The 66,745-nt window shown below is 35.6% G+C and overlaps 5 protein-coding genes across 7 annotated transcripts; 3 read left to right on the top strand and 2 right to left on the bottom strand.

Moving 5' to 3' along the window:
* The first annotated feature begins 3,176 nt into the window (after positions 1-3,176).
* On the top strand, positions 3,177-4,500 carry LOC121418031 (carbohydrate sulfotransferase 14-like). Its single transcript, XM_041611732.1, has 2 exons — positions 3,177-3,243; positions 3,610-4,500. Exons 1-2 carry the CDS (start codon positions 3,181-3,183, stop codon positions 4,438-4,440), a joined length of 894 nt encoding a protein of 297 aa, XP_041467666.1. The 5' UTR covers positions 3,177-3,180; the 3' UTR covers positions 4,441-4,500.
* An 8,431-nt stretch (positions 4,501-12,931) lies between these two features.
* Positions 12,932-22,602, top strand: LOC121419195 (cytochrome c oxidase assembly protein COX20, mitochondrial-like). 2 transcript variants are annotated; one of them, XM_041613550.1, is made up of 5 exons: positions 12,980-13,058; positions 19,369-19,390; positions 19,835-19,952; positions 20,561-20,624; positions 21,245-22,602. In XM_041613550.1, the coding sequence occupies exons 1-5, from the start codon at positions 13,045-13,047 to the stop codon at positions 21,354-21,356; spliced, it is 330 nt and encodes a 109-aa protein (XP_041469484.1). In that variant the 5' UTR covers positions 12,980-13,044; the 3' UTR covers positions 21,357-22,602. The 2 variants fall into 2 exon arrangements, with proteins under 2 accessions (XP_041469485.1, XP_041469484.1); XM_041613551.1 differs by lacking the exon at positions 19,369-19,390 and having other exon boundaries at positions 12,932-13,058.
* A 2,525-nt stretch (positions 22,603-25,127) lies between these two features.
* Positions 25,128-39,141, bottom strand: LOC121419194 (G patch domain-containing protein 11-like). Its single transcript, XM_041613549.1, has 7 exons — positions 38,965-39,141; positions 36,043-36,275; positions 34,373-34,414; positions 32,532-32,743; positions 32,128-32,253; positions 28,755-28,836; positions 25,128-27,310 (listed from the first exon to the last, which is right to left on the bottom strand). The coding sequence occupies exons 1-7, from the start codon at positions 39,015-39,017 to the stop codon at positions 27,255-27,257; spliced, it is 804 nt and encodes a 267-aa protein (XP_041469483.1). The 5' UTR covers positions 39,018-39,141; the 3' UTR covers positions 25,128-27,254.
* A 7,003-nt stretch (positions 39,142-46,144) lies between these two features.
* LOC121419193 (UDP-glucuronosyltransferase 2B16-like) lies at positions 46,145-52,452 on the bottom strand. Of its 2 annotated transcripts, none has more exons than XM_041613546.1 (4): positions 51,320-52,452; positions 50,410-50,638; positions 47,628-47,847; positions 46,145-46,910 (listed from the first exon to the last, which is right to left on the bottom strand). In XM_041613546.1, the coding sequence occupies exons 1-4, from the start codon at positions 52,256-52,258 to the stop codon at positions 46,625-46,627; spliced, it is 1,674 nt and encodes a 557-aa protein (XP_041469480.1). In that variant the 5' UTR covers positions 52,259-52,452; the 3' UTR covers positions 46,145-46,624. The 2 variants fall into 2 exon arrangements, with proteins under 2 accessions (XP_041469480.1, XP_041469482.1); XM_041613548.1 differs by having other exon boundaries at positions 51,341-52,451.
* A 7,687-nt stretch (positions 52,453-60,139) lies between these two features.
* Positions 60,140-66,543, top strand: LOC121419192 (zinc finger C2HC domain-containing protein 1C-like). The gene is made up of 3 exons (XM_041613545.1): positions 60,140-60,577; positions 62,134-63,824; positions 64,934-66,543. Exons 2-3 carry the CDS (start codon positions 62,139-62,141, stop codon positions 65,183-65,185), a joined length of 1,938 nt encoding a protein of 645 aa, XP_041469479.1. The 5' UTR covers positions 60,140-60,577; positions 62,134-62,138; the 3' UTR covers positions 65,186-66,543.
* Positions 66,544-66,745: the final 202 nt, after the last annotated feature.

Raw genomic sequence — 66,745 nt, 5'->3', positions numbered from 1 at the left:
TCCATTCCTCCCTGAACATTTGGTATTACCATTGTTTTAACATTTATGAAGCATTAAAGTTGGTCCTTAATGTCAAATATGTAAAGATTGAAATATTGTATAATTAAAAAAAAGAAATAGTGAGTGATTGACATCATTGACTCTGTCATTTGCATATCACTGAGTTGTGCATATAATAACTGTTTGTGAAAAATGAGCGAAACTTTAAAAAGTCATAACCTTCCCATTTTACATCCGATTTTGATGAAATTTTCAGCGTTGTGCTTGTTGGATTTTTCTCTATTGATTCAAATCAACATTTTTCTTGGGTAGACTAGACCTAAGTCTTCTCTCACAAGTTTTCTCATTTTTTCTTCCCTTTTCTAACGCCACCAATACGATTTGTTTGCCAATACACAAATTCGACATAAATCAAATATATACATATTGGGTACATCTCAATACCAGCGTATAGGGAGGCACGCACGTCTCAATCAGAGCCAAATGACTCTCGTATAACAATATTATTCACATTCTTATGCACATTTTTACAATACTAGTCCAGCGACCTGTCTGACATCACATTGTCATAATGTTTCTTTTTCATTATCATTAGATTTTAAGTATTACTAGGTCTTCAGAAGGGGCGGAACAAAATCTTGTAATGTGGGTCACGGAAAAGTGATCAATTCTGCCTTTTTCAGTTTAATTGGCCGTCGAAATTTGTCACCCCCCAAAAAATTAAGCAAAATAAAAAAGAAGAAGAAGGGACAAATTCCACTCTCACGTCAAATGGGAGGGGAAGCACATGAGGGTTCTCTTTACACAGTAAAAATGCTTTTTAAAATTTTACACATAATGTTTACCATGTGAACCTTTCAGTAGTTGTTTAACCATGCTTGATTTATTGATGATTAACTACTAAAAAATAAATTTTGTTGTTTAAGATTTTATACATTTTTAAAATTCTGTTTTAAAATAACTACAGTAAGGTTGATATAGTAAACAGCGTTGCATAAAAAAGGAATTAGGATTTTTCTGTGAAAAGGTTACGGCTACCAGACGGCTGCCAGAGTTATCAATAGACCATAGAGATGTATAAGTATATATCTCTGTGCAATATACACTATACTGCCCTCTCTCATCATGTATTACTGACGGGGAACCGAATCATTCAGCCCAAATAATGCATCAGTTGTTTACTGCATTTTTTCATAATTATTGCCCCGGTTTCCTTTTTTTCAGAAAAAAATATTATGTTGAAAAATTAGTTTTTAGAAAAAAGGCCTAGTGGAGCTATTTTCTACAAATCAAGAGCGAGTGGGACAAAAATGCGTCCAATCCAACGAAGCCAATGGGCCCGGCGGGTGCGATTTTTCGGTTACACTTCGTAATCTTGATTTGTAGAAAATAGCTCCACTAGGCCTTTTTTCCCAAATCTAATTTTTCAACATAATATTTTTTTCTGAAAAAAAGGAAACCGGGGCAATAATTATGAAAAAAAATGCAGTAAACAACTGATGCATTATTTGGGCTGAATGATTCTATAGGGCGTGTTCCTGCATGTGCCTACCTGTCCCTGCGTCCACGCCAGGTCCTCTTGTCAGACCTGGAAAACACATGAATCCGTCTATATGGTCGTTATCATCATCATCATCATCACCATCAACATCATCATCATCATCATCATCACCATCATCATCATCATCATCATCACCACCACCACAATCGTCGTCGTCACCATCATCGTCATCACCATCATCATGTCGGTCTATATGCTTTTCCACTTCAATATGTTATCCTTTTTCAACTATTCCTAAACAACAACTTTGTCATAAGAAGTGAAATTATTGACGACAAACACCAATATCGATAGATTGACACACCTGTTGGTACTCAAAATAAACATTAGCTGATTAAACTTTGTAAATTCTATCATAGAAATGATGATAGGAGAGAGTGTGAATTGTGAGACGCGGTCAAACATGCGCCATTCCGTCAACTAAAACATGTAAAAGATTATGAATCTTGTATAGATGGGAATCCAAGAGAAAGTATTTTGATATCAATTCGTTCATTCAGGTATATACACTTTTAACAATTTTCTTGTCGTTCATAATATGTAAGCATATCATTGCAGCAATAGTTTTGAGAAAAGGACAATCACAACTATTTTGCCAGTGGTCATGAAACTTTGGTCAACTTGATTTTTCAATATAGTTCAATGACCTGAACTTGTCTATTTTTAAAGGATTTTTTATCAGAGAAAATTTGACAATCAGAACATAAAATATCTACTTTGTGCATATACAATGACCTGACTAACATACCTATAATATACTTCCCCAGACTACTAGTTTGAAACAGAATATTTAAATTCATTAAAAACCTACAAAATAAGTAATGAAACCGCTTTCATCGAAAGAGAAGAGGGGCAATTTGTCATAAATGGTCTATAAGTTAAACAATTCATATTTCAGCTTGTAAAAGTGCAAAAGCACAAATATTCGAGAGGGCATACTTTTCTAACGATTATCGAACCCCCTCCTTCCTCCCCCACCTTCTTTCCCTAACGGCCGTGTAATGTGATAAGGGAGATGAGAAAATAATTATAATGCAGGGATACGGGATGAAAACATTGATCAACTAGAACCGTCTCGATTGATATAGATCCTCACTTTTTTGTTTATTCAGCTGAAGACGCTTCCCTGTGAATCCATCTGTTGACCCTTTGGCAAATGTTTGAGCAGTATAAAGTGAGTGTTCATAAGCAGCTTGATGATAAAACTATTTAAACATACTTGATTTAGAGTTCTGTGGTGATAATCATGTCTAGGCCCACTATTTGGTCAATATGGTTTGTCTTGGGAATAATGTTATTAGTGACAGTTATCATCTCCTACTTATACTCAGGTATGTTCCTCATCTTTCTTCTTTTGATATTTTCATTTCATCAAAATTCTTGTTTCAATAGTTCTTCGGCGGTGCATGCATCCAACTTGTAAGCTCATAGAGAAGTCGGGGGTACTTTTCCTCTCCACCACCGAAGTACCATAATAATTTGAAGACCCACCCTACTATGTTGTCTGCGGAGATTTGAAAAATATTATATCATCTGTATATACGATCACTGCCATTTTTAGTTTCATGTTTTCTTTTCAAGGATATATACCAAGCGGACGTTTCGGATTATTAAGGACAATGAATCGTGAAACAAAGCTTCAATCGAACAGACCAGGTATTGGAAGAGAAGAAGCAAGACAGGTGAGAATTTCTTTTACAAATAGATTTATAATGCAAAGATAAATGTACAAGACAAATATTTTCATCCACTCAATGCATATAAATTCCCCTGATATTTTATGGTGGCAAATTATGATGGAACTTGCACATTTATCCTTCATGGTATATGTTGAGAAACATCTCTTGTATTGAGGCTTTATGTATCATCATGATGAATTGCATTGAACAAAGTTGCTTTGGAACTAAATGATTGGTTGAGGGGGCTTTTGCCTGTTATTATAATCACTTGAAGAACAATGAACATAATTGAGAAGCCCAGAATCATTTTACTTTGTTTTTCCTCAGATAAGCTGTATGTTTCTTTTCTTATTCTCTTTGATCTGATAGAATAGGAGGAAGGAAGCTCTTATAAGCGGATGTAAGGCCATGATGATGCCTCCTTCATTCCGTTTGTACAACCATCTCAATCCCAAACAAGTGTCCACCCTAGATCATTTTATCGTGATGGAAGAGTTGAAGTTGTTTTATTGTTGCATACCACACGCTGGCTGCAACACATTAAAGAAAATTTGGGGATTGCATGATGGCCGCATCCACCAGGAGCATGATGATGGAGTTGAGAATCGACGAACACCTCGCCTGTTGAGTCAATATAAAACAGAGAAAGTCAAGTCGATATTACAGGAATATTCATCTTTTATCTTTACGAGGAATCCGTATTATAGGCTACTTTCTGCGTTTTTAACAATATTTGAACAAAAAGGGCAATTGTCTGAGATTGACGAATCAGTCAAAGAGATAAGACGAATCTTCACTTCAAAAATTAAACAAGAGAAACGTCATTCAGCGAAAGATGACCATTCCAACTATTCGGTTTCTTTTCCAGATTTTGTAGATCATGTTTCGAGTTCGACAAACAGGTTGTTAGGGAAAGGTGAGGACAGATGGAGAGAGATATACCGTCTATGTCATCTCTGTGGAGTTGACTATGGATTCCTTGGAAAGTATGAGACATTTCAGGAAGATATCAAAATAATCACGAGAAGATATGGTTTGGATATAAACGTCACTAAAGTTCAGCTGGATGATTCTCCTCTTGATATCGACGTAATGAAGAGATACCTCCAAGAGATTACCCCTTCCCAAATTTCTAAGTTCTCAAAACGATATGTCGCAGATACATCCCTCTTTGGTTACACGATTCCGAAATCATTATAAAAAATTAAATACTCATTACACTCTAATTCCAAGGATTTCAAGTAATTTCAGATCGACTGTGAATGGTGACCAGCCAATATTTTTTTATTCATTTTTAATATTTAGGACTTTTAAATCTCAAATGATTTAAATTCAAATCTTTTAGCTTCATGTTTAAATCCTGATGGTTTGAATCTTAATCTTATATCCGGCTGATCACTATTCACAGCCGATCTGGATTTATGTTAAATCCTTGGAATTTAGAGTGTAGTAGGAACATTTATAACTAGCAGATGTGGTGAAAACGATACAAATTATTTTGTATGAATTGGGACCCGGATTTGAACTTTTATAAGGTAAACTTAATCTGCAGAGATGAAAATTAAAGTTATTTCAATTAAAGGGAAATGCGAACATGATAGGGGATTTGTGTTAAGAATCATAAGTACAATAGCCCTAATATCTAATAAGAAAGGAAACAACTATCATGACTATGGTCGTGCTATAACGGTGCATTGAAAGTGCATGGGGCTTTAAGAAATGAAAATACATGTATGAGATCATTGAGATGAGTTATTATTGAGAGCGCTAAAAGTTTACAATTGGACAATGCATACATTACTATGTCTGTATGTAGGTGATTTTTAATTTATCATGCTTATAATCTACACTACTCTTTCCAACTCAGTCATGCGTGCATTATGAACATTGAGATTCTTCTCGAGATTGTTCTCAAAATAATGAAAGAAGAGAAACATCTTTCTATTCATGTACATATCATAAAGCAAGTGTATTAATAATGATATTTTAAAGAATATACTAAATTACGTTTTCATTCTTTTTCTGTGATGCACTGTATATTGTTTCATTTATTATCATTATATTTATTATACTCTGTTAATTGAATGAAAAATAAAAACTTATTAAAAAAAAGGAAAAACAAACAAAACAATAACTTAAAGGGACCACGCTAAATGCTCTTTTGTCTTTTAATTTGATGATGGGGATCAGTCCTATGACTTTCTTTACCAAAATGACCTTCCTTGGCTGGCTGACTGATTTTTTTGTTGTTTTGTTTTTCCCTCTCTCCTATCTTCATCTATTATACGGAACACTTTTACTTAGTGAAGCTATATACTTGTTCCAACTCGGTTTCAGTTTAAAGGGATGGTCCGGGCTGAAAAGAGTTCACTGAGCAAAATGCCGAAAATTTCATCATAATCGGATAACAAATAATAAAGTTATTGAAGTTTAAAGTTTAGCGATATTTTGTGAAAACAGTCGTCATGAATATTCATTAGGTGGGCTGATGATGTCACATCTCCACTTTCCGTTTTCTTATGCTATTACATGAAACCATATTTTTTCACTATTTCATACTTGAGTGAATAGTCTCCCTTATAATGAAACAAGTTGCAGCAATAAATATCTAATGCACTAAATCAGTTGTCAATCCAATTTTTCTAGTTCTTGGAGGAAAAAAATTGAATAAACCTAATTTCATATAATAAAATACATTAGAACAAGTGGAGATGTGACAATGTGATAATCACTGATAAAATATCTTGGACAAACCATATCTTTACCATTGTGTTACAGAAAGACTCAACATTAAAATACTCCGAATAAATTACCATTTTATTTTATTGACTATCAAAATCAAAAGTGCATAAAACGAACAAGTGTTTAAAACCCGAAACATTTTTTTCATTACTTTGTTTTTTTTATAAATAATTTGATAATTATGTTAATTTATTTTAATAATGATCATGTTTCTACTGTAAAGTTCATGACGTCATACACAAGCAGGGGAGCGTTTCATGAAAGGACTTGTCGGACGTTTATCCCTCAAGTATCTGTTTATCCGACAGTTACCATAGGAACAGTGCCTCTCAGCCAATCAGAATCAAGGAAAGATGTCAAATCTGACAACTTGTCGGATGAAAATATTGATGAAACGCTCCCCTGGTGTCGTTATAGAATTTTGCATAAATCTAAGTTTTTTAATGGTTCATGATAACTAAAAAAACTGGTTCTTTCAGGAGAGGATGTGAAATGATTTTTTTTTGTTCTTGATATATTAGGTAAAATAATGATTCTAAAACAATTTGGAGAAAATAAAATTATAAAGATTTTTTGTCCTCGGCGATATACGGGGAAACTGCTTGCATATGAAGTCACAAATAATTTTTTTTTTCCGATGACGACCAGAACACGCTGGTCGAAACGTCAAAAACAGTTCTTTTCAGAGCTAACATACAATCAAGAAAGAATAACAAACAGTCCTTTTCAGGACTACATACATGGTGTTTACCGTAAAACCTTCAATAAAAAATGATATTCTAATAACTTATTTCAATTATTTTTGGATTTTCCTTAAACCCCACTTATTTTCTGCCATTTTAAAACAACACTTTTCGCCAAGGTAACTAATGCAGAATTCCTCAGAAGCCTCAATTAATGGTAATGTTTGAAAAATGGCTACTCTACCTACACTTCTATTTAATCCACACAAATCATTGAATATAAGTTTTCAGTGAGTGCAATGCACTAATTTAATGCATAATTACAAGTATACTCGTATGTGAAGAATATATAGTTTAGTCATATTATATTGTTTCAAACAAGAGATGGCGCTACACCACTTATTGCATTTTAGTGTTAATTGCATACGTTAGAGCTACATTATAATGTTTAAAATGAGAGATGGCGCTAGACCACTTTTAGCATAACTGCATTGCCTGCAGCAATGGAAATTATTTCCGTGCATGCAGCATGTCCGTATAGTCTTGTTTTTGGAGCTAAAAATGCAGGACTCATAATGATCAAGCACACAATTTGTAACTTACTAGCAGTAGTAGTATTATCAATGATAAGAAACTTATTTGAATCTATAGGCCTAAATGATGTGGTTTTTTTACCTTTCTTCCACAGCAGCCAATGGATATTTTGGCTGACTGAGGTATTTCTGAATTGAAATAGGGTTTCGTGGACCAACGCTGCCGAAACGTCCCCTTTCTAAAGTTCCATCATTATTCCTTCTTCTCCTCTTTTTTCTCATCCTTTATTTTAACTCAGAGTGCTTTAATGTCAGAATTCTCTCTCTCTCTCTCTGTCTTGCTTTTTATTCATGATAACTTTATCATAGACCCAATTCGTATACACCTTTGAAAGAAATTTATATTAAAAAATAAGTGGTTGGAATTTTTTTTATTAAAAAACCTTACAGTCGTAGACTCGTAGACCTAGCTAACATCATTTAAAATTAATAATTCTATGTCATTTTTTATTCAAATGAAATAAAGTATGAAAATAAGTACAACAAGAATGTTGAACTGGGTGGATGGGGGGTCATTCATTTTCAGCAGGAGACGTGCTTAATTGAAGAATTCTTTTTGAGCACCTGATAATTCTCACTGAACGCGAATTTGTATAAAACCGATTTATACTGATTTCAAAACAAAGCTCTTAAATTGAGTTTCTATAAATTAGATCACTGCACTTCTATATGCTAATTTTTAGAATGAAATATTATCTAATGTCGCAACCATTCTATGTCATGAAGCACCATCCCTTATTATCATTATTATTATTATCATCATCATCATCATTATTGTTATTAGTATTATTATTACTTCTACTACCGGTGATATATAATCGTTATTAAAACATCACAATCTTTCTTAAGAGCCAGAATGTTATAAATTGTGTGCTTGATAATTATGAGTCCTGCATTTACAGCTCCCAAAACAAAAGACTATGGACATGCAGGCAGTGTAGGTATGCCAAAAGTGCTCTAGCGCCATCTCTTGTTTCAAACATTATAATGTAGCTCTAAAGTGTGCAATTAACACTAGAATGCAATAAGTGATGTAGCGCCATCTTTTGTTTGGAACATTATAACATAACTAGTCTGTGCTTACCACACTGATCAGTGGCTTACCAGTATACTTTTGATTATCCATATTAACCATAGAGCTTGGTGCATTGAACACCTTACATACTTGTATGCAATACTTTGTGTGGGTGAGATAGAATTGTAGGTCGAACAACCAGTTCTCAAATATTACCATTAACTGAGGCTTCAAAGGATATCTGTATTATCTGTTATAGGGGTTCACCTTGACGAAAAGTTTGTTTCAAAATTAGCAGAAAAATAATATCAAAAATATCAACGAAGGTTTGAGGAAAATCCATAAATGATTGGAACAATTTTTTGGAACATAGTTTTGTTTTATTTGTAACATCATCTTCCAGCAGCTTCCACATATTTCGCCAAAGAAAATTAACAAAATGTAATTTCTGTTTTTATTTTACATTCAGTATCAACAGAAAAATTATTTCACGCCCGCTCTGAATGGAAAGAAATTTCTAGTTCTAATTCAATTTATGCATTTTATATTACATAACATATGGGGCGCCTGCTCGTACATGACGGTAAAGAACTTTATAATAGTTGTTTAAAACTTTAAACAACCGTGTTGTTTAAGATATTAAAAACCTTTGAATCTGATAGTAGTTACACTTAAAATATGAATCATTCGGAGTGCTTGCGTCTATCTGCAACACAATGATAGGAATTGTCAGAATACATAATTCAGAGCAAAAAAAACCCTGTATATTGTTTAATTGAAAAGACTTGGACACGTGTTAAGTTTTGTTAAATCTATGTAATGCCTTTTTTCAAAGATGTTAAATGAAATAGACGTTTATAATACGGGCATGCAAGGATCCGATGACCGGGGTAATAATATGTCTGTAAAGCCCTTAGAGACGTCGTTCCGATGTATTAAGCGCTATATAAATGCGGAATATTATTATTATTATAATACGTTGTGAAAAAACAAGTAATCATTATTTTGAGAGTATTATGGCACTTAGGAATTTTTTTTATCCTTTTGTTTTTTTCTTTCCTTTCATTTCTCGAAATGCTATTCGTGTTTTAAGTCAAAATTTTCCCTCCCTCTCTCTCTCTCTCTCCTGCTTTTAATTCGTATACACAAACAAAAGAAATTTATATTTTAAAAGAAGTGGTTGGAAAATCTCGGTATAAAAGAAAAAATATAAAGTCGGATCTGTGATAAACTCGGAGACCAAAGTAACTGCCCTTGAATTAATACATCCATATATATATTTTTTCTTCAATTTCATTTCAATCCAAGAAAGTATGAAAATAAATTCAACGAGAATGGTGCGACGGGGGGGGGGCTCATTTATTTTTGAGTCTCTGATAACAATTCTCATCAAACGCCGATTTCCATAAAGTTGTTTACCTTCTATTTATATAGATCACTGATAGTAATTTTTCTTCCAAGATTATCATTATCATTTTTATTATTATTAATGATGTAATTAGTATTAAACATCAGATCCTCTACTCAGAACAAGAATTTTATGAATTATATGATTGACTGTTATGAGTCCTGCATTTCTAGATCCAAACACAAAAGTTTGCACAAGCATGCATTATTATTTTATTTTTTAATCGGTATGCCATAATTGGTCTAGCGCCAGCTTTTGTTTCAAACATTATAATGTTGCTCTAACGCATGCCATTAACACTAGAATGCAATAACCGGTGTTGCGCCATCTCTTGTTTGAAACATTATAACATAAACAAACTCTAAGCCATGCATAATAGTATGCCCGTGATTATACAACGCGTCCCATAAAAATGGAAATCGGAATAAAGTGTAATTTTGTGCAATCACTTAAATAAAAACAACCTTCTGAGCCACAAATGGCTTTCTCCTCTACTCTTGTAAAAGGGATATACCTATATTTGCTTCGCCTTCGCCCCGCTCCACTGCCTCTGTGAAATGTAGTGACGAATGAAATGGCTGAGAGAAGTTTAAGATAAAAATTATTTTACGCGAATTTTTAATATTCTGACCAGGAAAGGATTCTTTTTGAAGACTGCATTTAGTGAATTATGAATAGGATATGGGCTACATATCTCACCAATTAAATAATGCAAGCGCAAAGAGAGCTGAAAGTTGTCATATTCTAACGAGAAAATTTGACATTCTAGGCATTTTATCTAACCAGGAACAGAATGACTATACCTTAACAAACAATAATTGGTGGGAGCGCAAAACGTGAGCCAAAATATTCCAATCCGATAACTGGACATTCTAAGCATTTTAGTATGAACAGGATGAGTATCTGACTAAATAATTATAGATGCGAGCGCGAGGCGCGAGCTGGAAAATTGTGATTTTCTCACCTAAAAACTGGATATTCTAAGCACAACCAGGAACAGAATGAGTACATTAAACAATAATTGATGCAAGCGAAACACCAGCCAAAAATGTTAAATACTCCAACCTAAAAAAAGTACATTCTATGCATTTTTGTAACCATGAACAGGACGAATACCTTATACTTAACAATAATTTATGCGAGCGCGAAGCGCGAGCCAAAAGAAATTGTGATTTTCTAACCTAAAATGTATTTTGTTTTACTTCAAAAAGGTATTTCATTTTGGAAAAAGGGCACATTTCATTTTGAAAATATGGCATTTTACATTTTAAAGAAAAGGAATTTTTCCTAGGAGGAATGGGGGGGGGGGGGCTTGCCCCACTTTAAATGATAAAAAAAATGCTGGAGATGTCTGATATAAACTTTTGTTCAGATTCAGTTATATCCTCAGATCCAGCAGGCACAAAAAGGGTAAAAGTTGTGCAACACTATGTGTTGACATTTAATTTGGGTGGCAAAATTGTTACAAAATGCTTGAATGTATCCGTTTTGTTTCAATTGACTAAAAGTGCAAGGGAAATGTATGAAAAATGTTTCTTAGGGTAAGTTTGATTTCGCCCTTTCCCCTTGACACAGCTTGAAACCGAGCATTTCTGCGAGCTTTACAAAAATGGACAGTGCTTACTCAAGTGTAACATTCTGTCAAAACTTTTACTTTCATTAAATAGATGAGACCCAAACCCAAGAATATATGTGAAAAAAAATTACCAACATGTTGAACGTTTTTTAATTCCCAGGGCTTTTCAAAGTGTAAACTTTTTTTGATAAGCACTGTAAATCAATGACATCCACAAAACTTCAAATTTACTTTCATTCATACTCTTTGCCGATGATTCCAACATTTTCTTTTCTCCTGATAACATATACCAACTTATTAGGATCGTTAACTCTGAACTCATGCATGTGACTGAATGGATCAAGGCAAATAAACTCTCACTTAACTTACAAAAGACCAATTACATGTTATTTAGTAATAGAATAAATAGTTTGCCCGACAATCTCATTTTTGAAAACACTGTCCTTGAAAATGTTTCTGAAACAAAATTCTTAGGTGTACTTATTGATAATGAATTATCATGGAAACCACACATCGATAATATATCCAAAACAATTTCAAGAAATATTGGAATTATCAACAGGCTCAAATTTTTTCTTCCATCTCGTACACTACTTACACTATATCACACCTTAATATTACCATACATTAATTACGGTATTTTGGCATGGGGTTGTGCAATTCAAACACAATTACATAGGATACTTTTGTTACAGAAAAAAGCACTTAGGATAATATTTCATACACATTTCAGATGTCACACAGATAAATTATTTTTTGAAAACAAAATCCTTAAAGTTAATGATATATATCTGTTCCAACTTGGCCAATTTATGTACAAACTAAATAAAGATGATCTCCCCGCAATTTTTTCAATTATGTTCTGCAAAAACTCATCTGTACACGATTATCCTACAAGACAACGAAACTCTTATCACCTACCTCCAACCCGAACTTTACTTGCAAAAAATTCTTTTGTCTTTTCTGGTCCCGTATACTGGAATTCCTTGCCCAACGCCTTTAAGGAATCCCCAAGCATCACAATTTTTAAACATAACCTTAAAAAGATGCTTATTTGCCAATACTTTACACAAACAAGTCAATCTACCATATAACCAAAACCATACACAAAAAAATGCCATGCTCCTCTTTGCACCTCCAATTGTACCTGCACCCTTTCTCTCTCCCTACATTTGCCTCTCTGTTCCTCCCTCATAATCACAATTATTGTAACCATGTTTTTTTTTTTTTATTATTATTTTTATTGTTATTACTAGTATAATTTATTCTAATTTGGTTCACTCTTTCGTTGTTACCTTCGATATTTTGTATATAGCCTCCTTTTAAACTGTCTTCCGTCTCTCCTTTATACTATAGTATTGTAATATACGTATTGAAACTAAGTTACGGGGGCTTGCCTCCCATACAAGCTTCGCTTTTCTTGGCAAGCCCCTCCGTTCTGTTTTATATAGTTATTATAGTCAAAGTAACTTTAGTTTGCATTAGTTCTCATTGTTTATACTTTATTTCGATTGATGTTGTACTTTAAAATTGACTATATATTGTTTGATTTTGTTGTGCTTTGTGAACGGAAAATGAATAAATCTAAATCTAAAATCTAAATCTAAATCTCTATGGCACTACTGCAGTGTAGTGATAAAATTTAATTTGCTTTTATTTTGTCTACTTCTGGACACCCCTGGTACTCATATTACGCAAGTCGCAACTTCTGCCGCTGCTAGACAAATCTTCCCTCATTTACTTGGTGAATCAGTTATAGTTCGGCATCATGGCTGGGATCGACAACGATGACAATCAAAGTGTGAGTGACAAATAATGGAAAAGTTACTAAGTAAATAAGTAATAACTTTTGCAATGTGTCACCAAAGGTTGTACGCAATTGTATTTATTTTTCGTTCAGTCCCATCAATGTATATTTACGTCAGTGACAGTAGACTGAGTTGTTCGCGATGGTGCGTGGAGAGCAAAGACTAAACTAAAAGAGCATAAATAAAGCCTTAAAGGTTCCAACTCGGGTTTAGTGCACAGGAAAGTACAAGGCACAACACCTGAAAAAGTACTTCCAGGGAATTTTTTGTTATTTAGACACTCTGACTAGATCTTACATTGATAATGTCATCACAATTTTCTAAATTAAAAAAACTTAACATAAACAAATTCCCGAACGATACGAAGCCATGTTTCGCCCTTGGTCTTTCTACAAAAATGATGATATAAATTACTCTGATCTCGATGCTGCAAAAGGTGGAATCTCACATTTGGACTTTTTGCGTATGATCTAGCTGATAGTGATATTAGCGATCGCAACGGGTTCGCGTTTAACACATTTCCTATTCTGCCAACACACAAAATGGGCAAAATTCATTGAGCCAGTGTATCAACATTTCAAATCCTTTTTTCATAAAATGTTACGATCTTTTTCTATTATATCTAAACTTCTTATTTCTAGTCAATTTACTCACATTTGCATCGCCAAAATGTTGTTTTTAAGGCCGTTTTCGAGAGCACCACCTGTCCGTCGTCACACGATGGAAGTCGCCATTTTGGAAAATATGACTCCAGAACCGGGTTAATCTTGCAAGTTACTTTTACTTGTTGACACCCTCTAGGGGCATCAAATAACCATGTGTTATGTATCATTAAAATCGGCAGACTTTCTTCTACAAGTTAGTGACGATTTCAGTTCAATATCGGCAATGTTTTTCGTTAAAAAAAGGAGTTTTTTGGACACTTACGGTAAATCGTGTTTCTATTTTCTTACTTCAAAGCCGTATAAACAGAAAATTTCCCAGGGAACAGTCAAATATCAGATATAAATTAATTCTTTGAAGTGTATTTGTATCAGAAAATCTAATTTTGATATATAAGAATGTGTCGCATAGCTGCGCAAGAGGCGAATGCAAGCCCATGTTGTGCTGCCTAGAGTGTGATTTTGGTGCCATGGCTGACCGAAAGGAGTGAGTGGGCGTGGTGGCCGTGGGTGTGGTACTTGATGCATGTATGTTATTGTTAAACCCATTGAAATTAGTTGTAGGTGATAAGTTGTGCATTTGATTTCTGCATGAATTATGTGTATTGATGATAAATTAATGATAATTTCAACTTAATATTTCAAGAAAAAAAAAACAGGTGGGAATTAAAGCACGTTTAATTCCAGTCTCATTTTTTTTTCATGGTGTACAGGCGCAGACCATGCATTGACTGCTGCCTGGTACTGGTATTAAAATGATCTATATTCTGTTGTTTTGTGTCATCATATCAATAAGCTGTCTCATCAATTCACATGATGTACACAATAATGGGTCCCTGTTTGATTATGTTTACTAGGAGGGAGATTATTTTGTAAATGTGATTTTAAATGTAGTAGAAATTCAGATAATGTCAGAGACTTCAAGTTGCTTTTTAACTTTATATATTCCAATATATTTAATGTTAATATATTCTATAATTCTAAGCAGTGGAGAACATTTCTAGCTACTGTTGCAGCTCCAGCTGTCTGATCTCGCATTCTCAGATTTGCAAACAAAAAGAGACATCATGGTAATTATACAGAATAAAGAGTGAACATGGACAAACAGAAAGAAAAAAAAAATTACTTGCAAAACTTAATTTTCTACTTTTGAATGATATAAATCTTACAGATACCGGGAAGTATAGTGGGACATTCATTTTTATTTTCTGATTAAAGTCTGTTGAGGAATGAGACCCCCAAGAGTTGATTAATTTTTTTAACAACGCAAAGCGTTCCATGCATTTCTCTTGTCTTATTCTAATTTGTTATCTTTCTTCTTGTATACTATATTTTCACAAATACATGTAGAAGCTGTTTGAATAAGAAAAATATGAAGGTAACACAGCCATGCTCTACAAGATCACCTCTTGTGTTGCATTTTAGTCAAATTAACTTAGTAACCTACATGAAAAAAAAGTATGGAAGTTTCTTAGATCTACAAGTACCTGTAGATCTGTCACCCAATGGGTACTTGTCTTGGGTGGCAGAAAAGTTCTGCGTATAGCGTCCCTTTAAGAGGCCATAGCTTCAGTTATGGTGCTCCAATTGTAATTTGGTCTTCACCATTGAATTTGCCTTGAAAAAACCTTTCAAGTGATGTATAATTTGTCTGTATTTAAAAAAAAAAAAAATCATGTAATATAGCTAGTGATATAGAGAGCTGTGAGAGGGCACGTGAATCATAGTCACGCTTGCTTGTTTACCATTGGAACGTTCTAGGCGCTCAGCATTTTTTTCCTCTAACTGGGTCTTGTTTTTTGCAGTCAAAAATTGACGTACTTCACCTATTAGTTTTTACATGAGATGCGACCTGTTGATTTTTTTTGTACAATTTCCTATTATGCGCCACTCATGGTTTCAAATCGTCTTGTGTGTGAAGGATTCATATGCACCTGGTGCACGCGAATCTTTCACACCCTTTTTACTAAAATAACTATGACTTTACAATACATTGTAGCTAAGCATTATATTTATGCTATGACACTTACCGAACCATATGGATCGTTTGTTGAATTCTCTTTGCTGTTTTTTTTAATAAAATAAGAGCATTTTTCATGATCTTCACGTAGATGCCTCTTGATCAGCGTTGATATCAACTTTTGCCTAAAGAGGGCGCGCGATATTATTTCAAAGCCGGCAGGCACTTAAGAACCAAGTTTGAAAGGATACTCGTAAAATTATGTCACTCTCGCCGATGAATATTCATTAGATCGTGGTCGTGCGTGTTCAATACACACTGAGTGCATGCATGCAGAGAGTTTTTATTGAACACGCACGACCACGATCTAATGAATATTCATCGCGAGAGTGACGTAATTTTACGAGTGTCCTTTCAAACTTGGTTCTTAAGTGCCTACCGTACCTTTGTTTACGGTGTTGCAAGCTAGCTGCATTCTAGGCGATCAGCATTATTTTTTGCTCGTTCAATCCACTTTCATCATCATCTTGTCAAAAGATGGCGTACTTTACCAATAAGTATATACATGAGATGCAACCTGTTGATTTTTGGTACAATTTCCTATTATGCGCTGACGACTTGAATTGAGAATTGCGAAAAATTGCTTTTCGATTGTTGTTTGCGTACTTTCCACCGCAGTATTAAGGACGGATCGAACGGAGTATCCTGGTTGAGACTTGGAGGTAAGCGATAAAAACACTTTTATAAATAATTTCCAATTCATTTTTAAAACAAACTTAAATCATTAAAACAAAATTCCAAAGTGGAGAAATACTGAAATGTTTGGCGTTTTTCATTCCCTCACATTCGTGTGATGAATGAAAACGTCAAAGTCCACTATGAAACCACATGCGTTGTGCGAGGTTAGTATTACTAACCTCGCATGTTGTGTGAGTGATTATGCGCTGACGACTTGAATCGATACTGTATGATCAGAAAAATTCACATTTCTATTGTTGTTATCGAATAACTTACAAGTAATGTAGTTTTTGTAAGTATCAAAAGTTTTGGGGCGTTTTATTCCCCCACATTAGTGTGATGAAGGAAAATATTAAAATCCATTGCCAAACGACATGCATTTTGCAAGGTTTGATATAGCATACAGTAAGAGTTCCATATGCACCCCCCACTAAAATTGAAAAAAAAACATGGAGAAGGTTAAGAATGATATATCTAGCCCTAATATAGAACATATGATGGGGGAGTGGAAATACATGTGGCTTTATAATTATTCCATCAAATTTCGAGCAGGATCTAGTGCGTGTAATTGTCCATGTAGACATTGGTTTATTTAGTTAGTAAAGGGTCTGTGAGTCAAGACTAGTCAAACCATCGGCTGATGATCGTTAAAGAACCTGGTATCAGCGCTTCTTGCTAGCATATCGAAAAAGGTCTTGACTGCAGATAATACGAGGTGAGTTGAAGTCCCAATTAAGGTAAGCAACAGTAAAAAAAATTATAGAAAAATCTGAAGTGAACGAACCGGAAGTCTCATCAATCTTTTGTTATTTTTTTTTTTGGGGGGTGCATATGGAACTCTTTCCTAGCATACTTACCTCGCATGTGTTCATTGAATGAGTGGTGGAGAGAGGTTTCTGAGGGGGGGAGGGGGTGGTACTCACATGAATATCGCATACGGGGACGTGCCGCTCCAGTGGGTTTTTTTTTTCAAGAGTCCTTAGACATGGCCATGGGTCTTGCTGTTGCAAGAAATTCTTAGCCATGTGTCCTATTTTTTAACTGAATAATCATTAGACATGGGTCCATTTCTGAAAAACAAAACAGACACAGAATCCCCAGGAAAAGCCCCAGAAATGTCATTGTTAGTGGCCAGTTGGCCACTGAAAAGAGCGCAAATGCAATTTTACAAACTTGTGTCTCACTGCTGTAGATCTATATTGGAATATACACTTCCAGTCACCATTATTTGACTACCTGTTTCACCAGAGAACAAAAGATTCGGTTCACTAAATCTATGGATCTCTGGTGAAACAGGTAGTCAAAGAATGTTGACTGGTTCTGTATCTCTTAGTCTTAAGTACGATGCCTTCAAAATTTGCCACTTTATTGGTTTGTGTGCTGTGATACGCACTCTGTTTACTTTTCTTGGGGATGAATCCAAGTATATATATACAGTAGGCCTACATGTAATTTTTGTCTCACCCACCAGAGATGAAGGCGAGAGTAGAGGATCCAAATGTCGTCTGTCACAAATCTAATGACGCATAACTCCGCAAGTTCTGTAAGTCACTTTTCAACCAAACTTGGATGGTAGATGGACTTAGGGGACGGGCAGCTTATGCTGCAGTCAGAATTCCGTTGCATGCCCTCACAAATCAACATATTTCTGGTTAGTTTCATAAGTGGGCGAGACACAAAATCACTTTTACCTTGTTTTGTGGTGGGGATGTGTGGAAATGGGTCTATATTTTAAAGAAAATCCTTAGGCATGGGTACGTATTTTGAGAAAAATCCTTAGACATGGGTACCTATCCACAAGCCCCGAGCCTCACACCCCCATCCATTCATAATCCAAGTACCCCCCCCCCCCACAAGGTCCTTGGGGATTCTATTCCCTATGTGTTTAATTTCTTTTGGCATATATATGTCCACATTTCGAGTCGGGATGTCACAGGGGACACAACATTTGCTCAGACTGCAAATTTTGCTCTTTTCTTAATATATCAGAGCGAGAGGGCATAGGATTTAGAGTTTACTTAGGTCTGTTCTGATCATAATAAAATTTTGGTTCAGAAATAGCTTAGGGTTTATTTGGTTTTGTTAGATTTCATGTGCAGATTTTCCTTTGGTGCAATTGTTGCCAGAGCAAATATCATGGAACCATCGATCACATTCATACATTTCTGTAATGATGGTTATAAAGTTATTAAAAATGTGACTAATTCAGAAGTTTGGTGTATGAGTGGCAAGCATGGCAAGTTGTCAAACCCAAATTGGGTGATATTTTTTCTAGTTTCCATAATGCAGAAAACTAGGGACTTTATACTAAGGCAGCCAACAACTTTGATGATCACATCCTATGTAGTACCCATTAACACTTAGATGATAATATCACTTGTCATCCTCCTCCCCCGTCTTTTTTTCAGGGGGGATTTCATTTTTTTTAAATGTTCATTCCAGTTTATTCAAAAGGTAAGTTGCATCAGTAATTGTGATACTGTTTTACAAGGGACCCCTGCATAACAAAAACATACAGAGTTATTAACACTTCTTTGAACATATGTTGCACTACGAAACATATGCAAAGTATTTAAAGTAAAACAATGAAAAACGTTTGCTTATCAGAATCATTCAGAAAATCATATATGAACCACTTGAAAAAATCCTAACATAATGTTTTAAAAGGAAACTGGTCGTATAATGTTATGTGAGACAGGAGAAATATATGGCTGAATTATTAAGTTTGAAAGAAATCAGACAAGCAACAAGAAAGTTATGACTGTTGTAATATTGCAAGCAACAAGAAAGTTATGACTGTTGTAATATTGAAATTGCTAAGACTGTAGATGTCAAATGGGCATCTTGGTAAAAAAAAAATAGGATAAGAGGTAGGACCAAAGGCCATGTACTTAATTATCAGGGATTTATGGTTTTCTCCTTTTTACATATTCTCCATACCAGGGGCAGTAATGATCTGACACAGGTAACATATTTTTTGTCCTTATGAAAGAAAAATATAATTTGAAGTAAAATTGTTGAAAACAAAAAGGCTTTTCAGATATTTCATTTATGGGAGTAAATGGAACAATAGTCCTTTGCCATCACTATGACATCACCATTGTGGCCAATTTAAAGTCTTTACAGGTTATAGTGATGACAATTTATCAAATTCATAACTTCCTTCATATTGTTTGTCTGATATTGTTCACCTTCTGCTTTTCTTATTTTTTTAAGCTATTTGTTGTATTTTTATTTTACCTCTAAAAACAACTTTCAATTTGGGTTGGATTCCCCTTCAGTTTCTGAATGATGTCAACTGGAATCTCCTACCAGCTATATTATCAACTTATGTTTGTGTTGTACATGAAAATGTTATACTATGCAGTAGATGGCCAAGCTAATTGTAATGGTTTCTTTTCCCCGCTAGGAATCTTGGTTGTCTCGTGTAACAGGAGAGTTCCATAGAGTACCGTGCATGAGAACTGCATTCCTATATGGTATAGGTGGAGGGTTCGGTGTTGGGCTGGCTACATTTCTATTTACAAGTAAGTATTTGGAGGAGTCCAGGCTGAAAATAGTAACATGGAAATGAATTAGAGTAAATGAGCAAAAAATTAAAATCACTGCAAAATTTAAGAACTTTCAACTTTCTGTAATCCATACTTTCCTAATTAAATTGATATCACATCAAAAATAAATGTGCCAAAGTCCTTCTGAATGGAAATAAATGTAACGAAAAGAATTCAAAGTTCATGTCTTATATTTATAGATCTATTCAGATTTTTAAATTCTTTCAATGTGTTAAATTGAATAGACTGTTTTGCTTGACAACGTAGATTTAGCAAAAAATGCAGTAAAAGCTAGAAAATAAACTATTTTGTAGGAATGGAATTTGCATTTTGAGTGTATGTGTTTGTAAGGATAGGAACTGCCATTTGAAACTTTTGCCAAAGAATATTTCAGTTCTACACTCAGTTCATTGTCTCTTCATGGACTTCTACAAATATTATATCACCACTTGCTTTATATTTTTACAGATTCTTGGCAAAAATGTCATATTCAAAGTTTAAACTTTATCCCTCCCACCTGATGGTATTAAAAATCTGAATACTTCACATCAAAATGACCTTTTCTATATGATTTTTCACTTTAGGCCGTGTGAAGCGCTCAACAGATATGGGTGTCCTATCATTCATTGCAGTCACCTTAAGCTCGTTGTAAGTTTCCACAATATACTGTGGTGTCTTTGATGTTGTAAAAACATAGATTACTTCTATGAAAAGTTACTATTAAAAAAAAGAAAATGTATGTATTTCAAAAGCTGTGTAAACAGTCACAATAAAAATGATATTTAAGATAAAATAGATACATTCTCTGGTTGCTACAGGTAGCAAGTTCAAAGTGTCTTGTGAAGAATATGTTGAAGACGATTGAAAACAGAATCTTCTGCATCCATATGCTTTGTTTGTCAATTATGGAGGTAAAATTGAAAGCAACATATTAGTCTTCGAAAAAGTAGTAGAAAAAAAATCAACACACAATGCACATATTATGAAAACTTGGGGCAGTGTGAGGCACAATAGAGCCCATTTTCAAGGCTCACAGACTGAAGTGTTCAGAGCAGTAAGTACTCTGGTAACACTTAAATCGTGTTACAAGCTCATGAGCTTTCCATCAAGGTATAATTTAACTTTTTCTTCCAACAATATTTGTGTCAAAAAGCAAAGAGAAACACAAAGATAAATATTAGTTTCAGACTTTTGGTATTGTTTTTTTTATTTGAATTTTTAACAGTCTTCTCCAATGCTATTAAGCCCAACTTGTTTATGTTTTGCAGCACCTACTGCAGATATAACCGTGCAAAAATGACCATCCAGCAGCGGAGGTTTCGAGAGCTTCAAGGACTTGAACCTAGGGAAGTTTCACATCAATATAAACCAGAGAGATGATATCTACCTATTATATGTTAACTGCCACAGTGTACATGACATATAATTCAAAATATGTGTGCGAATCATGATAAGAGGTGATAAGTTTGTAAAGGTAAATTCTTATCCCCTAAAGAGGTTAACAATAATTTGTATGGCATTTGAAAGTATGATAAACCTCAAAAGAACTTTATCATGTATTCTCCAGGTGTTTTAGGTATTTGTGAGAAAGTACCTTAATGTTGAAGTGCTCATACTGGTATATCAAGCAGTCTATGCCACTGGTTGATTCCACTAAATCTTCACAATAATGATATGAACAGACAATATAATTCTCATAGACCCCATTCTCAGTATTAACTTTCTTGAACTGGTTCTTGATCTTACAAATTATATCTGAAAATTGTATATTATGCATTGTAGTTTTATCGTATCAGTTTATATTGTGACTATGTCATTTTGATATCCATGCAGAGGACCATGCAAAAGTGACAAATCTGAGTTAATATTTGGGAACAAAATTCTTTATTGATTTCCTGTCATTTTTTTTTCAATTTCTAATTTTTAATCACTTGCTCACAATTTTTCACATATCCCTGTACAATGTTTGTCTTTAAAATAATGTGATTATTTGGTTCAATTTAAACACAGGATAGATGGCATAGAGAAGTAAATTGAAATTAATGAATTCAACAATATGGTTCAGATCTGCTTCATAATATGTAGCTCTGATGCAGAGACTATTAATTTAACTGCTAGTTTATATCATTCTCTGATCATTTTCCCTTTCCATGTATTTCAAGCTTACAAGTTACAGTATATCAGTAGTACTCATTGGTTCAGGGGCTGCGGAACCAGAGGGTGAGGGGATTTAGTCCCCCTCCCTCCCCATTTTTTCCCCCAGAACCTTGTACAAAAACTTAAAGATTACCATCTGATTGTAATTTTTTGCATGGAACCTCATGCAAATCAGAGAGTTGTTAGGAAGAAGCTGTATCTCTTGTAATTTATGCAAAAAGCATTGATGGGTTCTGAAGTGTAACAATGGAATTTGTAACATGCTACTTAACTTGGCTTTAATCTTCGACTCAGCACACCGTTGTACTGTTGTGATTTTTTTTTCAGGATCCTAGTTTTTAGTACCAACTTGTAATTTATGTAATATTGGTAAAAACGCAATTCAAATTATAAAGCTCATGAATAATGGCAAAAGGACATTGGACAAGCTTGTTGGAGTTAGCACTGTGCCAATATCATAATTTGCATACCAGAGCGATCAAAATTAGCCTTATAAAAATTCAATATTTGATTATGTTCCAATAATTTGCACTCAAGTAAATATCCTGTCCTTAAATCCTTGATTCACAATCTTTGATATAAGGTACTTTGCTTGTGAACGTTTTAGTAAAGAATTACAAAGTTTGTGTTTGTTCATGAAATGCAATAATATATTTGACCATTTTGAGGGTATCACTAAAAGGGACAGTGAAAGGTTGCTGAGACATGGTGTACTGATTCAAGAGTTTTAAACCCTTATTATTCAACCATTCTGTGAAACCAGGGGGCTGTTTCATAAAGCTGTTTGTAAGTTAAGAGCGACTTTAAGAACGACTGGTGATTCTTTCTTATATACACGCTAAACCATTGCCAATGAATCAACCATCAACAAGAAAGGTTCACCAGTCGTTCTTAAAGTCGCTCTTAACTTACGAATAGCTTTATGAAACACCCATCCATACTGACGGCACAGAAACTTTGTTCGCGCTAACAGTGCACTAACAGAGGCCCTGTTACAACCGGTTATGTGGCAGCATTGCATAACGTTGTTACAATGCATTAATTACACATTGAAATAAAGGTTTTGACTTAACAATCTGAAAGATGTGACTGGGCTTACTGTTGAGCACTCTGGAAGGCTAACAATGTTTATGTGCGGCCAGTGCAGCTGGCTAACAGATTCAGATTAGGGCATAACTTAGTTTAGCGTGGGATCAAATAAACCAGCTCGATCCGGCTCCTTTCAAACAACTCCCAGTGTTACATCATCATTATTGAAGCTCTAATAAGACAAGGGCGAGACTGTGTTATACAGTTTGTAAAATTTTAATGTTCTGAGATCTAATAAGAGATTACAAAATAAAAATGTACTTTTATCAAGAAGGGGTTTCATGAATGACTTGTCAGAGATCTTAACAGCAGACAAAATTTGATCTATCCAACAGACTAACAGTCAGATACATGTTATTCTCAGCCAATCAAACTCGAGAATGATAAATGTTGAATTGCTCTCAGCCTCTACAGGAGGACACATTTTTCCTTTCAATTTTAACTCTTTATTTAGAGAGCAGTGATTGAGGTTCATTTAAAAGTTTGCCCAATTTCCTTCCTATGCCAACAAAGTTGACTTGACTGCATGAAGAATTTCACTGTAAAAAATCATGATGAATGCTAGGTAGCCTATGCTACTAGCAGTATAGCATTGAATTAATTCTTTTAAAATTTGGTTTAATAGTTGGGGGCATTCATATGCACCCCAACGCAGTGAATATTGGCAAGGGGAGTGATTCGTCAACTTTTTTAATCTGATGTAGACAGATCTGACAACGCTCCCCTGGATTTTTATTTGATGAGAAGCACAGTTGCTATGGTTACTATCAAATTACTTTGTCAGATAAAACATCTGACAAGACCATTCATGATACACTCCTTCATACAAAACTCAATACAAACATAGTTTGAACATTCCCAATATAGATACCATATAGGCAGCATGTTCTTACAGCTCATTTACAATGTAAATGCCATTAACACTATGCATTATGATGTTCAGATTGGTGAATAAAATGTGAACGTGTTACATGTCCAGCATGTATATTGTACAGACAACATGTTCTTATTTTTGCTACAGGAAGCTCATTTCAAAGTAAAATATATTATGACTACCTATACTTGTAGTACAAAGCTCCTTTCTGAATAGGACTATTTCCAATAAATTAATTCAATGTTATGGATGTTTACCCTGTAATGGGGGGGGGGTGGTACTCTTTCAACTGGTATGTAATGAATTAAGTACCATACTGTACACCTAGAATCCAGTTTGTGTACAAGCCTCTTTCAGGTTGTCAGGAACTGAGAATTAACTTTATCACAGTCAATGTGAATTATAATTTAATGTTCAAATGAAATACAAGTTTAATTGATGGATTAGCAGATACAATCTAACTTCTGACTTGCATAATACATGCAAGTATTATATTATTAGCACTTCATTTAAGAACCAAGAGTTTGCTTAAGGATAATGGAGTGACCATTACAGTAGTTTGTGCCTTGTCTTTAAAAGACAAATTCAACCCAACCATAAGTTGATTTGAAAAAAGAGAAAAATTCAACAAGCATCACACTTAAAATTTAATCAAAACGGATGTAAAAAAAGGGATTAATTCCTCCCTGAACATGTGGAATTAGCATTGTTTTAATACTATATGGTTCAGTCAAGTTGGTCCTTATTGTCAAATCTGTAAAAAAAATATATATTGTACAATTCAAACAATAAAAAACAAAAGAAATAGTGAGTGAGGGACATCATCGACTCTCTTATTTGCATGTCACTGAGTTGTGCATATCACCGTTTTGTGAAAAACTAAGCGAAACTTTAAAATGTCATAACTTTCTTATTTTACATCCAATTTTGATGAAATTTTTAGCGTTTTGTTAATTTGATTTTTCTCTATTTATTGAAATCATAATTTTTCTGTGGTGGACTTGACCTCTAAAGCAGGACTCCCTCTTGGCTTTTTCTACGAAGCTTTGATTTGTCTATGATGGAATGAAAGGATTATCAATGAAATGACACTGAGCAGGATATCTGCTGAAATAGATGGCCCAGAATTGAGTTAAGGCACCTTGCATCTTTTCAGGTGTCTTGTGCATGTTGGCAGAGTTTCATTGTATGTCATATAAACACAAATACATTTTGACATAATCTCCCATTGTATAAATCACTGACAAGATGTATTAAATTAAAAGTATATAAAAGGCTAAAAATGTCACAGTCTGTGTAGTTTATACTTTAATTCTTGTAGCTACAGGTCTCATTTTGATTAGATAAATTGCTTAGAAATTTTCTTCCCCAAAAATGGTAGAATAAATTTCAAGGTTTGACAAATAAAAGAAAATTTCTGTATTTTTTACCACTTTAAGAATCTAGTATCATAATAATCAATAACTTCAAACAGAACCTAAGTCGATTCAACTTTCTTTTATACATAAATTGAAATAGCACTTCACCGCATCCCAGTACATTTGCTTCATACTTCATAGAAAATTCAATAAACTTCTTTTTTTCTCAAGATCACTGTTTTGTGGGTTAATGCCTTATGTTTGTCGACCCTTCATTTGACCTTCCTGTACCAATGAAATAATGTAGTGAACTATAAAATTTGTTATATTGAGGTTAACATAAATGTTGACTTTCTTTAGCAGTATAATCACAAATCAAAATGTGAACTTAATCTGAAATACATTCTGCAATATTTCAACACAATACATCATCAGGCAATACATTTATGATGGTATTGGTTTTGTAACAGTCTGTACGGCCTCGGGCAAGAAATTCTGAAGATTACGGGAGTGCTCAGGCTTACAACCAGTGTATAACACAGCTAAATGATAAGGCAAATTGGTTCAACAAGTATTAATTACAGTATCCCACGATTGAAAAAAGATGTGAAGTTAATTGTTTCATTCTATTTATTGACATTTTTTGGCGGAATTTAGTTAAACATGGAAAATTGTTGCTTATATTATACCTATCTTCTAACCCAGAAGTTTCCAAAATCAATGAGTAAAATGCAGTATGAATCTACCACTTGTATGGGTTGGCGTGTATAAAGGGTATGGATGTGTGTGTTGGTGACTGATTTCCAGATCCAAACAAGCAGTCAAAATTTCTCTAGAAACAACATGCTATACATAGTAGTCTTGGTCAGTAACAACTGAGAATACATACACACTACAAAAGAAATGGTTGTCTTCATTGATGATAGACAATGTTGTATAATATGTACATGTACAAATTTCTGAAGTGGTCAGAAAAAAAAGGGAAGTGCAAGAAAAAGACCATACATGGTTGGCCAATATGCAATAGACCACAATGGAATTAAGCATGTGAGAATACATTCACTGTTCTCGAGGAAGCACTGACCTCCGCTCCTTGGATACCATGACTTAAAAAAAGTGTTTCATCCTGGGTTCCTGAAAACAAAGGTTAGTGATTGATCGTACTATTTATTTTCATGTCAATGCAATCAATCATAGAAAAATGTTCTAAGATCATTGCTAAGTTTTGTGTTATGGGTCCTAGGAAGCAGATGCCAGCTACTTAGGCTTGGTAGCTGTGCATTCCCTGGTGTAGACCAAAGGACATTTGTGTTGTTAAGGTTGAAGACATTATATTAACTTCTATCCTTGTCATGCCAACAAATCTTATGCAGTAGGTGACAATACATACTATATCAGTATAATTCCTCATTATCAAAGGAGACAGTACCTCATCCCTTGGAGCAAGTGAATTTTGCCAGTCGTTTTCAGATAAGTATTGTCACATGGTGACTTGAATGCATATACTAGCCACTCCTTGACACCTGCCAGCAATTGGTGCATACAGTTGAAATATTGCAGATTTTTTCCACATACAGTATGAATTTCAATTCATAATTCATCAACATTGTACAGAAGCAACATGTTTCTGACACTAAGTAATGCATTAATACTAGGCAGTGGCATTTCTGATATAGATTATTGGCTTTCAATCATCATGTGTTCCAGGTTGTAAAGTTCAGTAATGACAGAAGATCTGAGCTGTCACTGATCCAGAGTTAAGATAATAAATAAGTTTTGATGGCTTCTCTCCATTTGGTGTTATCTGTGTACATCAGCATTGTTTCCAGGGCAGTTCTCTTCCATATCTTTGTCATCTGTTGGTGTTAGATTAAGAAATGAAAAAAAAATATATGTATTACAACATGGATGACTTGTCATTTGCTCTTGATTTGGAGTAAGAGATAGGGTTAGGACTGGGGCAGAATTTCATATTCAGAATCACATATTAAGACAAACTCAGGTATTTGCATTGGACAATATTTTAAAAGGAGTCTTTGAAATCAAGAGTTAGGCATCATCATACACCTAGATTTAATGATATGATACTGTCTAAGCAAGCCAAATGTGAAAAAAGAAAACGGGTGAAAAAAAGAAGAAAAAAAAAGGGTAATAAAGCTGAAAATTGGCAAATGAGATACCATAACCATAATAAGCATGTGTATTAATCCTGGGCTGCATGTATCAACTTATCCCAGTGAGATAGATTTCTATACCCACTCTGACAAAACACTCTTCTCAAAGGGCTGCATGTATCAACTTATTCCAGTGAGATAGATATTTCTATACCCACTCTGACAAAACACTCTTCTCAAAGGGCTGCATGTATCAACTTATCCCAGTGAGATTTATGTTTCTATACCCACTCAACATTCTTCTCAAAGGGCTGTATCTATCATCTCATTGCACAGTCAGAGAACTAGCCTTGTCACTACACAGCTGCAATGCAACAGTTTGACCCAAAGAGGAGGGGTCATTGGGACACCTCTTGATTTGACTTGTGACTGCATAATTTGCTTGGTGAATGAATTTCTCTAAAAACAGAAATGAGTGGTAGGTATCTCTCATGCAGGAAAATGTTTTGGATCGCAAAATTTTTGTTTAATTCAAAAAGGATTTCGAATCCATAATCACAACATATTTGCATTTTAATTTCATCTACAAAAGGTACCCTTAAACATTAATTTTACCCCCAGAAAAGGGATGATAAATGCTATGCCCCCATTGTAATTATATGGGGGGAAACTGTCTTCTAAAAGAATGCCATACTTAATTTGATAAAGCAATCTCTAGTTGTATGTGAAGTAATTTGAAATAGACATGTAGTCAGAATCTTGATATCAGCTACATTAATTATAAGAATACATGTATGTCATGTCGTGACTGGGCTAATAAAACATTGTATGGCAAAATTCAAATATTGTGATGACAGCTCAGAATAAGCTATATTTTAGATTTATTACATGAATAGCAACCTTCTTTGCCTCAAAAGAGTTCTTCACAGGTATCAGGAGACTGTTTTCAGACATTATGAGACTGCCACCACTGTTTTATTTTTAAAAAATAAAGCGTTTTGTAAGCTGCCCTCAAAATTTCTATATTTTTAGATATAAGGTTTTATCAGCTCAGCTATGATGTGCTGTCATGTTCTTCAATGACTTGACCAATTTTTTATACAAAGGATATTTTGTGTTCATAGGAATGTTAGCAATCTCCTGTTTTTAAAGCTATGGTGGTATTAAGATTTTCCAGTATACTTACCATTGAAGGCAGTGCCACACCAAACACAATATAGGTGTTGCGTCCTCAGGTAATGGGTTAATTCACACAGCTTATCTGAATTCTGAAAAGATTTCAAAACAAGAAAATGAGAGAGGTTAAACAAGACATACAAAATGGGAAAGTCTGGTGTATTGCTTTGAAAGAGCTTTATGCTTTCAAATTCACATCATCATGATACTGTAATGCCAAAATGAAGATAAAATGGTATAACATTATTATAATCATGTGAGAATTATTGAATTTGCTTGTTTTTTTAATGGCATTTCAGGTATTACTACCAACGATCTCCAAGGTCTTCACAATTCCTGAGTGATATTTGAGTTGTCTCCAGGGTCATTGTCGGCTTCATTTCTTTTTCCCAGAAAGATATTTTAACTTTTATCTGCCTTTCAGCAGCCCAACAATGAACTCATTCCACAATCTTTCAAGTTCATTTCTTTGCAGAGATCATTACAAGACTACTGAAAGATTATCCAAAGATTATTGAAAGACCTGTAGAAAAAAATGCAAAAGGTAATTTGTTAAAGAAAAAACCTCTGAAAGACTATTGAAATGATAATGAAAGACCACTGAAAGATATCTGTACAACTAGTCTAAGCTAGACAATACGAGAAGTATATATAAGTCTTTCAGAGTTATGACTTGATTAATAGTTGATTGATCATTTAGATCTGAGGCAGTATGTCACTAATCTCTCAATAGTTTTATTGATATCTACGTAACCTTTCAGCTCTAATCAAATTTGTAATGTGATTTTGCTGGAAATTTTCTTTTTTAGTTTTTCAAATGTCTGTTTGGGAGTATTTCGAGCCATTCCATAGAGCTCATAAATTTCAGTGATTGTTAAGACTGCTGAAAGACCTTGCCAATTTTTAGTCTTTCGGTCTTCGTTGAAGGGACTTGGCTCTATTGAATGGGGATGTTAGACTTCAAGTTTTTTTAGTGGTCTGAGTCAGTCTTGCAAAAATATTAGTTGATCTTTGATAGATCTCTGGCAGTATGCTAAACGTTATCTCTCACCTAGCCTCAATAAACTCTCAGTAACTTTCAGCCATCTTCCAAGTCCTCCATTGATTCTTGCTGGAAGTTGACTTTTTTTTGTCTTTCAGTGGTATGGGGGGAGGGTGGGTGGACAAAGTAAATTTCGCTAATCTTGGAGGGAGGTTGATGATATACAATTTCTATTTACAGCCTTTCAGTAGTTCTTCAAGGGCTTTCTGTGGTAGGGGGGCCTTACAAAATAAACAAGTGGAATGCCTCTGGCCGTCTCACCTGCATCACGCAGTTCAATATAGCAGCAGTACTGACTTTGAAAACTACTCTAACTCGCACAAGATGTTCAGTGATACATGGTTACGTTTATGTCCACTTTTTATGAACTAGACCAATAAACTTACAGAGATATGATGGTTATTCAACAAAAAAACCCAACATGGCCAAAGTTCATTGACCTTACATGACCTTTGACCTTGATCATGTGACCTGAAACTCGCACAGGATGATCAGTGATACTTGATTACTCTTATGTCCAAGTTTCATGAATCAGATCCATAAACTTTCAAAGTTATGATGGTAATTCAACAGATACACCCAATTCGGCAAAAGTTCATTGACCTTTTACCTTGGTCATGTGACCTGAAATGCGCACAGGATGTTCAGTGATACTTGATTACTCTTATGTCCAAGTTTCATGAATCAGATCCATAAACTTTCAAAGTTATGATGGTAATTCAACAGATACACCCAATTCGGCAAAAGTTCATTGACCTTTTACCTTGGTCATGTGACCTGAAATGCGCACAGGATGTTCAGTGATACTTGATTACTCTTATGTCCAAGTTTCATGAATCAGATCCATAAACTTTCAAAGTTATGATGGTAATTCAACAGATACACCCAATTCGGCAAAAGTTCATTGACCTTTGACCTTGGTCATGTGACCTGAAATGCGCACAGGATGTTCAGTGATACTTGATTACTCTTATGTCCAAGTTTCATGAATCAGATCCATAAACTTTCAAAGTTATGATGGTAATTCAACAGATACACCCAATTCGGCAAAAGTTCATTGACCTTTGACCTTAGTCATGTGACCTGAAATGCGCACAGGATGTTCAGTGATACTTGATTACTCTAATGTCCAAGTTTCATGAATCAGATCAATAAACTTTCAAAGTTATGATGGTAATTCAACAGATACCCCCAATTTGGCCAAAGTTCATTGACCCTAAATGACCTTTGACCTTAATCATGAGACCTGAAATTTAAACAAAATGTTCAGTGATGCTTGATTACTCTTATGTCCAAGTTTCATGAATCAGATCCATAAACTTTCAAAGTTATGATGGTAATTCAACAGATACACCCAATTCGGCAAAAGTTCATTGACCTTTTACCTTGGTCATGTGACCTGAAATGCGCACAGGATGTTCAGTGATACTTGATTACTCTTATGTCCAAGTTTCATGAATCAGATCCATAAACTTTCAAAGTTATGATGGTAATTCAACAGATACACCCAATTCGGCAAAAGTTCATTGACCTTTTACCTTGGTCATGTGACCTGAAATGCGCACAGGATGTTCAGTGATACTTGATTACTCTTATGTCCAAGTTTCATGAATCAGATCCATAAACTTTCAAAGTTATGATGGTAATTCAACAGATACACCCAATTCGGCAAAAGTTCATTGACCTTTGACCTTGGTCATGTGACCTGAAATGCGCACAGGATGTTCAGTGATACTTGATTACTCTTATGTCCAAGTTTCATGAATCAGATCCATAAACTTTCAAAGTTATGATGGTAATTCAACAGATACACCCAATTCGGCAAAAGTTCATTGACCTTTGACCTTGGTCATGTGACCTGAAATGCGCACAGGATGTTCAGTGATACTTGATTACTCTAATGTCCAAGTTTAGGTCCATATACTTTCTAAGTTATGACGTCATTTTAAAAACTTAACCTCAGGTTAAGATTTTGATGTTGATTCCTCCAACATGGTCTAAGTTCATTGACCCTAAATGACCTTTGACCTTGGTCATGTGACATGAAACTCTAAGAGGATGTTCAGTAATACTTGATTAACCTTATGGCCAAGTTTCATGAACTAGGTCCATATACTTTCTAAGTTATGATGTCATTTTAAAAACTTAACCTCAGGTTAAGATTTGATGTTGACGCCGCCGCCGTCGGAAAAGCGGCGCCTATAGTCTTACTCTGCTATGCAGGTGAGACAAAAAATCAAATAAAAAAAAATAGGGGCCTACTCTATAAAGAAAGTACGATTCATGAATTCTTCAAACTCATATAAAAGAGAAAATAATTTTAAATACACAACAAACTCACTGATAATTCTTCTGTCTCCTCTTCCTCTTCTTCAACTTCATCCTCTACTTCCTCCTCATTCTCAACTTCCTCTTCTGGAAGCATTCTCTTAGGCCAGTACCAAATTACCTCTGGTTCACTGTAACCCTGAAAGGAATCATATGATACATTTAATAAGATGATATCCGTTTAGTCATATAGACCAACAACTTATATATTCAAATCAAAAGGCAAAAACCAATGTCTTAAAAAAATATATATATATCAATTCTTTTTATTCATGACTGAAACAATATACTTCATATGCTTTAATTCAAACATTAAAGATAAGGGTGTTGGGACATCATATGAGCATCTCAACGTGACACAAATCTGAATCAATTTGAGATAAATATATTTTTCTTTCTGCCAACTCTGTATCTCACCTGTGCCTGATCGAGATGAGCACATGCCTTCTGACTGTTGTTAAGGTCTTTCTCCACTTCTTTCTCAGAGAACCTCTCACTCATCTTCTGCAGGAAGTTTCCCTTGTGATGAACCTCCATCTTAGCCCTCTTATGGGCCATTACCTCTCTCATCTTTGCCATCTCTTCTTTCTTTCTTTTCAGCTCGCTTTCCTGACCTAGACCTCCTCTTCCTGGAAGTATAAACATTTCAAAGGGAGTGGAAAAACAGCACTTAAGTCAATAGAAAATCATTCCACATATGCTTTGATGCAGTGCTTGTGATAACAAAAGCAGCTGACAAAATCTCAAATGCTATTAAGTTGAAAATAAATTCACAACAAGGCCGACAACTTGACAGGTAGCCTCTTGAGTCTACAACTTCTTCCTGGTTAAATCAGTTAAATCCTCTCCAGGAAAAGGATAGCATGCACCAGGGAGGTGTTTCACTAAGAGTTAAGCATGACTTAGACTTAGATTCACACTTGAATGCCCAACATAAAAGGCATCACTACATTGGGCAAATCTTGCGAAGAGGATGCACGCTACCGAGTATTAATCAATAAGATTACACGTCATGAGCGCATCAGCATTTAAGCATGACTTTTAGTCATGATACTTCTTCGTGAAACATCCCCTTTGAATGAAAATTGATAACTTGAATAAAAAATCAATTGAACAAGCTGAAGGAAGTATCAGATTAATCATTAGGACTAAAAGTGAGATCCTAGGAAAATTGCAGTGTTTAATTGAGAATTGTAATCACTTTAAAATAGAAACACAGTGACTAATGTAGGGAGTTAGGTACACTCTCTTGGAATAATTGTGAAGTTAATTTATACGATGAAGAGAGCGACATCACAATAAGGGCGCAATTTGCGTGCACGTATTATGAAATGCAAATATTATCAGACAGGTTTAAATCAATAGATCTTTAAATTTAAGAAAATTCAATCAGTAACCTGGTAGAGATATTGAGGGGAGAGTACATGCTTGTTACAATATATACTCTACTTTCTCACAGGTATCAAAACTTAACCTTTGTCAGAAATATTCACACGGCCCTTAAATTTCTATTATCTTGTGGTACTTTAGGATAAGTATATCAAATTTATATCTAATCCTTCAGTCCTCGGAAGATTTAACCTAGAAAAGTGACTATACAACGAGAAGAAATGTGAATACACGAAAATGCTCAAATCCCACAAGAAAAAACAAGATAAAAATGAGAACTGGATGGATTCCCAACTCCACAGTAACACTTCCACCATTGCCAGATTGGCAATAATTACACACTCATCTTCTGAAATCATGAAATAATGACCTCTATGATCTTTGATCTCAACTTGTGGCCCAAAAATCTACTTCGATCATCTTCACCTACGGATACATCTTTTAGCCATGCTTGATCAGTATACCTCAAACAGATCTTCAGTTATAAAGAGATATTTCCAGATATATCATGACATTTGACCTTTGACTCCTTACCTTATCACCCCCAAATGTAATCACTCTATAATATACACACATGAATCAAGTTTGAATCATCAAAATAGTTCTGTACTTATGTAAATGAGATGTTATTACTATGACGTATGTGACTATTTCCTGATTACTCCTCCCCCCCCCAAATCCAATCAGATCAACATCATTCCAATATATGTATACATGAGCCAAGTTTAAAATTGATCTTACAAATGGTTAAAAAATGTGCAGTATTAGGGGCATAATTTTAGAAATCATACAAGATGGTGCTTCAAATTGATTACACAATGAGTATATCTGAAAAGTTAAAATAATTTTAAAATACACAGTCTTCCTACCTGTCTTAATTTCAATTCCAACTGGTTCTGCTCTTCCACTTCCTGTCAAATTACAACAAACATACCAAATAAATCACAATTATTGATTATGTGAATTGTACTCAGTGATGAAATAAAGTCATGCTAGGTGGTATTTTGATTATATTGAAAGAATATTGAATACTTAATAATGGTTTAAGGATTGTCTTGATGGATGTATGTTCCAAATATTGTTGATTATCAAAAGTTAATCACTATTTGTTCAAGGACAGTTCGGTAAATTGCTTTCAACCAACTCAAAACTTCATAAGTTGGTACCCAAATGCCTGCTTTTTATCACAAAGCACCAATGATGAAAGCCTTAAGTACTTTCATCTCCCCCTTCCCTGCTCTCAGGGAATTGCAGCTCACCATAAACTTAATATCAATTTTTGGAATTGGCAAATTACTATGTTACTGGTAATATTCTGCTGGTGATAATCTACTAACATAGAAATCAAATATTGACCAGTACTGTAAAACAGTACACCAAACATGTGATTTCACTGCTTTTTCTTTTCTGTGAGTATACTTCCTGAGAGCAGTATTTTAATAATTTTAATATTTCAACCATTGAAACATTGCTCAAAATAGAACTTAACTATTCACATATTTTTCATGGGAAGAAATGCACATGCTCATGCTCGATATGTTCTCTCAATGTTGAACTGCGCATGCTCCCTGACTTGACCGGATCATTGATCCAGATCTCGCTCAAAATTATTTACCGACAGTCCGAAAAGTCAGTGTAGAATTGGGTCTAGATTTTCATGCAGGAAATATGATTCCGTGACGACCATTCAAACAGGACACCTAAAGTGACAGTGAATTGGCATACTAATAAGGGGAGTCAACGTCCGATATGAGAGTCTTAAAAATAAGTTAGCTTGCACGCTTACAAAATTATCTTGAGACTGAGTGCAACTGCATTGGCGCAGTGCAGCATACTTCTCATTAATTGCAGTCGTTTAGAAGCTTCAGGCAGTCTACCCAGAGACTGGCTAGCATTAGCTCGAGAGGCCTAAAACTAGTAAGGACTAGGTCCGGCAACATTAGAATTGGTTTAGATTGGTTGCAATCAGCAAGGGCTACGTCTACAAGTTAAAGAGGGAGGGATATACAAAAAATTATCAGGCATTTCTTTTGAAAGCATAGTGGGAATTAATCCTTGGTTGGACTGGCAATGTAACTATTTTCCGCCTTGGGTAAAACATAGTGATTGACACTTGCCTGTCCAACCTCGTATAAATAATAATAATAATATAGGTATATTTACCCAGGGAAGCCACTTCAATACTGAAAATTGTTCTCCCAGTGGACCCAGCTATTACATTACCCCAGCTTTAGCTGGGCTGCCTAGGCACTCAACCATTCACGGAATTTCTTCCTACCGGCCGGGTAACCATTCACCTCACCTGGTTTGAGCACTGCACAAATACTTCCCACTATACTTTCTCAAAGCCTGATTTGTATACTCAAGCCTATACTAATTGTCAACTACTACACTGCTAAGATATTTCAATTTTAAACTGATTTTATGGCCTTACAGCATGGATATTTTAACTTTTCAAATTATCAAATATAATTTTCCCTGAAATTATAAAAATGAATTTGGTAACTATTATTCCACAGATAACTAATACAGAACTAACCTGTCTTCCCAAGCCCTGAACCTTGTTTGTAGCCCATTTTCTGTAGCATAGCAAACCCTTTACTCTGTGTTGATATTGCACTATTAAGACCCTTCTGTCTCTGCTCTTCCTCACGCACCTTCACTGGTTTGAACTTTGATTTGTTTTTTTCAGCAGCTTCCTTTCTTTTGGCTTCCATTTTATTCAGTCGAGCCGTCTTCCCCCATGCCAGCTGCTTGGGTTTTGTATCCTTGCTGTAATGTAATAAAGCAAACAGGTAAATCTTAAGTAGATAATGCCAAACATTTCTGCTTTAATTCCTGGCACTGCCACATGCCATTATTGTGGCATTAAATAGCCCCAGCTCACAATCTTTTTTTTAGGATTGCCATCTCCCCATTAAGACTTGTTAGGTTAACATACATGTATTCAGTAGCTGTATTCAGGCAGTTTTTGTTTCAATGTCTGGTGCAAACTCAGGAATAATTCACAAGCCACCAAACTTTCATAATTCAGAGATCTAAACTATTCCTTAAAAGATGATCGTATCGAGCCGATATTTTGCGGCATCGGCAAAACATCAGTATCTGCAATATTTTTTATGAATGGCCGATGCGCAACCGATGCAAAGTGTATCGTGCTGTGGCTGGTTGTGACTTGTGAACAATTTTTTCAGTTTTCTCCCTGTTTTTCTTCAATAAATAAGAATTTATGGACCTTATTTGATGAATAATGATAGCATGCCTATAGTTTTGGTACTACATGTAGTTCAAATTCCTGTAAACTTCTGGTAAAATTATGTGCATAGAAGTTGTGAATGTCTCCAAACTTTTCTGAAGACGCACAGTAAAACTTGAAATCGATTAACTAAAGTAAGCCAACTATTACGTGTGTGTCAATTTACAGTTGAACGAGATGATTTTAGATTGGATAAAAACACAATAAGGATTTACAAATTCTTTCTAGTTGTTGAAAGATACAGATAAATAAAAATATTTGTTTACTGACCCAACGATATTTCAATGTATTTTGATCATTCTTACCTACGCAAGTTAGATTTCCCCCCCCCCCCCCGATTATTGTCATTTGTACGATTTCAAAATTGGCACTAATGTACACACCATTTTCGGGCCTCAAGCTTTCACACACTGACCCAAACATGTCATGGCACCTTCCATGTACCATACCGGTACGGTACCTCAAACTCGCGTACGCATTTTTCCTGTCTTAATAACCAGCCTCACAAAGTGACAATGAACAAACAAGTTGAAACAACTTACTAAGAGAAAACAAGGTACCATTTTGGCTTTTGTATTTCTATTGACGTTTTAAAACTTTTGACCATAAATTTGGGCTGTTTGGCCAGAGTAGGAGGTTGTTCACAATAGTGCTGTTATCAATAACTTCTTTATCGCTAGTCTTATCGATAATTGCATGTTTTTTTGCTACTTAGCGATACTGATAACCTTTCTCCGTTGTCAACAATACCCAATATTATGTAGGACAGTGGAAAGGGAAACAGGCTCTTGAAACTGGCTATTCAAACGGAAAATCACGGAAAACATAATTTTCCTCAAAATGTACAGAATAGCAAAATATTACTCCCAAACATGATCTCATTTCACTACAATCATGACAAATCAGACAATCCACACATAGCGACTGCACTCAACTCCAAGACTGATCATATTGAAATTACATTCACATCCCCGTAGCGACCGAACAACACGACCGCATGTTGGTGCCCTCTGCGTTCGGTCTAATAATATTATGATCACAGTTCCCTCAGATCCAAAATGGCAGATAGGCGAAAAGTCGTTGACTGCTCAAAACGATGTCCAAAAAATCCCCCAAATTATTGATAAATTTCATACAACCCTAAAATAATACCAACAACGTGAAAGCCAAAAGGGGAGGATCTCGATAATAGTCCTACTTAACCAGGAGACTTCCAGAGAGTAAAAATCATTTACTTACGTATGGCGGCGTAAACATCAGGCGAGTCTCCCCCGTCTTTTCATAATATTTTTCTCATTTTTTTATGAATTCTTGTTTAAAAATGAAATCGATAAAAATGGTCCTGGCTTCATTGAGAGTAAAGCCTACGTCAGTAAATGATTTTTACTCTCAAGAAGCCGCCTGGCTACCTTGGCCTACTTCTGTCAAGCGAATTTAGCTTTGGAATCTTGCCTTCCGTTTGGTATGGATGATTTCGATTAATTTTGTGTGAACTGTGAGAAATAATTGTTTGAAAATCATCTTCAAGATTATTTTCAAAATGTGACCAAATTATGGTCATACCACTTGTTCACTGCAACCATCCTGCCTGTGGGGGAATCTACAGGTATGACTAAGGTATGCCAATGCTGTACATGGCACACACTTTAAAAAATCATTAAAATATCACTTTTATGACTAAAATTACTAATTTCCATACAGTTGCAATTTATTTTTCATTAGTCACCTAATAGTATTAGTAACTTGGGAATAATTTTTGTATTCACCATAGCGCTCAAAAACTTGAATTTTGGGCATATTTTTGTGTACACCCTCTATTGGTGGAATGTGATAACTGATATGGCAAGAAAATTTTCATTTTATATCTCTATTTTTAATAATTAACAAAAAATATTTTTTTTATTTACATAACTTAAGGATAGGCCAAGTTATGATGAATGGCTGTATTGGAAACTGATAGTGTAAGAAAATCAAGCATTTGACCCATATAAAAAGAGAAAATAAGCCAAAATTGCCACCCTAGTTTTGCCACACATGGAGATGTAACTGAGAACAAGGTTATATCATAACCTTGTTGGTTGAAACGAGTGGGTCATATTATCTGCACACATGACACCAATGTAAACGTGTGGGGCATCGAATTCAAAGCTGCTAACGTTTTGTCGTTAGTCGATATCTCACTCGTTATGTATTGTAAGCGCTCACCTTTCTACAAGAAAGCTATCTGACATATAATCATCTTCTTCGCCTTCTGCCATTTCTCTACTTCTGGTTATTCTGCTTCTTAATTTGTAACTTCTGTTTAAATGGCACAGGAAGCGCACTTCAGCTTGCCTTTGAACAGTACCGGTACTGACCGAGAATATGCGAAAGGCCGGCAGGCTGCGCTGGTGATGGCCTATTATATGGCCGGCGGCCGGAGCTGGAGCTAGCAAGGGGATTTCCCGCCCTGACGGGGGGGGGGGGGTACGCTTACGGGAACAGTTGCCGTATATTAATCTCAGTCTCCTCCTCCTCCTCCAAGGCAGGGTGACCAGATTTCACAAAATGAAATACGGGACATTTGACCAACGAAGATAAACAAAGAAGCCCACACAAAGTATTAGACTTGTGAAAAAAATATAAAGAATTGGAAGAGAAAGTGAACGAAAGAATAAAAAAGAAAGAAAAGAGATGATTGAGAAGGAAAGAAAATAAAGGAAAACAGAAAAAAATAACAGAAAGTTAGAATAAAAGAATGAAAGAAATAATAAAAGAGATAAAATATAAGGTTTCCGTCATTCTATGAAATTAATATAGAAAGAAAGAAAAAAAAGAAAGGAAGGGAAGATGAATAAATGTCTGAAAGACAAAATAAAGGAGAGAATTAAAGGGGGAAAGGTACGAAAAAGAAGGAGGAACTAAATAATGAAGGAAATAAACATGTTTCCTTCATTCTTTGAAAGAAAGAAAGAAGAAAACTGGAGGAAGGAAGGATGGAAGAAAGGAAGGGAAAGAAAGAAAGAAAGAAAGAAAAGAAAGAATAAGGGGAAAAATAAGAAGGGAAAAAATAAAGAAAGGACGAAAGAGCGGAAGGGAAGTATGAAGGGAGGAGAGAACGTAAAAAAGAGAAAATAATGGGAGAGAAAGAACGAAAAGAAACAGGAGACGAAGAAAGAAGGAAGCCAAGGTAATTATAAGGAAAGAAAGAATGAAGGAAATAAAAAGGATATTTAATAAAGAAGGAAAGTAAGAGAAAGAAGGAAAGAAAGAAAAATGAAAAGAGAGAGAGAAAAGAAAATGTCTAGGAAAGAAAGAGAGGAATAAAGATAGATGGAACAAAAAGGGCAAGCAAAAAAGATAGGGTATATATAAAAGAAAGAAAAAGGGAATAAAGTTCAAACTTCAAGTAACCAAAAAATCCAATCATCTAATAAAAATCATAATTTTAGTTGGTGTTTTTTTAAATGTATTTTAAAAAATTAAAAATAAAATGTTTTAGAAATTAATAAAATTTCTAATTGAAACATTGTCAAACTTAAAAATTAGGTGAAACATTGCGGCATCGTATACACCAAGACCCAAAACGAAAGCTGAAACAACTAGATCTATGAAAAGTCAATAACTTGTTCCTCCGATTACATCTCCAAATCATTAATCTGAGAATCCATAGTATAGTTATAAGAATTTCCCGCCGATTTTGTGATTATTAGTGGTGTAAAACTGTTTATCATGTGAGATTGTTTGCACCATTGAGAATTTGCTTTGATCCTACATGACTAGCTAGTAGCCTGCCACACACAGGCAGGAGGCCAGTTCGTTTGCAATGTATTGGGTTAGCAAGAAATCACCGCAGAACTTGTAAAAGTTTACAGTTATCGATTTAATTGTTGTCCCTGCTTCGTCAGCTGTTGGTTATTTATTGAAAATTCGTCACTTTTAAAACTACATTTTGTTCAATATTCTGAAATACGGGACAAATAGGCGTCCCGGGAAGGGTTTGTCGGGACGCCGGGACACAGGAGCAAAATACGGGACAATCCCGGGAAATACGGGACGTCTGGTCACCCTGCTCCAAGGTTTACAAAGCAAAAATAAGACAAAACGTCAAACACCCACTCCAATCATCATTGAAGAACTGTTGGCAATTTGAATACGAAAAAAATAAGAAAGCACGAAAACCTTTTGGATTAAGAGTTTTGGAAGATGAGATAATCTACACAACTGAATCTTTTCAGTCTTATACACCCATGCCTCCTTCGCATCTCTCTCCACCAGAAGTGTCATTGAAGCTGCATGAGCTTGTGTCCAAAAGTGACAACATTTTTTATCAATACAACACAAAGTGTGGAGTATATTAATACAACTTGGAAAGAGAATCTCCATATTTACACTGATGGTTCTAGAGACCCGGCGCTCGGCAATGCCTCTGCTTGTTTTTACGTGCCTGCTATGCGGGTAATCGAAAGTAAAAGAATGCAAAATTTTACATCATCGTATAGATCGGAATTGGTCGCCATAGTCTTGGCACTGCAGTGGTTGGAAAATTTGAACGTTTATAATAAAGTGGTAATTTTTACCGATTCTTTGAGTGCTATTGAAGCGGTGAAGGAAAACAATGAGGATAATTTCGTTAGAGAAATCATAATTACCGCTACTTGTCTAAAATATAAAGGTATATTAATTTGCATAGAGTGGATTCCATCTCACTGTGGAGTTAGTGGAAACGAAACGGCGGACTTCTATGCAAAGGCAGCCCTAAAACAAGAAATAGAGATTAATAATGGTTTGAATATCCAAGAAACAAAAAAGATTGTAAGAGTTCTTGCAAGAAAGGAATGGCAGAAGAGATGGGACAAGTCAACTTCAGAATAAAAAAAATACCAGAAAGCTGTCTCCGAAAAAACTCCCTTTGATTATCTCTGCACAGATAAAAGAGGTGAAAAAATGATCCACAGATTACGTTTGGGAGGTTTGGGTTTAAATGACTTCCTTTTTAAGAAGGGAAGACACACGACTGGATTGTGTGAATTTTGTAATGAAAGAGAAACGATATACCATTTCTTATATGTTTGCCCTAAATTTATTATTCAACGAGCCCTATTACTTGCTGAATTAAATGTTAACAATATCCCTGATGCGGAACGTAAAGTGGAGAATCTCACACTTAAGACACAAAGTGCTCTAATCAGATATTTCAAAAGGACTCATAGATTTCAAATTGGCTGCCCGGATGGCAACCATCTTAACAGGGTGTAGTCAAGAGTAAAGAGAACTAAACTTTAGCAAATTATTACTTTCGTGACCAGAATACCTTGCTGAGCAAAGTGTTTATATATATATATATTTTTCGGGGGTAATTCTTTATGATGTTTTCACCGAATTAATCTATGTGTGCACCTTTATTGTCACTTTCACTTTATCACATGGCCCTTGAATGTCAGTATTTACTCTACTATAAATGTTTTCGCTTTAAAAAAATAATAATGTTGATATGGTTCCGATCGATTTGACATAAATTTGCACCTGCGGAATTTAAATCAAGTTCTACGAGGTATTGGATAGAGCGCCCCCTGCTTACGTTTGAGAGACATAGGGAATACAATTTTTTGTACTCCTGAGACGCCCTCGAAATGCACCTCGAGCGGGCTTGTCAGGATAACGTACTAATACAGGGCAGGAGAGGTGGTCTTGCACAATTTCCTGGGAACTTTTCTTTCCTTTCTTTCTTTTACTTTTCAAACTGACATAATTTGAACAAAGAAATTATCATATTTAAAAAAAAAAAAGAAAAGCATATTTATAAGGCAACAATAGTCAAAACTGACTAGTTTGCCTATTCAAAATAACAACAACAACAACAACATCCCCCTTCTTCTTCTACCCCACCCCCTCCTCCTCCTTCTTCTCCTCCTAATGGGCGGAAATCCCAAGGGGGAGGGGCAGGGGGACGTGTCCCCCCTACTCAAAATAGTAGGGGGGACACAATATCAAATGTCCCCCTATACTATTTTTGGTATTTTATGATGGTAAGAAACACATCATGATTCCAAATCAAAATAAAACATGTATTTTGGGACGAGATGACCTTAATTTTGGGGTGATTTTTTTTTCTTTCTTTTTTTGCTTGTCGTGATCCTTTTTTTTTTGCTTGTCAAATTTGTAGCCCCTTGTCCCCCCTACCTTTTTGGGGAGATTTCCGCCCCTGTTCGGCTCCTCCTTATTCTCCTCCTCTTTCTCAATTCAAGCTTCTTCTTCTTCTCAGTCTTCTCCTTCTTCTCCTCCTTCTCCCCTACCTTCTTGTTATCCCTTTACTCTGTTCGTAGTTTTGTCATATTTTGTGACCTCGGTCTACGCCAGGGTAATCATATTTACACGCCCTTCTAAATTTATGAACTATGTTTTTTTATGTAATGACTTTTTTATTTTAATGTGTCAACATTCTATTATGTCATTATGGATTATCAGTATATGAAAATATTGTGATTTTCTATGCTTTACATGACAATTAAATTGAAGAATAAAAAGGCAAAGAAAAATACAAGCATATATAGAAAACATGTTTTATGACGTGTGATCCTATAATTAGATGGTCTGTCCAGTGTCCATATAGGGTCAATGCATGGTCTTTCTATGACAGATCAGCTCTGTAATTGATTTCGTCAGAATTTTCTTTCTTTTTATTTATTTTTAAGGCAGATTCTTGTCGCCAAGTTTTCTCTAAATTGGCTCCATCTATTTTACTGAATTTCAAGTCATCTATAAAGTCTATCTTAGAGATGCCGCAATAAGCTTTTCAAGTTAATCTGGTTATGATGACGTCATCTAGGCGCCATTATGTAAAATTCTTAATTTAATCATTATACAAATAATGAATGTTCACGAGTGCAATGGACAGAATACTTCATGAGGTGAAAGATATGGATCATTCATTTTATCTTTTACCGAATTATTCTGTCCATTGCAGTGGCGCAACATGCAGAAGGGGGGAGGGGGGAGGCTGCCCTTCTTGGCAGATTTAATAATATTTTGTCAGATTTTAGGTCTTTATTTATATGTGTGCCCCAGGGTAGTATGATTTCTCCTTTATTATTTTCAATATTCATAAATGATGCTTGCAATATCAATTTTTGTAATAATATTAAATTGTGTGAATATGCCGACGACACTGCTTTATTTTGTCAAAATAAAAATGTTTCAGTACTTCAAAACGACCTTCAATCTGCCAGTACACAAATTAATTCAACGGTTTGACAAGGCTTATTTCGAAAGGGTGGGTGCTGTCGCGTTAGGGTGCGTCAACGCGAACGCGAAGATTCGTCCAAAGCCCCCCCCCCCCCGGTTTGGCCGAAAGGGTGCGTTGGGAGCGCCACGTCGCGTCGCGTTCACTGGAACGCGCCCTTTCGTCCAAAGCCCCCCCCCCCCCGGTTTGGACCCTAACGCGACAGCACCCACCCTTTCGACATAAGCCGTTTGACAATGATACAGTAATGTAAAGAAAACCAAAAATATGTTAATTGGGACTAGATCAAATTAAAGTAAGAAAAAAAATGATAAATATTTATGTGAAAAATGATGCAATTGAACAGGTTAATGAATTTAAATATCTTGATTTGATAATAGTCCCTTGCCTGCATTGGAGTTGTCATCAATAATGTGTGCAATAAGTTATCAAAAACTATTGGTTTTATACGACGGATTCGGTACCTCTTGCCCAAGCGAATTTTATTAATGATGTATAATAACCTTATATTACCGCACATTGATTATTGTAATGTAATATGGGGGCAGAGTGCAAAATATTATAATGTAACAAGAGTCCAACGATTAAACAAGTGGAATGCCTCTGGCCGTCTCACCTGCATCACGCGGTTCAATATAGCAGCAGTGCTGACTTTGAATACTACTCTAACTCGCACAAGATGTTCAGTGATACATGGTTACTCTTATGTCCACTTTTTATGAACTAGACCAATAAACTTACAGAGATATGATGGTTATTCACCAAAAAACCCCAACATGGCCAAAGTTCATTGACCTTACATGACCTTTGACCATGATCATGTGACCTGAAACTCAAACAGGATATTCAGTGATACTTGATTACTCTTATGTACAAGTTTCATGAATCAGATCCATAAACTTTCAAAGTTATGATGGTAATTCAACAGATACACCCAATTCGGCCAAAGTTCATTGACCTTTGACCTTGGTCATGTGACCTGAAACGTGCACAGGATGTTCAGTGATACTTGATTACTCTAATGTCCAAGTTTAATGAACTAGCCCAATAAACTTCCAAAGTTATGATGGTAATTCAACAGATACCCCCGATTCGGCCAAAGTTCATTGACCCTAATGACCTTTGACCTTAATCATGAGACCTGAAACTTGCACAAAATTTTCAGTGATGCTTGATTACTATTATGTCCAAGTTTCATGAATCAGATCCATAAACTTTCAAAGTTATGATGGGAATTCAACAGATATCCCCAATTCGGCCAAAGTTCATTGACCCTAAATGACCTTTGACCTTGGTCATGTGACGTGAAACTCATGCAGGATGTTCAGTGATACTTGATTAACCTTATGTCCAAGTTTCATGAACTAGGTCCATATATTTTCTAAGTTATGATGACATTTCAAAAACTTAACCACAGGTTAAGATTTCGATGTTGATTCCTCCAACATGGTCTAAGTTCATTGACCCTAAATGACCTTTGACCTTGGTCATGTGACATGAAACTCTAATAGGATGTTCAGTAATACTTGATTAACCTTATGGCCAAGTTTCATGAACTAGGTCCATATACTTTCTAAGTTATGATGTCATTTCAAAAACTTAACCTCAGGTTAAGATTTGATGTTGACGCCGCCGCCGCCGCCGCCGTCGGAAAAGCGGCGCCTATAGTCTCACTTTGCTTCGCAGGTGAGACAAAAACCAGTATGCAAGGTTAATACTTATAGCAGAATGTTATACCCTGTAACCCCTCACTTATCCATTTTATCTGGACTTTCAATTTAATGCCATCATATTTGAAAAATTCATAATTCCGAGAAAAATTTCTATTAATACACGATATGCTGCTCACTCCCCACTTTTTTTAACCAAACCAAGAACTGATTATTTTAAACGCTCACTACATTATAATGGTTCGTTAACTTGGAACAACTTGCCGTCTGATATCCGTGCAATAACCTCAGCTTAAAGGACAAGTCCACCCCAACAAAAAGTTGATTTGAACAAACGAGAAAAATCCAACAATCATAAAACTGAAAATTTCATCAAAATCGGATGTAAAATAAGAAAGCTATGACTTTTTAAAGTTTTGCTTAATTTCACACAACAGTTATATATGCACATCCTGGCCAGTATGCAAATGAGGGGACTGATGACATCACGCACTCACTATTTCTTTTGTATTTTATTATCTGAAATATGAAACATTCTGATTTTCTCACCCATGTCATTTGAAATGGAGCTTTATAATCCCTGAACTTGTGGAATCAACATTGTTTAACATTATGTAGTTCAGTCAAGTTTTACATCATTGTCAATTCTGTATAAATTGAAATATTTTATAATTCAAACAATAAAAAACAAAATAAATTATTTATTTTGTTAAACTTAGCTACAAAATACAGGGAAAAGGCATACAGATTGAAATCAGCATTGGTGAATAAGTACATACTTGGGAAGTTGCCCAAACTATTCGACTTCCAAAATTGCCAATTTGAGATTTCAACAGATTTATAGTGATCTAATGACATCCTTGTCGGATTTCTTTCAATAACCTTTGCTCCCAAGCAATTCGTTTTGTGTGGATTACCCACACAGTGACGTATCACTGGGATTGTCCTTAACGCATATCTTGAGATTATGTTTTCAATCTGTTTTAGATTTGGTTCTACCGAAAACAAGTCGAAAGCACAAACGAAAACAAAATCTTAAACAGAAAAATACAAGTAATAATATAATACAAAGTAATGCGGAGAGAAATGCAAGGACATCTAACATATAGAATTGAATGAAAGAAAGTTCTGCAGCAGGCGATCTGAGATATTCTCCACCATATCTTATCACGTGGTCTACCCAGAATGCAGCACGTTCTTTTCCAGACATAAAGTCGTTTTTTATGATAGATGAGACTTCTTTGGCCACCTGTGCATAACTGTCAAATCGAAAGAACAAAAAAAAAACAATAATAAATAAAAGCTTTATATAGAACAGACATCCCAACCTTCATCCATTTTTAGTGTCATAATCTTATGTTGTCTCTCAAACTTACTCCAGACTACTTCAATGATAAGTTATTTCAATTTTGCGGAAGTAGGCTATATCGATGCAATATTTAATAAATACAGAAAAATAAAGCGATTATTCAAGATTGATCAAATTAACTAATATTGTGGTCTATTATACACAAGTCATATCCAATAGAAAATATCAAATAGAATCTATGGTTGATCTTGACCATTTTTATTGGACGGAAACAATCACCAACAGATTAATAAAAATCACTATCATGGTGTTATCCACTCCCCTGCGTATATAGCATTAAAATTTGATAGATATGCTTTACATAGTTACCCCTGTTAAGTTCGTTATAATAATGAAACAAAAAAGCTATATAGGCTTGGTGAACAAACAATTAAAGAATAAATCAAAGATTAAAAAAAAGGTTTTTACCAAAAAATATAAAAATTGGGTCTTTTTGTAGCAAAAATTGACATTAAAAAAAAGTTTTCAATAAAATCTGAGGGGATGTGAACCCCTGCAACCCCCTTCCCCTGCATACGCACCTTGTTAGAAAAATGTTCATCTCAGAGAGGAACACTCTATATGGATATAAAATAATTATGTAAGCCTATACTGATGGCTCAATTACCTTGGGTTATTGATGACTTCATGAAGGGTCTCATAAATGACGTCAGCGCTGAGTGAGTGTTTGTCGAGACTTCTCCCCATACCTCTTGCTTCGACTCTTGCTCCGACGTCGTATTGGTCAGCAATGAAAGGTATAATGACCATAGGTACGCCATGACTACAAGCCTCTTGAAACCCGTTGTTACCGCCGTGAGTTATGATCACACGTAGCTTTGGGTGACCTGATATCGTGTGAAGCAGGTATCAAAAACTTGTTGTTACATTTAATAAATAAGGTCTCCAGCTTAACTTAATTAGTGATACAGTGCGTATAAAAAAATATACATCATGTGGGTAATTTTTGACTTTGAAAACTACTCTAACTCGCACAAGATGTTCAGTGATACATGGTTACTTTTATGTCCACTTTTTATGAACTAGATCCATAAACTTTCAAAGTTATGATGGTAATTCAACAGATACACCCAATTCGGCCAAAGTTCATTGACCTTTGACCTTGGTCATGTGACCTGAAATGCGCACAGGATGTTCAGTGATACTTGATTACTCTAATGTCCAAGTTTAACGAACTAGACCAACATACTTTCAAAGTTATGATGGTAATTCTACACATACCCCCAATTCGGCCAAAGTTCATTGACCCTAAATGACCTTTGACCTTGATCATGTGACCTGAAACTTGCACAGGATGTTCAGTGATACTTGAGTACTATTATGTCCAAGTTTCATGAATCAGATCCAAAAACTTTTAAAGTTTTGATTGTAATTCAACAGATACCCCCAATTCGGCCAAAGTTCATTGACCCTAAATGACCTTTTACCTTAGTCATGTGACATAAAACGCATGCAGGATGTCCAGTAATAATTGATTAACCTTATGTCCAAGTTTCATGAACTAGGTCCATATATTTTCTAAGTTATGATGACATTTCAAAAACTTAACCTCAGGTTAAGATTTCAATGCTGATTCCTCCAACATGGTCTAAGTTCATTGACCCTAAATGACCTTTGACCTTGGTCATGTGACATGAAACTCTAATAGGATGTTCAGTAATACTTGATTAACCTTATGGCCAAGTTTCATGAACTTGGTCCATATACTTTCTCTAAGTTATGATGTCATTTCAAAAACTTAACCTCAGGTTAAAGGGGAATGAAACCTTTGGAACAAATACATGTAGGCTTGTGTAGAAACAGAAAAATCAAAGAATAAGAATAAAGAAAGTTTGAGAAAAATCGGACAAATAATGAGAAAGTTATGAGCATTTAAATATTGCAATCACTAATGCTATGGAGATCCTCCCATTGGCAATGCAACAAGGATGTGTGATGTCACTGATGAACAACTTTCCCTTATGGTGGACTATAAAATATCCTCAAAATGTCTATTTTTGCTTTTTCTTATGATGATACAAACTCTTTATCCATAATGTATTCTTAAAAAATATGTATTACATGCCCTCATGTAGAAAGAACACATGATCTATGGATATATGTGATAAAAGAGGCAATTCAAGTGAAATATATACTAAGGTAATGGGGAGAGTTGTTCACAAGTGACATCACACATCTTTGTTGCATTGCCAATTTGTTATCTCCATAGCAATAGTGATCGCAATATTCAAATGCTCATAACTTTCTCATTATTTGTCCGATTTTTCTCAAACTTTTGTTGATCTGTTTCTTTGATTTTTCTGTTTTCACACAAGCTATCTTGTTCCAATGGTTTCATTCTCCTTTAAGATTTGATGTTGACGCCGCCGTCGGAAAAGCGGCGCCTATAGTCCCACTCTGCTATGCAGGTGAGACAAAAACAACAGATGGGTGTCGAAAAAGCTAAAAATAACGAAAAGGTTATGTATCTGGAAATTGAAGAAAAAACTATTTATTTTGTTTTTTTTTTGCATGATTTTCAAGTAGTGAAAAAGAAGGGAAAGGGCGAAGACCAAATTCTAAAAAAAGATGTCGGTGATTGAACCTTTATTCAATTGAGGTAAAAATTAAGTTACATTTACGTTGTTCCCCCCCCCCCCGTCAAAGAAAAATAATAAAATGAAAATAAACTTTATTTCAGTAGCGGGGGCTTGAACTGGGCAGACATTGAAAATCGACTTGACACTCCACGCTTAAAGGTCAATTCCACCCCAGAAAAAAAATGTTGATTTGAATCAAAAGAGAAAAAACCCAACAAAGACAACGAAAAATTCATTAAAATCGGATGTGATGTAAGGGGTCATGACATTTTGAAAGTTTCTCTTATTTTTCACAAAACAGTTATATGCACTATTCAGTGATATAGCAAATAAATGAGTCTATGTCACTCACCATTCCTTTTTTATTATAATTGGTTGAATAACTTTTCACATATTTGACAATATTGATCCTCTCGATTTCTAATCACAAAATGTTTAATCAATGGTAATTCCACGTGTTCAGGGAGGAATAAAACTTTGTTTCACATGACAATGAGCTAAAACATTTCATATTTTCATTTTAGCGAAATAGCAAGTGGGTAATGGCATCGGCCCAGACAGGATTTGGAAATAAACTGTTTTGTAAAATAAGCGAAAGTTTAAAATGCCTAACTTTCTTATACTTAACATCTGATTTTGATGAAATTTTCATTGTTATGCGTAATTGCGTATCCCTTTTTTGTTTATTTTTGTCTTTTTATTCAAATCAACTTTTTGTTGAGGCGGACTTGCTCTTTAAGCTATTACAAGGAGCAATCATTTGCAACATAAGCCTGAGCATTGGTATATGGAGAGGTGTCTTTAACTCACCGAGCAGATCATTCTGCGGAACCCATGGCAATGCTTTTACATTAGATGGTAACTCTTTCTTTGGAAGCTCTTTCAACTGCCAAATAACTTTCTGCGGTAATCTTTGGAAAGCCTCAGCAAACAAGTCGACAAACTCTGGCTCAAACTTTGTTACTGATGAAAAGTATGTACCAAGGGTGAACACGATAATGCCTTCGTCTCCAGAACTATTCACGAACTCCTCTAAATTCTGTTCACAAGTAGAAAAAAATCATTACATATTGATACGAAATTATTATCATTCTAATAATGAAATGCATGAATATATCCATTAAAAAAGTATGAGTTTGACAAGACGGCGCGCCGCAGGGGGGGGGGGGGGTCGCGACTACCGCCCGTGTGGTTTTCAAGATATTTGTTGAAGTTCTCAGCATGCCTATACATGCTATATGAACGATTCTATTGAAACGCTCAACTTTCTTACCCTCAGGGTTATAAAGTTGCGTGGGATCGAACAGAGAGAAAAAGGTGATGATGTGATGGCGAAAGGGAGAGGTCATGGCAATGTTCACCTTCAATTAGTCGTCCTTACCCCATCCCCCCACTCCTAATAAAAATATCATAGGACCGTCATAAGCTCAACATGTCCATGACTGTCAGGGCCCTGGGAACGATTTTTTTAACTGGGGGGTGGTGCTGATGTAAATTTGACAAGCAAAAAGGGGGTGTTTTCACTACGAAATGATGATCATAGAATTTCTGGCACGGAGAAATTTGACAAGCGAAAAAGAAAAAAAAAACTTTCACTACAAAATATTGGTCATTTTGCTTACATGGGGGTGCTGTCTATATGGAAAATAATACACGCAGCACCCCCAGGGAAAATATTGGGTTGGGGAGCATGCTGGTGACTGACAGTGACCATAAATACCTGAGTGCATGCTCGTATTACCTTATCAAGCTTTGCTGGCGGTGTCACTGTAAGACCCCCTCCTATCAAAATAATATTAGGTGCAAGTGGAAAGGGAAACTCAGATGAAGTATGAATGTTGATAAGATGCAAATCGAAATATTTGTGCCAAGTCCATAAGCTTAGGTCAAACTCGTTCTGATCAAAACCCATGTTCCTTGCAACTTTTTCATACGGTGGTATAGCAATCTTACTTGCTAAAAAGAGTACCGAACTGAAGAAAAAGACGTTATTGACCCTCTGCAAGAAGGTCATTCTGTTGGTGTACCCAGATGATATCTCTGGTTGAAAGGCAAGATTTAAATAAGATCCACTATACAATAGCAGGGTTCCATCAGGAATGTTTGGTGTCATTGATATCATCTTAATGTGTTTGCTGTAATTGAGAGTTCGTTCAAGGACATGTCTCATCACCATGCCACAAATCCAAGTAGGATCCACTATAATAGCATCTATTCCTTCCAGTTGTTTCATGATTGTGACGTCACGTAGGACACATTCGCAATCTTCCGCCATCGACTCGCTCACAAGAGAAAACAACTCTATCAACTGAGTTTCTTTACTTTTAAATACGAATGTGTTGACCTGGAAAAACATTTGACGGACATCCTCCGTCGATCTGTTCCGATGATCGAAGATGAGGAAGTGTAGTTTGGAATACCTCGGATCCTGAGTCCTATGTTCATATGCCCTGCTGATGAGAACAGTCACGTTATGCCCTTTGTCAACTAATCCCTGGGCCACGGCCGCTCCAGCGAAAAAATGGCTTCCCTCTCCGTATACAGGGGAGACCAAGATATTGAAACTAGAGACCGTCTGCCAAACTATTGAGAAGAATACCACTGTGTAATAGCAGCAAAGCGATAGCCGATACATTCTCAAATATCTGTAAATTCGCATACAAATATAAATAGATTTTTCAATCGAGGCTCACAGAAGCCAATGCTTTCAACAGAATAAACGGGGGTAAGGGTAAGAAGATGATAACTTGTTCAATGCCGATTTCAGCCGGGATTTCAACGAGCCCTCTTCCCCGCCCTCTTCGCAGTTTTAGGCCGACGTGATATAGTAGGCCTATCCGACGATATAATACGGAAGACTATCGCCTTAGACTTTACGTCACTCTCAGGCTGACGTCCATCGATTGGTCATCGGATTTGTCAGACAATGCAAATATTGATTAATGTCTTTATTTAATCAGCTTATTCGGTCAGCACTATAGTCTACAATACACTTTCAAGGAGCAAGGTTCCTATTAAGTCTGCAACTCATTTTAACAATGACGATACCAAAACGCCCTCCAAAACTCTACTTCCTTCCCGCCGTCAATCGTTATCATTGTATGCGATATTATAGATGTTCATTTTATACTTTTGAGTTTGGTGTATATGCAGAACTGAAAGGTGTATGAATTGAATATCGTGACACTAGAAGTTTGTATTTGTATTACTTTGCCTGAAGAAAAAAAAAGTACGTGGTAGAGACGATTTAAAACAGACCACAAGTTACGATACCTAATTATTGTGTCCCATGTTCCGCTTTTACGTAAAAATACGAGAAAGGCAGAGGGGGGGGGGGGGGTAGAGCCAGATTTCGAATATAGAAAAAGATTATTGTGTGCATGTGGAAATTTTAGTTTATATTTATTTAGTCCTTTTTTTTCACTTATAGTGTTAACGATCACCCAATGAACGATTGCTTAACTGAAATATGCATTATCTTATGTATTCATATAGTAAAAAAAATCATGAAATTGGTGTACATTGGCATTGGCTCACAAAGGCATTTACATTCTTGGTTCGCCATCATGGTTGTACTAATGAATGGGAGTCTACAAAACCATGCATGTCTTTTGGCACATTCTTTGATGGTACTTAAAATGTGTTTTGTAAAAATATAATTGTACTCGATCGAGTGTGTTAAGACATTAGCACAATATTGGAAAGATTGCCTTATTAACTTAGTGGGTGCACTGTCAGGCAAATCGGATATTTATCCATTACTTCAGTCCATCTTTTTAAAATGAAGTTATTTAAAATATATTCTTTATAAAAGAGGTAATTAAAAGAAAAGCCACATTTTAAAACGGTCAAAACAATTTTATTGATGAAACTTGAATATTTGCATTGTCAAAAAGAATGAAATGTATACACCTTGCTCGATAAACCCATTATACACATTGTACACATTGCTTTTTTATTACATTATTTGCATTTGTATTCTATTTCAGATAGTCATGACTAGCTACTCTCTCTGAATGAGTCTTTTGGCACATTCATTAACATACGTCTTTTTTTAAATAACAATCATGATGACAAGTGGTCGTTATTGAGCTTTTATTAAAGAAACATAAGGAGATTATTGTGGCTCATCCGGTATGTTAAATGGATAGAACTGAAAAACTAGTCTTTACAAATATTGGAGATATGTGAAACAAGAAGTCTGATGTGTATGTATTCATTGTAATCAATCATCTAGAAAGTCTTTCTTTTTTTTTCTTTTTTTTTTCTTTTTTGGAAAAAAAGGTCTGGTGTGTATGTATCCATTGTAATAGAAAATCTGAAAAGGCTTATTTTGAAAAGGTGATGTAATGCAGGCCACATGGTCAAGATATTTTTTATTGTTGAACCATAGTCTGAATATCTCCATAATATTAATTCTGAGATTATTGTCGAGAAGAACACATAAAAGGTAGTTTACATCAGGATCATACCATAAATGACGAGGCTAGTTTGGTGCATTGCATTCTTTATCACCTCATTATTTCAATGTTGTTTTCGGATCATGATTGCGGTTGTTTTTTCCGACACACTGCTTATTATTAAGAACTATTGTCACTAGTGTGCGTGGTTAGAAATTGAGAGGTGCTCGTTCGCGGGGTGTGTTCGAAGGTGTGTCAGACAAGACTATAGTGTTACATAATAACCTTTGAGTTATTGAGAGGTGACTTGTTTCTATTCACTATCTTATCCATCTCTTTAAATGCAATCTTGAAGGAGTGATTTAGTACCAATCATGCATGCACTCTAAATATCCAAGGTTAAATAACCTATTGAATATCTCCTTGTATAAATTAGGAGGTTCCAAGATACAGCAGAGCGATTAACCCAGTGTATTGGGAATGTTATTATCCTGATCAAGCCATGATTTCCGGTAATGCATGTATTCTTTGATAATAGGGTAAATGGTCACACTTTAAAGTCATCTTATGAAAATAGAACACTGGACGCAGGCGCGGATCCAGGAGGGGGCCGAGCCGGCCCCGGCCCCCCCCCCCTATTTTTTGACAACCTGCAGAAAAAAGTGTACTCTTTACCTTGATAGAAACTACGAAAAACAGAAAGAAAAGAAAGAAAGAGGTATTTTACCCATGATGTGTAATTTACAGCCTCGTAACGACCGGCCCGACCCCGAAAGGATAAAAAAAAAAGTGAGGGGAAGAATTTGAAAATAGACTTTATATAATTTTTTTTCGCTCGCGCTTCGCGCTCGCATTGCCTGTGAAATGAATCCCATTCAAAAGGGTTAAATGACACTAATATATATACAATATATTCAGTTCTGATATCAATTTGCACACAATTTTTTAGCTCGCACATCAAGCTTTCATTATTTTGTTTGATTAACACAAATTGTTAATGTGTATCAAAATTTTCAGCTCGCGCACCGCGCTCGCATTGTTTGAATTGTGAGAAACCTATGCTCTTTGGAAAAATTTGTCAAAATGCTCCTTTATCCTGTCAGTATATCAAAAAAATTAAGCTCATGCGTCGCGCACGCTTTTAATTATTGTTTGAGACACACAGCTTGTTTATTTAAATAAAAACGCGCTTAGACTGTTCATTTTTTTAGGTCGGAATATCAGAAATTCTGAATCTTCAGTTCTAAGGACATGAAATATCAAATATTTTTAGCTCGCGCTTCGCGCTCGAACTATACATTAAGACCACATGAGAAACCTAACTATATTAAAACTAACATATTAAAACTTCAGTCTTTAGTTAGGACTACCCCCTGTAAAACCAACAAAAAAGGCCAGATTGTAGCGGCCAATCGAGAAAAAATATTGATCAAAATATTTTTCGGCCCCCCCCCCCTATTGGCGAAAGCTGGATCCGCCCCTGGGACGTTTATCTGCATGAATAGATTGTGCATTAATGAGTTATCTATTTCTAAATACTTTCAGCTCAGACTGTTATGCTTTTACATTATATCGCATGTGCTATGTATTTCTTTTTTTTTGTATAGGCTGGCTTTTATGGCTTTGCGGAGTTGATATTCTTACTATGCCGGTTATTAGGTCAGATATAAGCACTAAAAAAGAAGAATGGTAGACTTTATACACTTTGAAAACTTTTTTCTCCAAAGAACCAATATTAAAGTAATTTAGGCTACAAAAGCCCTTTTTAAATTTTGTTTTGGATTTAATTACATGTGCTGGATTATCCCACTAGAACACAGTGGCGTACCGTGGGTCATGTCATTGTGGGGGGCACCAGCAAAAGATTTTAATAGTGAGCGTGCGAAGCGCGCTTAGTTGCCAGGTATACTGACCTAGTAGAGATATTTTAAGGACCGTGACAATACCATTAAACGGATATGTATCTCACTGGTCAAATAATACGAGCCCGAAGCGCGAGCTGAACATTTTTAATATTCAGACCTAATAGGGACACTATAAGCAAATTTTTGTTACCATGTTATGTACCTGTCTCGCTAAACAAACAATACGAGCGCGATGCGCAAGCTGAAATTGTTGTATATATTGAGCCCAAACAGGAACACTTTGAGGACTATAATTTAGGAATCTGATTCTCACCATAGTCATCTAATGCAAGTGCCAAGCGCTTGCTGATTTTGTTATAATTAACGTATATCTAAACACAGGAAGCACTTGTAGTTATTGTAATCATACGCATCTCACTAATCAAATATTGCGAGCGCGAAGCGCGAGCTGAAAACTAATTTAAATGACACAATATTGAAAGTCACTGTGGTGATGAGTGAGTTTCTCAGTGGTTTCTTTGAAATGCTTTCATGCACCTTAACATCACCATTAACATGGAATCAAACACACCTCTGCACAAGCAAAAAAACATAACAAACAAATATGCATGGGTATTTCAAACCACGACTCAAACCATGTTATCTCACAGTACCATCACTACAGAAGCAGGGGCTTGATTTGAATGGATTTTCATCTATCTTGACACAGACAACAGAATCATGTTAATTCTGTATTGACCCATAATGGCTATTTCTGCTCGTTTTGCAGCTTCTCAATTCAGACCTTATCCAACACTTTTGAATCCTGCTCTTTTAACGTCACGTCTCTCAAATATACTTGAAAACTATATAGTATTCCGAAAAAAATATTTGATCTATTACATCCAGTTAAACAGAAAATGTGAGCACCATGGACAATGAAGACATAGTTCCTCTGCAAATTATGTTTCATAAAGTAATGAAAAAATAGTTTTTTTTTAATGTAATATACAGTTACATAAAATAATTATAATATAATGCAACATCATAATGAACAATAATTTCTTTTATCCCCCTACGTTTCTCTTCCTTTCTCCCTCTTTTTTTCCTTTTCCCATTCATTTTTTTGGGGGCCAGCCGATGGGGGGGGCGTGCCTCCCATGCCCCCCGTAGTTACGCCACTGGTCTAAATTGTTGCGAGTTGGCTTGAAACAGCCCAAATTGCGCCGAAAACAAGGAAGTCTGACAATACCGTAAAAAATGTCTAAAATACGAATGTTCGTTAGTCCTGCTCCCAAACATTCAAAATCCATGTCATTTTCATCATACTCTCTAGATTTGTAGAGGAATATATTCTGAAGAAGTCAAGACATTTAAACTATGGGGTCCATGTGCTCGTTTTCAAATTATTAGTGTCCAAATATTGCGAGTTGGCTTGAAACAGCCCAAAATGCGCCGAAAACAAGCAAAAGTCTCTGAATACTTTCTAAAATGCGAATGGTTCCGTAGTCTTGCTCCCAAACATTGAAATTCCATGTCATTTTCATCATACTTATAAACGCATTGATACTTTTGCACCTGAATATTCCAAATATGCAAAAATTAACATGGGTCCATGTGCTTGCTTTTTTTGCTATAGAGCTTCAAAGTTAACCCAAAATGGATGATGTTCTTAAGACTTGCGCATCCAAGAGAATTTGGCATATTTAGACCTCAGGAGATCAAAACAATGAGTTTAAAGCTCTATAACTCAGTCAAAATCCATGAAAATTTCATCAAATTTTGCAATATGATTAATAATTGTATCCGTAAGATGGATAATCTATTTATATTGCCGTCAATTGTTTGCTCATTTAAGTCTAACAACACACTCAGTTCTTAGAAATTGCGGGAAAGGTACATGTATTTACTCAACCTTTAAAAAATTCAAATTTCAATAACAAACTTGAAAAGTAAAAGAAATGCTGCACTTTATTAAAAAGCCATGTCATTTTCACCAAACTTTGCAAAGTTGTAGAGGAAGGTAGGCCTATACACCTAAGAGGTGCAAACATTAAAAATATGGGTTTATGTGCTTGTTTTCAAACTATCAACTATATATTATACGGACCTAATAGTCTTTACAGACATTTTAAAGACAATGTCATTAAACGAATATGTATCTCACTCTGATCAAATAATGCGAGCGCGAAGCGCGAGCTGAAATTTTTTATATTCACACCTCAAAAGGGACATTATATTCATTTTTTTGTAATCATGATAGGTACCTGTCTCGCTAAACAATGCGAGCGCGAAGCGCGAGCTGAAGTTTTCGTATACTTTGACCCCAAACAGCGAGATTTTAAGGATTATATTTTAGGAATCCATTAAAAATATGCATTTCTCACCATAGTCATCTAATGCGAGTTCCAAGCGCTTGCTGATTTTATTAGAATTACATCTGAACAGTGAACACATGAAACACTTTATGTAGTCATTGCGATCATGATGATTATTATACGCATCTCACTAATCAAATATTGCGACTGCGAAGCGCGAGCTGAAAATTTAGATAATTCAGACCTGAAGTGGGGCATTTTAAGGTTTCTTTGTAGGAATTAACTAGGACCATACGTATTTCATTAACCAAATGTTGCGGGCGCGAAGAGCGAGCTGAAAATTTTTGATTTTCAGGAACAGAAGAACATTAGGACATTTTAAGGACTGACTTTATAGGAATTCATGAAGAGCAGACGTGTATCACCAATCCACTAATGCGAATGTAATCACGGACAGGAATGTCTCATAATTATATACGAAGACCTTAACATGGGGCAATCACTTTTTGAGTCATGAAAAAGAAGCATATGTCACTACATAAAACAATGATACGTGCTAGGAAATATTGACTTGAAAACTGGATGTTTTAGTACAGCAGGATTATGTATCTCGTTAAACAGACAATGCAAGCACCAGGAACAATGAAGACGTAGGCCCTGGGCAAATTATGTTTCATAAGTTATGATAAAAATGTTTCTTATGTAATGTAACATAACATAATTATAATATAATATAACATTATAATGAATATTTTCTTCTTTCCCACTGCGTTTCTCTTCCTTTCTCCCTCTTTTCTCCTTTTCCCCTTTTCCCCGTTTTTTTGTCAGCCGATGGGGGTGGGGCACGTGCCCCCCCCCCGTAGTTACGCCACTGTATGTCCATATGGAAAATACCCTCCGATATCATTATCTTTTTTACCCCATGATGATTTAATGGTTTTAATTAGAGATTACATTTTAAAAAAAATTGATTTTCCATCTTAATTCTTTCCCCAAGACCCAAACATTGATGATTTGGAAGAAACGGGGGTTTCTCTTCAATGTTATAATAAGGACATAAAGTATTTCGTTTGGAAATGGTGAATGGCTCTTTATTTGCATTTTATGATTCAATAATATTGTTTTATTTGTTCAGCGGTATTTAAGGAAGAATTTTCACCAATAAAACAATTATCTCTTGTGATTTTTTTTATAATTTCTTTCGTAAAAACTGGGGGGGGGGGTGTTTATACAGGCCATAGAGCTCCTCGAAAAGTGGGGGGATATATCCCCCACCCCCGTGATTTACGCCAGTGTATCCAGAGTTAATCAATTAATAAAGCAAGTTCATTAATTGTAAATAAATTCAATGTAATCAAAAGTAATTCAATTATGGTCAGTTCCCCCATGTCTGCGCGGTCTCCCAAGTCTGCGCACCCGCGTATCTGCGCGATTTTAGTTACAGAAGATGCGCAACGAGCACGAACTTTACACATGCACTACATAGACAGGTATTCATAAAAAATCCGACTCAAAATGGTGGAAAAATAATGAATTCAGGGCATTTCATGTGACGGCCTCAAAATGCAGCCTTTGTCATCAAAATCCCCGAATCATGTGCAAAGTGAATGAGTGCGCAGACATGGGGTACCATTTTTTTTTTCAATCTGAAAATGACTGCCCGAGGTTTTTTCAAGAAAATCCTATATTTCCTTTCACTTTTTAATGAGAAATTTGGTATACTTACTTTTAATGATATAAGGAACACTATTAATCAAAAGATTTTGTGGAATAAGAAGAAATTCATGTTAAATCTTAACTCAAATTGTTAGGTGCGCAGACTTGGGGCCCACCATCATACAATTTCTTTAACCGGTATCATACTATCATAGAGATATCTAGTACATGTACATGTATTCGGCATGCATGCTCGCTCTTAAAAAAAAGTGGCAGATTTCGCAGCGCGCGCACGTACATACGCACGCACATACGTGTACGTTATTTTTTAATATAAAATGGTTTACAATCTCTATAGCAACGGCTCTTATCTATTTCCGTTTGATACTACTTTTCTTAACTTTAGAGGGTCTATTTCATACTAAAAACTAAGGAAATTTTGAGAGCTTCATCAGCAGTAGTAGTACACATAAGATCTAGATCTACTTTTATTACCATCAACTTCTTATTCGCATACGAGCATTATGGTTGTGCTGTTTTGCCCAGAAGAAACCGATGATCTGCACTGAATCGCCAGCACACCCATCACTCGGCTGTCGTGCGGTAGTACGTTACGGTACGGTATACTGTCTGATGAGTACTAGTACCGTACTAGGCCTACGCAAGACTTCCCCTATTCTACTGGGCGAGGGACGGCTACATATGTACGACGTTATACTGTATACTAGCTGGCCTGCTTGCCGCTGTTATTAATGTTCTCGTGAGTATAGTGCATCTAGGCTAAATAAAAGCTTCAGTCTTTGTCATGTTTGTACATTTTTATTGTTGTAAATCAAATGTTGTTGTATTATGATGATCATAGGGTGTCCAAACTTCGCGCACTTTTCAAAAATATAGTCTAGATCAGGCTTACAATGAATTACAATTTTTCACAAAATATTCATAATTTATACAAAACCAATTCAAGAAATAGTTACCACATTGACGGCATGCAAGATCGTAAACTATAAAATCATAAACGAAAATGTAGGGTCTAGGGAATGTTTCGCCGGTATCGCGATCTCAAAATTCCATTCCGATCGGCGAATGCGCGCTGTGCTGGAAAACCGTTTAGAAAAAAAGTGTGACCTAACTTCGCAGACCAAAGTTTTTGTGGAGATTTAAACAAAAACTCAAGCTCAAAAAGTGAAATATTTATATCAGATTGATGGCAAAATACTATAGAATCGGTTAGTACCACATTTAACTCCCATTTTCTGTGATTTCTGCTTGCAAAATGGTGATATCGACAATACCGGTACTTGTCGAGAATATCAGATTTCTTCAAAACGGGCGCTAACGGTGACAAATTTGTCGATCTTTTGTCAATATTCATGAATACTGAACTCATCCTGAAGTAATTAACTTACACCAAAGGTTAAGGGTAATTTTTGGTCGCTTTTCATGTTGATGTCAGATTTTAAGGATTATTGGCTAGTTTTTTAGATAATGACCATCTGCAAAGTATTGACACGCACAAAGTTTGGACTCACTGCCATACGCAGCAGAGGCGCTGGTCAGAAAATTGGGATTGTCCCAGAATATTAGTAATTACAGCCAGGGACTGTCTCAGACTTGGTTTTCAAAGATTTCTCCACACAAGAAATCAAGGAAAGTTCATTAACCTGTTGAGTGTTAAGTGCCGACATCAATTGAGTGCGCAAGTCAATGTAAACATATCAGATTTCATAAGATTATTGGAAGATGGCAAGTCATGAAAAATAGACGGTGAAATGGGGGGAATTGTAGCCTTGAGGACGCAATGGTGATGACTTTAGAAATGACATACTTCTTCATCATTGACGTCTTGACACTCTTCCCAAAGGTGTTCAACTTGTTATGACAAACTTTCAGGATCAGGTTATTCTTCGATTATTCGCCATCATGTTTGTAATACAGCTGAGCATACAAACGTGCCAGCCAATCACTTCCTACCTATGGTAGAGTCTACATGTACATGATGTCAACCACCTCTACCCTAGAAACCTACCATCCTCCTTGATTCAATCTAACCTAATGTTGCCAAACTGAGAGTTTAATTTATGGAATTTGACTTATTTTTGTACAGTAATCCATTGAGATTTAGATTATTGGGTTGCATTCAGTGTTGTCAAGTCAAGATTAAAATGAACTAATGGTCTGGTGACTCTGGTCTAGTGTTCCATGACTTTATGAAGTGAATAATATGATGTTTTCTCCTTGAAAACTGAAAATTTGCATTTCTATTGCATACAAATACTGTATGTAAAATACAGTGTATAATATCTTCTTTTTCAGATTTGATGAAAGGACAAGTTATAGGTATGGCCAGTTCTGGATCAGCTGTCAGGTATCCAGGATTTCCAGACAGCATGCGTAGGACAGCTCCTGCCGGTCATTCCCGCATACCAGTGTCGCAGACTCAAAGACCTGATGCCAACCGTCATGTGAGTGCTCCACAGCGTTCAAGGCTCCTTGCCATGCAGGATGCCTACCAGAAGAAGCTACTGAAAGAAAAGGAAGAAAAAATGTTGGCCATTTACAACAAGCAGCAAGATCAGGCTCTTCAGAAAGTTACCCGCCATGGAAGTAAAGCTGGTACAGATGAAGGGCAAGGTATTGTAAGAGATTTCTTTAGGGAACGGAAGCAAATGGAACAATCAAAACATTCAGCTGAAATCATGTCAAGAGATATGCATTTCCAAAAGAAACTCCAAGAGAGAAAGAATACAAGTGGTCTCTCAAATACTTATGATGCAAGCAATATTCAAAACAGACAAGCAAAGAAAATTTCTGATCTTCAGGAGCAAAAACTGTATGAAGAGAGGAAACAGCAAGAAATGCTAAATTATAAGAGACAGCAGCAACAGAATCAGATGCAACAGCAACAAAAACCTGCCAAAGGTATGGTGAGATCCAATCCTCTTGCTCCCATCAAACATGATTCTGTAAAGATGAAAGTGAATGGCCCTCCATCACCCAGCTATGAAGTCTATGAAACATCTGGTAATCTTGCATATGATGAAGATGATCATCCAATGAAACCACTATCAAAACCTCAGAAGGTTTCACATCGTTCCAAGCAAAGAATTGATTATGAACATTCTTCACCAAACAATATGAACTCTACACATTATTCTCCACCTCAGCCAGCTAAACATTTGAATCGCAAGAAGGTAGCCCCTCCTATCTCAAAGGAGAAAGCTCCAATGAGAGCAAAGAAAGACAAGAAAAGTGATTTTCAGAAGTGGCAAGAAGAACAAGACTTACAGAGGCAGGAACGTTTGAAGAAATATGAGGATACACACTCTCAACCAAATAATGACTTTACTGTTGACTATGACAGGGAGTTAAAAGATGAGATGGAGTCTGCCAAGAACAGAAGAAAGAAGGAATATGATGATATGATGGCAAAAGAGCGTGAACTAGAAGCCATGATTGCCAAACATAAACATGATCTTGCCAGAATGTCAATGGATGATGACAGTGATGATGAAATGGACTCCTTTCCAGCCCAAAAGAGCAGGCAACCTGTGAAAAAGCAAACAAAATCCCAGAGTAAAGCCACTTCCCATTATGAGGATGAAGAATCATTTACTTATCGTAATGATGGTGATGACTATGAGAGCAGAGCAGGTGAATTTAAATCTAGACAGAAACAGGTATCCAAACCAAAACCAAAGCGCAAAGCACCGCCAAGGGACCCAGACCCTGAACCATCCCCTCCACCACCTGCTCCTGTGTCACATGATACCAGTCTATATGACCAAGCTATTGATGATGGAGGAGAAGTTATGGATTTGAATCTAGTTGATTGTCCAGTATGTGGGAGAAAGTTTGCAGCTGACAGACTGTCCAAGCATAAGTCTGTATGTAAGAATGCATCCAAGAAGAAAAGGAAGGTATTTGACACTACTCAACATAGGACTCAGGGGACAGAACTTGCTCAATATGTTAGGAAAGGTCAGCACCTGAAGAATGATCCTCCGGTGAGTAATAACTGTCTAGGGGTGAAGTAGTTTCATCTATTGAGCATGCTAAAGATCTTGTGTCATTAGATTGAAAATATTTATTCAGTAAAACCATTGGAAAGAATTACCTTCCTGAATTTGATCAGGAGCCACTTCGTAAAGAGTTACAACAATGGTAACTTTGCAATTATGGCACCTACTAGGAAATAAAGGCTCAACAGCCAATCACAATCAAAGTTTTGATACTACAAATAATGGCAAAGTTATCATACTTGTAAGTCTTTACAAAACAGGCCCAGAGGTCCCAGTTCTATTGTTTGGTTTTATAAAATAGTGATGTGGATCCTTATTACTTTGATCATTCTTATCTTCAAAATCATGACTTAACATGCATGGTTGGAATGTAGGGTATTTTGCTTTGTGTATGAAAGGGTGTCTCACAAGTAGTTTTTGTAAAGTATCACACATTGTAAACTGTAAGATAAAGTTGTAGTTGGAAAGTACATGTAGTATCTTCATTTCATAAAAAGGGATTATAAGTTGAATTAAACATAGGCCTACATGTGCATAATTTGTTATAAAAATATTGATTTTTAAAAAATAAATCTGAAAATTACATTTCATTTGTTATGTAAATGTTGGACAATTATGTAATTATTGCTAAGAAAGCATAAATGCTTGTAAGCAAGCAACAAGAGGACCAACAACATAAGGTCCATTCCGATGGACCTGGTAATGAGGATAAACATTACCACAGGGTACGAGTGCACCAAGTGGGATGATCTAAATAACTTTCAGTAATTGACTTCTCAATTAATAATTTCAAAAAAATGTACACAAAATTTAGTGTTATATTACCTATTTTAATATGATATTAAATCAAATTTAGTGAAAAGTAGTTTCCTCATAACAAGTTTATTTTCCTGACAATTGCTTGCTTTTATTCTGGTCCCGTTCATTCTGTAATGATCATCCTACATTGTACATGTTGGTTAATAGACTCTTCATTGTTGATGGTCAAAGATCAAGTGTAGTCATATGTTGGTACATGTAAGTGCCCCGCCCCTAGAGGATTGATTGAAACATTTTATCTCATAGTTGCTTGTTTTGATTGTTCTGTGCTGCAGGTAAAGCCATCAAATTGGAGACGTAAACATGAGGACTTTGTACGATCAATACGAGATGCTCGTGAGACACAGGCATACGTTGCTAAAGGGGGCAAGCTGTCTGATCTTCCTCCACCTCCCCCATCAGAAAACCCAGACTACAAACAATGCCCCTATTGTGCACGGAAGTTTAATCAAACTGCAGCTGAAAGGCATATTCCTCATTGCAAAAATGCCAAGAGTAGACCCAAGCCACCCCCTCGCAAGAAATGATATTACTGTGGACAAAGACAAACTTAAAGTAAGTTTCTACATGTAATATGAATTCAGTCAATAGTCATCAACAGCAAGCCAATCATTTTTGCTTCACTGTCATGTAGTACATGTACTTGATATCATTTTACATAATAGGGGCTCCATTTTGCATCTGTTGAAAGGGGAGATATTGTTTGGGGCTTTAAGATGACATGGAATTGTGATTGTAATCATGTTTGGTTAAAATCAGATGATACCTGGCATCTTTTAATGCCACTTTCATTATGTCACACGATCAAAAACGGTCTCAAGTAGTTGCATAAACAAATGTGTAAGCCTCCTTGTAAAACATGTTCTCATTCTAGACTTTGGTAATGACGCACAAGGTAATCAGTCTATTAGATAAGTAGAGAAATGGATTAATAGGGGTAAGGGAGAGAGGGGGAGAAACTGTCCATTAATCTAATTGGCACCAATCAAGAATGGCTGTCAATTAGGGAAAGTGCTCTCTGTGTTTAGCATGAAGAGAGTCAACATAGAATGCAGGATGTCAAAAATTGAATCTACCAGTGTGTTGCAAATGTAATCCTGTGTTGTTTTAGCCTCATTTATCTGTAGTCGCCTAATTTCAAATACAATTTATAGTGTGACCATCATGGGGCATTTTGTGGAACAAAATAATTGTGATTTTCACTGAATCTTGTTATATGCTACTGACATCCATGCATCTGATTGGCTCAGAGTGAATTTATCAGTGAAAATTACTGATGCTTCATGAAATGCTCTATAGAAATAAATTCAAAGGGAATCCAGTTAAAAAGACCACAGAAGTGTTTGTGATATGAATAAAATTAATTTGAATGAATAATATGATGTTATCTCCTTGAAAACTACAGTGCTTTTTTCAGTTGGTGTTCTTTCCCAAGCATTATTTATATGTTACCATGTGTGGTTACTATGTACTGGCGATTTCAGCATGTATACATGTACTTGCAATATAGGGCTTGAACTAACTTTTATGATGATATGATCCATTTCAGAGTGTACTTGATTTTGGCTTTCAACTTACACACATTTTTAGGCTTTTCTGTGATGTACTTGCCCTACACATACAGCAAATACCATAAGTAAATCACTGATTTTATAAATTTGTACAGCTTTGTTTCTACAAGACTTTCTTATTTGAAATTGGCCTCAGTGATATTTTTTTCATGGTTTACATGTATATTCCATTAAAATCCCTTAAATGTATACATGTCTTCTTGCAGTGTAAACCCTAATCTATTGAAAATACATGTACATGTATAAATTAACTTCAGAATTAAACAGCAAGCATCGTTGATAAATAAAAATGAGCTGTTATATCTGACATGAAGCCTGTCAAAAAAAAAATTATTTATGAGATGAGAGAGAGAGAGTGCTACAGTGTATGAAATAACCTTTCTCATTGGAAATTGCTTGAAAAAATAGGTGTGGCCTTCAGAGATAAAAATGAAGTTAAACTGGGGCCCAGAATACCGATTCAAGGAATTTAAAGTGTAATTTATCCAACTGATTTTATCTCGGATGAAATATTCT

Source organism: Lytechinus variegatus, chromosome 7, assembly GCF_018143015.1.
Source record: "Lytechinus variegatus isolate NC3 chromosome 7, Lvar_3.0, whole genome shotgun sequence".
Lineage (NCBI taxonomy): Eukaryota > Metazoa > Echinodermata > Echinoidea > Temnopleuroida > Toxopneustidae > Lytechinus > Lytechinus variegatus.
The sequence above is the reverse complement of the archived record's forward strand: the minus strand, read 5'-3'. Positions and strand labels throughout refer to the sequence as shown.

Excerpts from the sequence above, each read along its gene's own strand:
- LOC121418031 (XM_041611732.1), top strand. The coding sequence starts at position 3,181 with ATGAATCGTGAAACAAAGCTTCAATCGAACAGACCAGGTATTGGAAGA. Across the intron at positions 3,244-3,609 it reads GAAGAGAAGAAGCAAGACAG|AATAGGAGGAAGGAAGCTCT; the intron begins GTGAGAATTTCT and ends TTGATCTGATAG.
- LOC121419195 (XM_041613550.1), top strand. Across the intron at positions 19,391-19,834 it reads GCAGTAATGATCTGACACAG|GAATCTTGGTTGTCTCGTGT; the intron begins GTAACATATTTT and ends TTTCCCCGCTAG. Across the intron at positions 19,953-20,560 it reads GGCTACATTTCTATTTACAA|GCCGTGTGAAGCGCTCAACA; the intron begins GTAAGTATTTGG and ends TTTTCACTTTAG.
- LOC121419194 (XM_041613549.1), bottom strand. The coding sequence starts at position 39,017 with ATGGCAGAAGGCGAAGAAGATGATTATATGTCAGATAGCTTTCTTGTA. Across the intron at positions 32,254-32,531 it reads CTCATCTCGATCAGGCACAG|GGTTACAGTGAACCAGAGGT; the intron begins GTGAGATACAGA and ends GATTCCTTTCAG. Across the intron at positions 27,311-28,754 it reads GTGTGGCACTGCCTTCAATG|ATGACAAAGATATGGAAGAG; the intron begins GTAAGTATACTG and ends TAACACCAACAG.
- LOC121419193 (XM_041613546.1), bottom strand. The coding sequence starts at position 52,258 with ATGCGAATTTACAGATATTTGAGAATGTATCGGCTATCGCTTTGCTGC. Across the intron at positions 50,639-51,319 it reads TAATACGAGCATGCACTCAG|AATTTAGAGGAGTTCGTGAA; the intron begins GTATTTATGGTC and ends ACTTGTGAACAG. Across the intron at positions 46,911-47,627 it reads GAAGTCATCAATAACCCAAG|TTATGCACAGGTGGCCAAAG; the intron begins GTAATTGAGCCA and ends TCGATTTGACAG.
- LOC121419192 (XM_041613545.1), top strand. The coding sequence starts at position 62,139 with ATGAAAGGACAAGTTATAGGTATGGCCAGTTCTGGATCAGCTGTCAGG. Across the intron at positions 63,825-64,933 it reads ACCTGAAGAATGATCCTCCG|GTAAAGCCATCAAATTGGAG; the intron begins GTGAGTAATAAC and ends TCTGTGCTGCAG.